Here is a 72,089-nt window from a genome sequence, read left to right as displayed (position 1 = left end):
ATATGACCGTACAAATATTAAATGAAATATTAAAAAGAAGACAATGTGCATATATAGCATATATAGGTATATATACAACATATGTGTATATACCATATCTATGTTATGTTTACATAACATATAATATATTGCATATATAATATATTAATATATATAACCATTTACATAGTTATATATGTACATTTATTCATTGTAGGTCATTTAACATATATGTAGCCTCTATTTGGTAGATATGAACTGATGTATTACAGATGTGACAACAAACTGTATCTTCAGACATTAATTACTACATATGCCCTGAGGCTGAAAGATCAACTGCAGGTGAAACCCACTGTGATAAAGAAATCACATGTATCAACCCACTATACTATTATTCCAAAGTAATACTACTAGACTATTAATGAGTACAGATCATAATGAATCTATAACAAAGCAAAATATTGATGAGTAATTAACAATGTTTTCTAAAATTAGTTGTGATGTAGCTATAGAAATTCTCTGGATTCCATGGCTTCTATGATTACTACAAGTCTTATATTTGGGGTAGTATTATATTTCTAATATGTAACTTCTAAAGATGAAAAGATGGCAAGTTAGAGTCTTCTAATTTTAAAATTCCATATTAGTAGAATTTGTGGTTAGTATCATATTTATTACAATTTTGTGAAACTAATATAGTATTTTAGTTTTACAGTATTATATTTTTATGTGTTACTTGTAACACACTCATATGTAAATGTGTTATATTTACATGTAAATTCATTGATAAAAGTTATATACTCAGAACATTGCCTCATATTTGCAAAAGGAAATGTGTTTTGTTGCATGGTACACAGGAATGCAAATTGGGACTCTTGTATGTCATATCAGATAACAGAAATAATTCTTAAAGATAACGTTGGCACCATTAATGTTTTAAAGCCATAGTATTAATGACAATTAATGATTAATTGATTAATGGTAATGACCTAAAACATAATAGTACCTATTGATGCACTAAGGGTTGTCATGAAGAGGATTTACATGTGCAAGTAAAGCATTCGCTTTTGAATAGACTGAACCAAGCACTTCATAGCACAGCCCAATGGATTCTACTGTCCTCAGAAATTCTGTTAGAATACGCACATTTGCTGCAAAGGACATATTTCATCCTTATATATTTATTGTTTGCATTGCATATCTAAAATAAAAGTCCCAATCCTGTTAGTAATGTTAGTAGCTACTGTTTTTTATTAGAATGTTTCATGAATTTAGTCTTTAATTTATATCTCAGATACTAATCAATCACTGATTTATATTAAAGAGACAAGACATTTCTATGCCAGTCTGAGGAATGTAACACAAAGGCATCATTTCAAATGGCTTTAACTTAATCCACCTGTATTTTTCCCCGAAAACAAAGAAGAGTAAATATTTGACTCAACTTTCCTGCCCCCCCGTGACTTGAAGAATTGACTATTAGGAAAGCAGAGTACTGAACAGCACTTGAACATCTAGTTTGCGCCCTCACTAGAAACACTTGACATGAAAGTCATCTCAGAAAAGCTCTTTACCTTCTCAAGAATGTTCTAGGTGCACATAATAAAGGGTAGTTTAATCATTCAGCAGCTCTCTGTGCTCATATATATTAATCTTTAAATTTCAGTAATTTTCATATCAGACACTTCAGTTGCAATGAGCCTCATAGACACTGGATAATAACCAAAAAATTTTTTAAAGGAATTGATCTCAAAATTATGGAAGTAAAAATCAGAAAATGTAAGGTCCTACTTAACTATAGCAAGGTCGAGTTTGGTATAGGTGAAAGTTGCTCCCCCTTTTAACTATAGGGACATATATTATTGTACCTGGTTATAAACATGTAAGTACATAAATATAAAAGTTAAATTTTATTCGTGCTGCACTGTATTTTAGCTGCAATGAGTAGATTCATGTGGTTGAAATCTAAGTGCCAGGTGAAACAGAAATTCTATCTCATGTAACTATTTTATAAATTGTTTGCATTTTATCATTGGATGCCTGACAGTTCCCTGTCATCTCCTAGATACTTATAAAACTCACAAAATCAAAAACATTCCCAAATATTCCCAACCCCCCAAAACATACTGTATTTTCCTAAACTTCAGAACTGGAGCAGGTTTGCACTATTCCTTTACTCCCTGTTTCAGTCCCGTAGAATGAGACCATAATGTCCTGTAATTATGAAGCACTCCATAACTTGCGGAAGTTTTACAGCTCACTAAAAAGCTAATTAATGCTAAGTTCAAAATGGTTCTCTTACATGGACATTGCTCTGGGTTGTCGGCTTGGTTCAAATATAAAGTGCACTTTCCTTTGACCTTAAGTAACTGAATGCAAGGGTAGCTCATTAAAAGACTTGGAGAATTTCTCTTGCAAGGATCCACTAGGAATGCTCTGCTTTCTGGAGAAAAGGAAATGAACCTGTGAAAGTTCAGACAAGGTCAAGTAGCGCACACAGATCAAAGCTACTCCTCCATAGCTCTTGACATTGAACAGGGAGGAGGTCTCTAGAAGTCAGATATAAAGGAAAGTGTTTGTTTCTTCTCCTTACTAATCTTTCCAACTTCGGTTTAAACTTGTATGCACTTTAAGTTCACTACAAATTGATGCAAAGCAATATTCTTTGGGGAACCTCCAGAAATGTTAAATATTTAAGTAAGTACATTTAGAGGCGTCTAGCTTCAATGACAAATGATCCCAGCTTTACCACTTTCCACATTCTTGTTCTGATGTCACTTCCTTATGATCACTGACATAAGGAAGCCTTGTAAAGCTATCCTGGACATTGCCGTACCTCTTGCCAGAACATTGTATTTTCTTTGTTCTACCACCTGCATCTCAAAAGGACTAGATAACAGAAATAACCCATTTTATTAGAACTGAAGGTGTTTCTGAGCTGATAGCACAAGGTCCATTTATAGATAAATTAGCCAGTTACTAAGGCCCAAGTGTTATCACATTAGACATTGTATGCTAGAATCATTTCTTTTCGGTCAGTTTTGCCTTTAAGCAAAGAATCCCAGTGACTACTTCCCAAGTAAAATGTTGTAAAAATATTTTTTTATTCCCCTGAAGTAATTGGCCTCTCAGAGACTTAATGCCTCTGTGTGCTAACCTAGGTCTAGTCCTGGAAGCTTTTAACCTCCATACAATCTAATCTGAGTCTAGAATGTTTTCGGCCTCTGAGACCCACTGCTGCATAAACTTATCCCTTCCTAGTTCTTTCTGAACTCTAGCTGGCTGGTCAACTCAGCTGTTCTGACCCAACCTAACTTCTCTTGGCTTCTCCTAAATTGTTCTTCTTGGACTCAAACTAACTAACTAACCTTCTGGCTCCCTCTCTCCTTCTCTGGCTTGTTCTGTCCTCACCTGTCTAGCTTGTTCTCTCTCTGTAACCTGTGTCTATATGACTGTCCCAGCACACCTGCTGCTTTCCTTTTGTCTCTGCACTGTCCCTTAAGTAGCTTTCCCTTCCTCCCTCCTCTCATGAGGGGCGGTTGTATTCTATTCTGCCAAATCTTTCTATAATTGTCATTGTGCCATTCAGTTAGACCTCACTTTCAAACATGGCCACTTCCTTCTACAAACTATCTTTATCTTCATTCTTTGGTATTAAAAGAATATGCGAAGAACTGAGCCTCACCACAACTAGAAACAATTATTTTCAGTATATAACACAATCTTGGGGCTCACAGTGTGATCAAATATCCTGCAACACACTGCCTCCTTGCCAAGTTTCCCCTTTGTCTTAGCTTTAAGGAGCTTTAGGACAACAAAGGAGAAATGTGTGCCTTAAGAGTATTTAATACATATATAGCTCCTATTTCACTTATAAGATAAAGTGAGACCAATCCCTGACATTTTTATTTCAACAAATAGAGCTCTACATTTTTTTTTTTTTTTTTTTTTTTTTTTTTTTTTTTAGGAAAAGCTGGCATTCCCAACATTTTAAAGCAAATGTGAATATCTCTAAGGAAATAATCATCTAACCATTCTATACTCTTGAAATTCAACATACATCTGAGATAACACTTGTTCTCCTAAGTTAACAATGGGAGCCTAGTTTTCTTCCTCAGTAAAACTATTTGTACTGTGATAGAAGGCTGTATGACCAACAGAGTAGAGGCAGTGAAAAGTACCATATATTTCTTTTCATACATCAAACTAATTCTTAACTGAGCAAGCTTAAAGTATTAAACATTTAATTTTTCTGGACTACAGACTTTATAACTCTATAAGGTTTCCCTCTCCCAGATTTACATACTTTGAGGGGACCTTCCTCTTTGCATAACCACAAAGAGAGTGTCTTAGTCAGGGTTTCTATTCCTGCACAAACATCAAGTTGGGGAGGAAAGGGTTTATTCCACTTACACTTCCATACTGCTGTTCATCACTAAAAGGAAGTCAGGACTGAAACTCAAGCAGGTCAGGAAGCAGGAGCTGATGCAGAGGCCATGGAGGGATGTTCTTTACTGGCTTGCTTCCCCTGGTTTGCTCAGCCTGCTCTCTTATAGAACCAAGACTACCAGCCCAGAGATGGCACCACCCACAAGGTGACTCTACCCCACCCCCATCACTAATTGAGAAAATGCCTTACTGCTGGATCTTGTGGAGGCATTTCCCCAACTGAAGCTCCTTTCTCTGTGATAACTCCAGCCTGTGTCAAGTTGACACAAAAGTAGCCAGTACAGAGAGTTAGCTTCAGCACAGAGACATTTTTGAGGGGATGCATTCAAGCCATAGGGATTATTTAATATTTTTGTATTATACTTAAAGTCTAGATGCCAAGGTAAACCATGAAATTTTATCTTATACATAATGACTTAATTTTATACATGGTGAACAAGGCCAATGCAGGTGGATATCGAAGGGGTGAGCAATGACTTCACTAGTTTACCACACTGGCATTCTGCATGGCAGAATGCTTATGGAAATCTCTTGTGAGCAGAAGGCAGCTGGAATTTGAGAAGATAAAACAAACAAAAAGCAAATCAAAGCAAATTAAAACAAAAACCACAGTGGGGGCATTTGCTTTGTTTATGAAAGAACTTGGTTCCCTAATGGTGGTTACTCAGGAATAAAATGTTTGCTTTCAAACATCAAGGTTTTAAAGGGAAAGAAAGGCTCCTTTTCATGAGGACTGGAAATAGAACAATAAAAGCTACCCAAGGAAGCCAGGCTGCAATAGAAGCTGGTAATAGTAGAAAGGAAGGGGCCAAGAAGAGGAAGAAGTTAGTGTATAGGAGAAATAAAAACAGGGAAGAGCCAACGTAAAGGCATAACTTTTAAGCACACATGCATACACGAATACACACACACAAACAAAACAACAAAAACACAACCAAACAACAACAAACAAAGAACAATAATGATAGCAAAATCACAACAAAACAAACAAACAAACAAACAAAACCTAGAGACTGGTCAGGTAGGGCAGTGAGTTTTGGGGAAACAGCATTTTCATCCTCTGAAATGAGCCAGGAGGAAAGACTAGAAACCATAAATCAAGAGAGTCTTGAGGGACCATTCCCACCACATCCCCAGTTAGCAGCTTGGGAGGGAAAAATTTAAGTCCCCCTTGAGTGCTTCTGTAATTGGATTTAGAATATTTGCAGTGATAAATCGTCTAGTAAAACTATTGATTGGAAGAATAGTGAAAGCAGAAAGGCCTAGGGAATGTACAACAGAACGGAAGACCTAGAGCTTAAATTCCAGTTCAGCTATTAATAGAAATGAGCCTTGGGCAAAGTATCTCAGCTTCATTGAGATAATTTTGTTGAGATATTTATTGAGATAAGCTTCCATTTTCTTATCTGTGAAATGACATTTTAACTGTTTCATTTTGGTTGGAGCAAAGTTATGAAGCCTAATAAATTATAATAACTAGACAGGCTCTTCTTTGGTAGCTGGGGCATTCCTGATTCTTGAGACTCATGGAATATTCTGCCATTGTGTTAGTCACTGCATATTTCATCCATTTCTTTCTAAAATCAAGAAATTTTAAGCAGAAATGATAAATTGGCTGAATCTCATTTCAGTAATATTGTTAGACTCTTCAAATTTGGAAAATGGTGATGTTATCACAGGATCTAGAAGAGATTTGGGGGATATTGGACAAGGAACACATCTTAAGCCTTTATTTCTCTTATTATAGTTTAGCCCACAGTACACTCTTTAATTTCATCTTCTACTTCATATATTCTCCAAGACAGTGAACATTAATATATTAATATATTGCATAGGGTTGTAATATTACTTTCTTCTGAAAAAATTCTAACACCATAGTATTACAGTAATTAGAAAAAGACTATATTGTCTATGCTTGAAAACTAGATGTTGGAATAAATGGCCCCATGTGGAGATGAGACTACTTAAAGCTGGAGCTGAGGAGGTGACAATAATAGGCAGGTTCTTCTGCACCCTAATAGTCAGCTCCATCCTCTCTATGCTCCTGTTTGCCATGTTACCTTATCTTAAATCTCCTAGCTCCCATGATGAAGAAAACATCATACTGCAATTCATTGCTCTGTATGATAACCAACAGATTCATTAAACAACAAACAAACAGAATCAGAATCTGGCTTTACAAAGTCATCCTAGAATTTATTTTTACTAACATCGTATATGCATGACCCAAACACGTAACCCAGGTATTTTCCTATAAGAAAAAGTACATATTTTTTTCTGTAGTTACAAGCTGCCCCAGAGCATTCAGGGAAACAAAATAAGAAAGAAGAAAGAAAGAAAGAAAGAAAGAAAGAAAGAAAGAAAGAAAGAAAGAAAGAAAGAAAGAAAGAAAGAAAGAAAGAGGGGGGAGGGAGGGAGGGAGGAAGGAAGGAAGGAAGAAAGGAAGGAAGGAAGGAAGGAAGGAAGGAAGGAAGGAAGGGAGGAAGGAAAGAAGGAAGGAAGGAAGGAAGGAAGGAAGGAAGGAAGGAAGGAAGGAAGGAAGGAAGGAAGAAAAGAAAGAAAGATGGGGAGGGAGGGAGGAAGGAAGGAAGGAAGGAAGGAAGGAAGGAAGGAAGGAAGGAAGGAAGGAAGGAAGGAAGGAAGGAAGGGGAGAAAGAGAGAGAGAGAGAGAGAGAGAGAGAGAGAGAGAGAGAGAGAGAGAGAGAGAGGAGGAAGGGAGAGAGAGATCTCCAATCTACTTATTCATTTTCAGAAATGAATAAGTGATCTTTACTATGATGTGTCATGATTGGGTCTGGTTTGTTTCCATGTTTCCTTGCTTGCTTGTTCAAAAATACCTGGTTCCCCTTTACAAGATAAACAGTACAGAAAAATAGGACAGAATATGAGTGCATTAGTCTGAAAGGAAACAGTTTAATATATGAGTTCTTCATAGAATTATCAGCTCTTCACTTGTCTTTACGCTTCATGATAAATAGTATGTACTCATTAAACTCTTCTTGCATTGACATTACTAAAGGCTGAAATGCAACTACTAAGGGTTCCAAAGGATCTAGGTCTAGGGAGTCAAAAAAAAAATGGATACATGGTAGACAGCTATATTGGGTACACAATTCTACATACAAACTCATCCAAAGGGAAAAAATTGATTATGAGGGTTTAGCAATTCCTGACTCACAGAATCATGTGAATTAAGAGATTGGATATCAAAATAAGAAGTAGGAGTACATTTTTGGACTTAAACTTAGTAAACATGGTTCATTTCTCTTATACAGATTTTCTGTCTGTCTTGAGATTTGCTCCCTTGCTACCAACATTAGTTTCAGATTAGTATATCTTAGTAGTGAAGTTAAAAGGAGCTCTGAATTTATCCCCAGGCTGTGACAGATGAGCACAAGCACATAGCTTTCCCTTCCATGTTTTCTTTCTATACAACGTGTAAATATAAACATGATTGCTCTCCTGCCTAGTATATTTAAACACAGATACAGTAAGCACTGAGGTATGCGTTTTGTGGGGCCAGCTGTGGTTGAGTTCTTTGCTTTTTCCCTCTCCGGGTATCCAGATATCACTGCACACCAGGCTGAAAGGATGAAGTGGAGTCCAAAATGGATGGAGTTCTGCAGGATCCCTGCCAAGCTGGAAATGAATGCCAGAGGGGGCTTCTCTGAGGATCTTAGTGTTACAGGTCTTTTAGAGGAAGTGATTCTCTAAAAAAGCTCTCTGAGAAGATCTTAGCTTGTGTGCATACCTTTATTCTGGGTGGTTTGAAATCATACATTTTATTTAGGGTAAACCAGGGCTATATATAGATCTTGGAGAGTTGTAATGAGTTTTCAGTGTAAATGAAAATCATTGGCTAGAGTTTTAAAGTTCTGTGAATACCTACTTTGCATTGAGAGGCATTCCAGGAATCAGAGGTTCCTGCTGGGGAAGTTCTTATTGGGGTGGATTGGGGGAGGAAGTTTGTAGATCTTCCAAGGACTATCCAACTTTCTCCAGGTTGAGTGTGGAGTGTGGGGAGTCCATATCCCCAAGAGAAGCTCAGAGATGGGAAGTCTTTCTGGTGAAGGGACTCCACCATTTTGCAAAGCCCAGATGAGCTATCAGGTTATGGTAGACTTCGAACTTATTTAGCAGGGTGTGCTCACAAAGGAGGTTGTAGTCACAAAAGCGAACACTTTTCTTCATTTTTAAAAAATATATAAAATACTTCCATCTACCATTGTGAGCTATTCCCCTTATTCTTTAAAGAAGTTTTAGCTGAGAATTTTCAATCTAGCACCCTCTGCTTATCTTATAGTTAATGATTTTGTAAATCAAAAAAGCTCTGCTTTTCTATATTTCTTTACACATCTACTTCTACAATCAAGTACTTCCTACCAATTAAGGTAAACTTTACTAGCAATATTCGAGATTCTGTCCACTAATATAACTCTTCATAGTAACATGAACACTGCTTTTCTGGATGGAGTCTCTTACAGATACTGTGCACTAAGGCATGATGTTAAAAACCACGCTCAAATCCAGGTTCTTGGAGAACCTTGAGCTACCACTTCTTGACTAAAGCTGTGGTACTGGACATATCATTTAACTATTGTTAGCCATAATTTCTTAATCTCTACTGAGAAAAAAATACTTTCTTTTTGTTGTGGGTCTAGGTGTTATCTGTATTTTCCTCCTAGATTTTCATCTGCACCTAGCTCTGGACTGTTGTTCGCATGGGGCTCCCACTTGTATGATCTAGCCCACTGAGCTCTCTTGTTTGTGGCTTCTCATTGGAACAAGTTAGAGGAGATCAAGTGTGAGGCAAGAATTTTTATTACCTTCTCTCATTTCTAGGCTACAACAGACTTTTTGCATCCACATACAATATTTCTCAGTTTCTACTTGGCTATACCAATGATAAATCCATGGTGTAGATGCAAGTAATGCTCCTTGAATCATTGCTTCATCTGCCTTAGGCACACAAGTACTTTCACTCAGATATTCCTGCATCATCACCTGCATCATCACACGGTAGACTGAATATTTGGTGTTCTACTATGACTTAACAACAGCTGGCAGTTATTATAACTACCTGATACAAATTAGTTTTATACCACAAACCTATGAAATTGCTTCAGTTTTTTTTTTTTTTTTTTTTTTTTTTTAACCAAAAAGGAAACTGAAAAATAGAGAATCTAAGTAAGTTGCCAAAGATCTCGAATCGAGTAAATGGCAGCTGTGGAATTTAGCCTGTCAGTCAAGCTCTGTGGTATTTGCTCTTAAGTCTTCCTATATTGTTTCATCTATGTCTTCTACTAAGCCAGTTATTCTGTGCTCTATTTTTACACGTCTTCGCTTCGGAGTTGCTCTATATATGTCTTTATTCTCCCTCTGTCTTTCATGCTACATTTCTCTTCTCATCTCCATGGCTGTATGTTGATCACTACTTAGATTTTTTGATAAATTGTGGTTACCTTGCCATTTGAAGGATCAGTTAAGGAGAATGATGATCTACATGTGTATTCATAAAGTTAAGAACTGAAGTGGCCGTGTTTATGTCACACAAAGAGATAGAACTCGTGCATCCTTATATGATGTAAATATGGAGGAAAGGGGCAAGTGGAGGATAGGAAGAAAAATGAGAGGTGATGGACTTTAATGTACAAATTATTCTTCTCGTTTCAATGGGATAGTAATAATAATGCAATCTTAAACATAAGCTCTTCTAAGCTTTTTTGAGATACAGAATAACATTTAATTTTATTTTACTTATTTGAATAATATACGGTTATTAAACGATATTATGCCATTAGTAAATATTTGATACTCTGTTTATTCAAACATTATCATATTCAAAAAAAATTATTTCTAACATAGAGCTATATCTTACATTTTTTTCAAACAATGGTAATTTTCCAGCTTATGTCAAGAGGAAACAAATTAATACTTTAGCTATGAAGCAATGCTTGACCTTGTGAGTTAACATTGAAAAATAATTTTTATTGCTTTTAATGGGATATATATGTGTACATTGCAATAGACTTGAACAGAAAATAATGTATGTTAAAGGTTAGCCTCTGTTTTAGATAGTTTGATATTTCTTGTAGGTTTATGCTCAGCAGAGGAGAGTTCATATATTTTAGTGTTTCAGTAAAGAAGAGAAAGAGAAAAGGAGAGCTGGAGGGAATAGACATTAGGACAGCAAGCAGTGGGTGAATTTTATGAATGTAATATAATTTATCAAAGTTATTTCACAAAAGAAATCATATTATTACTTACATTTAATACTTTAAGTTTTGGATTAATTGAATTTAATTAATTTTTATGCTCTATTATAAAAATCCTAAATAAACATACTATTTTCAGTGATTTAAAAATATTTGGTAAAGATTTTTTTCTAACTTATAGGCTTAATATAATAGCTTCACTCCATAAAAAGGACTAAAGGAGGAAAAAGAAAGAACATATATGAAGTTGTAAAAATCATTTGCAAAAATCATTTTAAATCATAGTTAATAATAGAATAATACTATTAGTGGAATACATTGCAGATCATTAGAGTGTATACTTCTTTTAAAGAGAGGTAATCCAACGAACATTAAAAAGTTGAATACATGAAATAAATGGTAAAGAGCACTTACCAATTCATCTTCATACAAATTGATAAAGCAGGAGAGAACTGAGGATTTCAGGACTACATCACTAAGAAATAATGGGAATGAAATTTCAATAAAAAGGCAGTCACCACATTCATTACAACAGCTTCACAAGTCATATTCATCAAAATTGGGATCTTTAAAAAAAATGGTGGGCTCTAGAACAATACCCAAAATATAGTGAGGAAAAGGCACATTCTAATCCTGTAGTACTTTATAGGTACTTAATTCCATGAAGCATATCTAGAAGTTAGAGGTAGCTAAAAATAGGCTAAAGAAAAATACAAAGGCGTGCAAGACGGTTAACTGTTACAGTTTCTGAATTTTGTGACTGATGGTTCTCATGTTTGGAAGTTCTCTAATTGTAGTCAATAGCAAGTCTGTTTTTTATAAAGATTTTAACATTGAGGAGCCTGCCACCTGTGGGTGAACCTTTTGCAAAGAATCAGAAATTTGGCTTAAGATAGAGTACCTTGGAAAATTCTCACATTCTTAAATTATTTACAATACAAAAACAATAACAGGAGAGAGAATGAGAAGAAAATGGGAAGAGGTAGAGGAAGAGAGACAGAGGGAGAGAGAGACAGAGAGAGACACACGGAGAAGGACTGAGAGTCAGAGACACAGAGAAGTTAATGCAGGATCAGAGGAAGGATTGATGCTGGGAAAATTCTTGCCTCTCATCTCATGATGGGAGCAGTGGCATAAAATATCTTACAAAGTCATTTTGCTGCTCTGGAGGCAAAGATCCTTCTGTATAGCTCACTCTTTCAATGTAGAACAAGGATACCGTACACTGAGAACTACACTACACAATACCTCTACCTAAAAGCAGCAAACTGTAGGCTTAGTACTCCATGAGGCAAAAATATGATTTGAATAATATACGATAGGGAAACACTTAAAGGCATTGCTTGTATCTGCTCACATTTAAAACACTGAACAGAGGCCAGCCGATTATCTATTATCAAGGAAGAGGCCACACACCCACTCTCCACTATTGTCCAATTTTCTTTCAATTTTATGGCTCAATTATTTAATATAAAATTTTAACTTAATGAACCATATTTATCCTGCTTTGTTTCCTTTTTTCACCCATATGTATTTAAGGTTTTTACCAAAATTACAACCTGGAATGGGATTAAGGGTGTGCCTATGGAAACCTCTCAAGTGATGAGATGTTTGGGGTTGCCTGACTGCATTTCTCATTCAACCATAATCTGAAGCTTCCAGGTTCCCTCTCTTCACCTTTGTTGTCCCTCTCTTATGTATACTTTCCCCTCTTTCTGCTTTCTTACTTATTCTACTACTAATCAATATATTTGTTCTGATGATTTCCTATACCTGCTGTCTTAGTACATACCAGGCCATGCTTCCATGCTTTGTGATCACTCAACCTAACTTTTTTATTTTATTTTATTTTATTTTTTTGAGACAGGGTTTCTCTGTGCAGCCCTGGCTGTCCTGGAACTCACTCTGTAGACCAGGCTGGCCTCGAACTCAGAAATCTGCCTGCCTCTGCCTCCCGAGTGCTGGGATTGAAGGTGTGTGCTACCAACACCCAGCTCCACCTAACATTCTTGCAGTTGAGAAACTGCTTGATTTTTTTTTGTATTTGTGGGTAGAGTGGACATATATATGTGTATGTACATGTATGAATGCTCACATATGGAAGCCAGGGGGTTTAATTCCTTAGGAATCATCTTGTTCAATTTTCACTTTGTTTTGTTTTGTTTTTGATTGTTTGATTTTTGTTTTGTGAGGCAAGGTAAGTCACTTGACTAGAGTTCTTGGAGAGAGTAGAATGAATGTCCAGCATGCCTTAACTATCATTATGTCTCTGTCTCTGCTTTCCCAAATCTGGGATTGCCAGTGAATATCACCACGTGCTGGCCATGACTGTGCTTTATACACCTAACTGACCTTCTTGGCTGAAGTGATTGTTGTTTTATTAATATTTTATTTTCTTAGTAAACATGAATATTGTTTTTTATTGTTTTGATGTAAGTAGCATTGTGCACTTAGAGAAGAGTTGAAGCTTGAGGCTGGTGCGGTGGGCACTGATCTACAGTCCTACTCAAGTGGGTAAAATACCACCTCAAGCCTAGAATAATGAAGTACCATAAAATACTGTAAACACTTGTCTTTTTTTTCTTTTATTAGATACTTTCTTCATTTACATTTCAAATGTTATCCCCAAAGCCTCCAGTGGTGCCATCGGTTAGCGCGCGGTACTTATAGAACTGTAAACACTTCAACAGGAAGAATACTGGTGATTCTTCTGCCTTTTCCCTACATATTTTAAAAAAAAAATCTATAAGCTACTTAATTCCAACTTCATACATTACAATAGAGAAACAAAACAACAATGAAAAGTGAAGGCAACATTGCTTCTTTGAAAATTAATAATCCCAGAGTAATAGATTCCAAGGAATGTGATTTAGAATTCAAAATAATATTTATAAGAATTATAAATGAAATAGAACACATATAAACTCCTTAACAAATTTAAAGAAATACAATCATGAATAAATAAGTCAGTCAAAATAGGATCTGAAAGAAATATCCAATAAGGATTACAGCTAAAATATAATTGAAAATTTGGAAGTGAAATGCTATAAACACAAGTGTGTGAAAAAATCATCCAATAAATAAATCTGAAGAGAAATTATATCTCTCCTAGACAGGATGAAAATGTAAACAGTACATAGGATTTATGCGATATACTGAAAGTAAGTCTAAGTTTATATTTAAAAATACCACCATTCAAAATCAGAGAAACCACAAATAAATTATTTAAACATGTACCTCAATGTCTTGCACCCAAAAATAATTGGAGATGTAAATAAATAACAAAGATGGGGTTAAAATATAAAAACAAATTGTAAACAAAAATAATAATACAAAAGTATATTAAAAAATAAAAACAGTTTCATTCTTTGAAGGGCAAGCAAAACTAACAAATCTTTAGCCAAACTGACTGAAAGATGGGAAAAGCCTCAGATCAATAAATTTAGAGTTGAAAGGGGAAACAACACACATTAGAATGCAATTAGCACAGACTGTGTAAACTTCTATTGTTATAAATTAAAAAGTGGAGACCAAGAAGAACTACATAAGTATCTAGACACATAAAGAAGCAAATTAAAATGAAACTGAGTATACAAACAACTTAAATAGATATGTAGCCTGTAATAAAATTGAATGATCTATTATAAAATAATCTCCTAACTAAGGAAAACTTGGGTCTAGATAAAGAACAAATAATACCATTATTCCTCAGATTATTACATCAAAGACAGAAGCAGTGCTATTAATCTTCACTTTCAAATGCAGTATTACTTTAAGGCTAAAGTGAATGTACACACAATGAAGGAAAATTATATTTCAGAATCCCTGGTAAACATGTAAGAAAATTCCACAATAAAAGACATAGAATATGACTTTAAATACTCTTTTTTTTTTTTTCAAGACAGGTTTTCTCTGTATAGCCCTGGCTGTCTTGGAACTCACTTTGTAGACCAGGCTGGCCTCAAACAGAGAAATCCTCCTGCCTCTGCCTCTGCCTCCAGAGTGCTGGGATTAAAGGCATGCTCTACTAGGCCCCACTGACTTTAAATATTCTTTATAAATATTATCTATTATAACCAAGAGTACTTCAGATGCAGGGGTGAATTCAAATATGAAATCAACAAATCAAATACACCCTCTTAATAGCTTCCAGTGTAAACCATATTATTACCCCATAGATGTCAGAGGCTTTTGACAAAATTCAATATTATTTTATGATAAAGCCTTAGTGAAAACCTGGAGATAGGGCTCAGTGGTTAAGAGTGTTTGTAGCTCTTCCAGAGGACGCAAGTTCATTATTTTTTTATTAGCACTCATCACTCTTTCCATTTTATTTCTTTTTTTCCCAAATTTTATTAGATATTTTCTTCATTTACATTTTAAATGCTATATCAAAAGTCCCCTATACCCTCCCCCACCCTGCACCCCTACCCACCCACTCCCACTTCTTGGCCCTGGCATTCCCCTGTACTGGGGCATATAAAGTTTGCAAGACCAAGGGGCCTCTCTTGCCAGTGATGGCCAACTAGGCCATCTTCTGCTACATATGCAGCTAGAGACACAAGCTCTGGGGGTACTGATTAGTTCATATTGTTGTTCCACCTATAGGGTTGCAGACCCCTTCAGCTCCTTGGGTACTTTCTCTAGGTCCTCCATTGGGGGCCCTGTGTTCCATCCAATAGATGACTGTGAGCATCCACTTCTGTGTTTGCCAAGTTAATTTCTAACACTTATGGTAGACAGATAATCACAGCCTGTATCTCTAGTGCTGTGGAAACTGATACCCTTTTCTGGGCTTTGTGTACACACCTGAAGTCAGTCTCTCTCTCTCTCTCTCTCTCTCTCTCTCTCTCTCTCTCTCTCTCTCTCTGTCTCTCTCTCTCTGTCTCTCTCTCTGTCTCTCTGTCTCTGTCTCTCTCTCTCTCTCACACACACACACACACACACACACACACACACACACACACACACACACACAGTCTCCCTCTCCCTCCTCCAGTTCCCTTTCTCCTCCCTTCCCCATCTCTCTTCTCTCTCCCTCTCTCTTTAACTCCCTTGCTCTCTTACACATACATACAAAGAGAGACAGACAGAAGACAGGGAGAGAGACGGACAGGGAGAGAGAGAGAGAGAGAGAGAGAGAGAGAGAGAGAGAGAGAGAACTCAGCACTGAGCTTCTCCCAAAAGTGAAACTATAATGACAATATGACAATATTAGTTATATCACCCTGGGCACATAGAAATGGAGACCAAATCCTCATGTAATGGAGATACCTGACTACCTGTGTACATTATAGCACTGTTCTCAGTAGTCAGAATCTGGAATCAGCTTAGATACCCACCAACAGGTGAATAGACAAAGAAAATGTTGCAAACATGTACAATTGAGTATTGCTCACCCACAAAAATAAAAGCATGCCATCTGTTGCAAAATAGAAGTAATTGGGGTTCTTTACACTAAGAAAAATATGATAGTCTCACTAAGACAAGATATTTTGTATTTTTTCTCAGAAGTCTAATCTTGGCTAAACAGACACATACACACACACACGAACAGAGAAACACATCTACATTGTAAATTTATATATGTCAATAATATGAACAAATGAGAGAAAAAATTATAACTACTGGATTATCACACTGACTCAGAATTTATTAACGTCGTTTTTCTAGAAAATATTTTCTAATATGCAAATCAATTAGGAGGAGTTAGTTACATGTTGCTCCACATTTTCATATATTAATATTTGGGAAATACTTGTTGATTGAGTGATTGAATTGATTGATAGACTCTTATGTGTCCCCTCAGTCTGGCTTTGAACTTGCTATACATCACAGAAAATAATCTTGAACTTCTTATTTGCCTGCTACTGTCTATTAACTGTTAGGATGACAGGCATGTACAGTGACCCCTACTTTATGCTGTGCTAGTAATTATGTCTACAACTGCTTGCATGCTAGGCAAGCACTGTACCCTATGTCTTCAGCCTATATTTAAGATTTTTAAAAATTTTATTCTCCTTTCATCCTGACCAGTTTCCTTGCCCTCTTCTTCATTTAGTCCCTCCTTCCTATCTTCCCTCTTCCCCAGATCCACCCCTTTCCCAGTTCCCTTTAGAAAACAGTAAGCCTTCCAAGTATCTCAATCAAACATAGCATAACTAGTTAAAAATACAATCCTCTTACCAAGGCTGGATGAGGCAACCCAGTATGAGGAAAAGGGTCCCAAGAGCAGGGAAAGAGTCAGATACCACTATTCTAGCAGTTAGGAGTCCCACAAAAGCATTAAGCTAACTACCATTACATATTTATAGAGGGCTTAACACAAACTCATGCAGGCTCTGTGATTGTCATGTCAGTCTCAATGACATCAGTCAGTATGATCCCTCCCAAGTTGCTTCTGTGAGCCATGTTCTCCTGGTATCTCTGACATCAGAATATTTCACATATAAATTACATTTTTTTATTTGTTGACTTAGACATGCCTTAACATATTTCTTTTTAGTTCCTATCTATGTAGGTAATTGAAGATTCTTTCTATAAAGTTACTATTTGCAATATCAAATTTGTGTCCCTTTGGAAAATATTTTATTTCAGCTAAAATTGGAATTGATCATGAGAATTTGTTGAAATTTATATCTTTGGCCAAAATATAATATTGTCACATTACAATTAAAATTATAATTTTATACATATATACAATATGTTTTGCTCATGCTCATCTCCATTTATCCTTCTAACTCCTTCCTAGGTCTACTTTCTGCTTTTCAAACTCTCTGTGCCTTCATGGAGTCTGTTTTTTGTTTTTTTGGGGGGTTTTTGTTTTGTTTTAACAACTCCCTGTGTTCAATTTGTGCTGCTTAATAGACTTTTTCTCTCTCTCAGTGAGGCAGATATAGGCCAGATTAGACCAGATTAAAAGTAAATAAAGGTAGGTATTAGAAGGCAGCTCTCTGAAGGATTTACTGATCTCACAGGATGATACAAATGGAGGCACACATCCAGGCAAAAGCAAGGAGGTTTTACAGGGCTTATGCAAGGAGTGATAATATGCCAGCTATGAGCCTATATATATGGTCAAAACTGAGTCCCTGGGCAGCCACTCTTGGGTAAAGACAAGGAGTGATACTCTGTGATCCCAGAGTTTTCTCTGCACAGGCAAGGAAGTTTTCTCTGTGTAGGTGATGCAGGGGAAAGAGGGAAGATGGGGTTTCCTAGCTTGTACAGGGGCAAGCAGGGGTTCCAGTCTAATACTGTATGTAATCACAAATATGAGATTTCCAACTAGAGCATAATTGTCATACCAGAGTCCAGACCCTTAAAGAAAGCTGCCTTTCCTTCCCCAGAAATTAAATCAAGAAATTTCAAATTGCTTGCCCTTAGTACTTGAATGTTTACTGGCATGATTTTGTGCAAATCATGGGCAGGCAATCACAGCTGTGGTGGATTCCTGAGTACAATGGTCTTTTTCTTAACATAAAATGGTATATCTGTCTGAAGAAGTTAGATATCTTCATGGCAATTTTAGGTCTTCCTCAATAATTTCACTCCAGCACATTTTTAAGGTTTTCAGAGAACTGGAAGGAATTACTGACTTGCTTAACAAGAAACACACACACACACACACACACACAGCACACACACACACACATATCACACACATCACACACATACACACACACACCCCTCTGGTGTATACTCAAATAAAATTGAAACTTAAAATACTAATTACATTCTTATTGGATATTTTATTTACATTTCAAATGTTCTCCCCTTTCCTGGACTCCTCCCCCTCCCCGCCCCCAGATCCCCTATCCCTTTCTCCCTCACCCTGCTTCTATAAGGGTGTTCCAATACCCACCCACCCCTGTCTCCTTGCCTTCACATTCCCCTACACTGGAGCATCGAGCCTTCAGAGGACCAAGGGCCTCTCCTCCCATTGATGACCAACAAGGCCATTCTCTGCTACATATGTGGCTGAAGCCATCAGTCCTGGGTACTCTTTGGTTGGTGGTTTAGTCCTTGGGAGCCCCATGGGGAGGGTGTATCTGGTTGGTTAATTTTGTTGTTCTTCCTATGGAGTTGCAAACACCTTCAGTTCCTTCAGTCCTTTCTCTAACTCCTCCAATGGGATTCCTGTGCTTAGTCCAATGGTTGCCAGGCTCTGGAAGAGCCTCTCATGAGAAAGCTATATCAGGCTCCAGTCAGCAAGCACTTCATGGCATTCACAATAGTGTCTGGGTTTGGTGACTGTATATGGATGGATCCCCAGGTTGGGCAGTCTTTGGATGGCCTTTCCTTCAGTCTCTGCTCCACCATATTTCCTCCCATGAGTATTTTTTCCCCATTCTAAGAAGGACTGAAGCATCCACACTTGATCTTCCTTCTTCTTGAGCTTCATGTGACCTGTGAATTGAATCTTGGGTGTTCTGTGCTTTTGAGCTAATATCCACTTATCAGTGAATGCATACCATGTGTGTGTTTTTTTGTGACTGGGATACCTGACTCGGGATGATATTTTCTAGTTCCATTCATTTGCCTAAGAATTTCATGAAGCCATTGCTTTTAATAACTGAGTAGAACTCCTTTGTGTAAATATATCACATTTTTCTGTATCCATTCCTCTGTTGAAGGATATCTGGGTTCTTTCAAGCTTCTGGCTATTATAAATAAGGCAGTTATGAAGGTAGTGGAACATGTATCCTTGTTATATGTTGAAACATCTTTGGGTATATGCCCAGGAGTGGTATAGCAGGTTCCTCATGTAGTACTATGTCCAATTTTCTGAGAAACTGTCAGACTAATTTCCAGAGTGGTTGTACCAGCTTGCAATCCCACCAACAATGGAGGAGTGTTCCTCTTTCTCCTTATCCTTGCCAGTATCTGCTGTCACCTGAGTTTTTGATCTTAGCCATTCTGACTGGTATGAGGTGGAATTTCAGGGTAGTTTTGGTTTGCATTTTCCTGATGACTAAGGATGTTGAACATTCGATATTCCTCAGTTGAGAATTATTTGTTTAGCTCTGTACACCATTATAATGTGACACAAAAGTTTCAAACTAATAAAAATATTGTATTACATTATATCATAAATTAAAATATAAGTAACTGAATCATATACAGTAGCACCTCTCCTCCACAACTGCCTAAAAAGCAGATAGCAGTGATATATAAACACTGTTTATGGCTATCCCTTCATGTTGCAGAGGCCTAGCTTATCCATAGAATTATCAAAAACTACTTTATAAAGTTGACTTAAAATGTTCTTAGAATGTTTCAGAACTGAGAAGGCCTCCAAATAGACTTGGAAATGAACTTCATTAAAAGATAAAATCGCAGCCACTCAAATTTGTTTCAACCCGACTTTTAGTACTTTTTATTAATGCTTTGATGTTATTTTGGAAACTCTTCTAAGATTCAGAGCATCAGTGAGCAAAAAGTGATTCTGAGCTTTTTAGCTATGGAAAGATGCCTTCCAATGAAATCCTACTCATAACCACTAACAGCTGCATAAAGGGACAATCATTACCAGTAATAAAAGAGGAAGAAGTAACAGTAGAATTTCTTTTTTTTTCAATTTGCCAAGTTCTTATTTTCTTTTTTTTAAATTTTTTATTAGATATTTCCTGCATTTACATTTCAAATGCTATCCTGAAAGTTCCCTATATTCTCCCAGGCCCTACTCCCCCACTCATCCACTCGCACTTCTTGGCCCTGGTGTTCCCCTGTACTGGGGCATATAAAGTTTGCAAGACCAAGGAGCCTCTTTTCTCAATGATGACCGACTGGGACATCTTCTGCTACATATGCAGCTAGAGACACAAGCTCTAGGGGTACTGATTAGTTCAGATTGTTGTTCCACCTATAGGGTTGCAGACCCCTTCAGTTCCTTGGGTACTTTCTCTAGCTCCTCCATTTGGGGGCCCTGTGTTCCATCCAATAGTTGACTGTGAACATCCACTTCTGCATTTGCCAGACACTGGCACAGCCTCACAAGAGACAACTATATCAGATCTTCTGTAAGGCAAAAGACACTGTCAATAAGACAAAAAGGTCATCAATAGAGTGGGAATGAGTATTTACCAATCCTAAATGTGATAGGGGACTAATATCCAATATATACAAAGAGCTGAAGAAGCTGGTCTCCAGAAATTCAAATAACCCCACTAAAAATTGTGTCCAAAGCTAAACAAAGAATTCTCAACTGAGGAATACCAAAGGGCTGAGAAGCAACTAAAAAAATGTTCAACATCCTTAATCATCAGGGAACTGCAAATCAAAACAACCCTAAGATTCCACCTCACACCAGTCAGAATGGCTAAGATCAAAAATTCAGTTGACAGCAGATGCTGGTGAGGATGTGGAGAAAGAGGAACACTCCTCCATTGCTGGTGGGATTGCAGGCTTGTACAAACACTCTGGAGGTCAGTCTGGTGGTTTCTCAGAAAATTGGACATAGTACTACCAGAAGATCCAGAAATACCTCTCCTGGGCATATACCCAGATGTTCCAACTTGAAATAAGGACACATGCTTCTCTATGTTCATAGCAGCCTTATTTATAATAGCCAGAAGCTGGAAAGAACCCAGATGTCCCTCAACAGAGAAATGGATACAGAAAATGTGGTGCATGTACACAATGGAGTACTACTCAGCTATTACAAACAATGAATTCATGAAATTCTTAGGTAAATGGATTTATCTGGAGGATATCATCCTGAGAGAGGTAACCCAATCACAAAAGAGCTCACTTGATATGCACTCACTTGTAAGTGGATATTAGCCCAGAAACTTAGAATATCCAAGATACAATTTGTAAAAACAAGAAAATCAAGAAGGAAGACCAACGCGTGGATACTTCATTCCTTCTTAGAATAGGGAATAAAATACCCTTGGAAGGAGTTGCAGAGACAAAGTTTGGAGCTAAGACGAAAGGATGGACCATCCAGAGAGTACCCCACCTGGGGGTACATCCCATAATCAGCCACCAAATGCAGACACTCTTGCATATGCCAACAGTAGAATTTCTTGGTAGCTCTTTTTTTTTTTTTTTTTTTTGTTTAAAAATCAATAAATCTTTATTATGAAATGCTTAACACATAACAATCATCACACACAAAAATTAACATCCTGTGAACTTCTATACAGTTATCAGGGCTGTTCAGAAACTGTAGCTTCACTTTGGATTTTACACTTCTATTGTCCATTTTGTTTTATTACAGATCCAACACAATCCCCTAACAAATCCAAGACCAAGTCAAACCCAGAAATTCTTTACATTCTTTTTCATGACTTAAATGTCCATTTCCAGTATTTAGTCCTTCATTATCACCTAATATTTATCCTTTCTTGCTCTTCTGTACCATTTTAAATGTACTTGATATGTACATTTTACATCTACACAGATGTATAATAATAAACACATATAACTATGTATTAGACTGGGGTCTTCATGTGAGATAGAACATGAGTTATTTCTTTCTTTCTGAGATTGTGTGACCTTATTTAATATTATATGTCTTAAGTCCACAAATTTTAAAATTACTTTTGTTATTTTATTTTTCTTTAGAGCTAGATATTTTGTTTTATTTGCTCGGTTTTGGTACAGAGTTTTACTATGTAATTCCAACTGGCCTGGGACCCTTTAGGTGGACCAGGCTGACCTCAAACTCACAGAGATATACCTGCCTTTGCCTCTCAAGTTCTAGAATTACAGGAATGTGCCACCATGCCTGGCTTTAAACTTCTGATAATTCTTCATCTACCTCCCAAGTGCTAGCTTAACACACATGTACCACCAGTCTGGTTTATGGCTTCCTTTATCTTGGTAGCTCTTAATCCTTTCACCTTGTACATCAAATAGGAGCTATCAAAATAGCACCACCACAGGCAGGTGTGAGAATTTGTGTATTCTCCAGGAATTTCACAAGGGATCACAGTGTGATTCCTAAACTTCTTTGAATCCCTCTTTTTAAGGAACACATACAAGAAGAACTATTATTATCTTTTAATATCTCACTCTGTCAGTATTAGATGTACAATATTATTTAAGAGCAGTGGAAAGATTCTGTGTATCCTTCACCCAGAATTACACACAGTATTAGGAAGGAAAGTAATTTCTGCTCAGTGTGTGAGTAGGAGGAAGAATAGAAAAGGTTGTTGGACATTTGTAAACATGAAGTGCTGTGCAATGTGGCAGCTATGGTGGGTTTTTCCCTTCCTTATTTCCTTCCTTCCTTCCTTCCTTCCTTCCTTCCTTCCTTCCTTCCTTCCTTCCTCCCTCCCTCTCTCCCTCCCACCCTCCCTCCCTTCCTTCCTTCCTTCCTTCCTTCCTTCCTTCCTTCCTTCCTTCCTTCCTTCGCTTTTTCTTCAGTTTTTGTTATCACTGCCATTTTGTTTTGTTTTGCTATTTATGTTGCAGGTAATTTCTGTTTTCACAAACTGGGGCAATCACTTGGTGTTTAATTTTAGGTATCAGTGTGACTATGTTGATAGCATCCTGCGACTTTTTTAAACTCTAATCTTGCTGTTACTGTGAAGGTATTTTGTACAGGTGTCAGCATCGACAATCAGATGACTTTAAGGATACTCTCCTTGAGAGTGTGGTTCTGTGTCACTAAATCAGCTGAAAGTTTTTGAGGAAAAAAACAATGTATCCTAGAGAGAAGGAAGTCTCTTTCAGTGGGTATTTGCATTTCGAGCCAGCTGGCCTGCCTGACACATTTGGACTTACCATTCCTCACAACTCATAACCCACTGGTCACATTGATGCATAAGCCATTTTCTGAAAACAACCCCCAAACTCAAAGCTCTTCCTCTTCCTTTCTCATACACAGTGTAGCTTTTTACGAGTTTGAAAGCCTAGAACTTACTCTGTAGTACAAGCTGTCCTGGAACTCACTGTGTAATTTAACTGGCCTTCAAACCCAAACTCTAGAGACTCTTCTTATTTCTCTAAGTGCCCAAATTATAAGTGAAAACCACCAAGCTCAGCTTTTATATATTTTTTATATATATTCAAACGTTTTATAACAAAAATGTCAGGAATGATATAGGAAATAGCCAAATAAGGATGCAAATAATTTCAAAATAATGTTAATGCATAAATGGTGTACAAGTTTAGGGAAATAAGTACAATAATTTTCAAATTAATGCATAAATAAAACTAAAACTAAAACTAATACCAAAATGATGGCTTTGGAGGCTAAGGTCAACAGTGTACATATGCCATATATATGGAAAGAAAAATTCATCATATCAAAGAAGTGATAGAGAAAATTATTTAAATTATCGTAATTAGTAAATTAGCATGAAAATGACATAGTCAATTTAGGAATTTTATATACCTGTAAAAGAATACTGTATCTACTGATTAAAATGAATGTAATCCACTGAGATTTACTTGCAAATGAAAAAAGTATTTGAAAAAAAAGTGAAAAAGCAAATGTCAATATCATAGAATACCTCGGAAGAGTTTTTAGAAGAGTAGTGTCATATAAAGAAACCTTGACATTACAAGATGCTATGATATATCAAAAAAAAAAAAAACTGAATCCAAGGAAGAAAGCAGCACCATGTATCAATATGTAAAGTAGAATTTAATGAAGAAATATCATAAATATCGATCTTTTAACTGCAAAATAACTTTGAAGCTTCAGTAATTAAACACAGAGAAAAGACAAAGCCTTGTACTTTACCTATCACCAATTTTTATGACATTGTTAAAAAATCACTAATTTTAAAATTAAACTTAGGTATATATATATATATATATATATATATATATATATATATATACACACACACACACACACAATCACTGCTTTCAATTAAAAATAATAGCAGATAAACAAATCCAGTTAAAATCATCTATGATTTTTTAAAGCATATAAATACTAAAAATTCAATTAAACAAAAGCTTGAATGCACAATCCATGAATAAGTTATAGTCAACAAGATTATGAACTGTTGGTAACATGACTAGGGAAGGCAGTTCAAGCTACAGTGAGATCCTGCTTCAGATCCACTAGATGTCTGGAATCATAAATGATAGCACAAAACATGGGTCAGGACTTGTATTTCACTCTTAAAGCTCTTTATACACCCTGTAATATTTAAATATGTGTTCTATAACCAACTATTTTTTCTTTTCGGTATTTATATGAGAGTAAGTAAAGCATATGTAGAAAGGTGTCTTCAAAATGATGTTCACAGTGCATCTCTACTCCCCAATTAGTGAAATCTACCTAATCTCCATCTGCAGGTAAATGAATAAGCCAACTATGGTGTGCCCATTTAATGAAATTAGTGTAGTATTTAATAGCCCACTGCAGATAAACTATCTCGAGTGAAAGATTATGGAAGCCTCACATGAATCAGGAACAATAATCAATTAGAGAGGTGACAAATCTGCTAACAAGTGGATTGCCACTTCACAATCTAAGAGCTACCCATTTCAATCCTTAGAATTCCTGTCTTTCCCAATAAATACTCTAAATTTAAAGGACTTAAAATGTTATAAAGCCAACTTAGTTTGTAATTTAGTTGCCAACAAACTCAGAGCCTGATTTGGGGGGTGGCATGGGTAAAAAGAGATAGATTCCATTAGAAGGCTTCATTGACCATCTCACCCTCTTAACATCCAATGAGAATGACAAATCCCTAAGATTATTTCCATCTATGCATAACTTTCTTAGAAAAATAATATAGTCTACTATATCATGTTCCTTTTCACTTGTCTTGTTGCTGTGAAAATAGGTCCTAACAAAAGTATCTTTATATACATACATACATATGTGTATATATATATATATATATATATATATATTACATATTTTCCTCAATTACATTTCCAATGCTATCCCAAAAGTCCCCCATACCCTCCCCCCCCCCACTTCCCTACCCACCCATTCCCAGTTTTTGGCCCTGGCGTTCCCCTGTACTGGGGTATATAAAGTTTGTGTGTCCAATGGGCCTCTCTTTCCAGTGATGGCTGACTAGGCGATCTTTTGATACATATGCAGCTAGAGTCAAGAGCTCCGGGGTACTGGTTAGTTCATAATGTTGTTCCACCTATAGGGTTGCAGATCCCTTTAGCTCCTTAAGTGAGGAACGGTTTAATTTGGCTCATAGTCAACCATAGTGATGGAAAGTTATGGTAACAGAAGCTTGAGGAAACTGCGCACACCACATCCACAATCAGGAATCAAAAGGTGATGGATGCTGGGGCTCAGCTCAGAACATTAGTTCTTCCTGTTGTAGAAGGTCCCAAGGAAGCTTTTCCCTGAAGGGATGTGGACAATTTGGACTGTATCAAAATTTTGAGTTTTCTGTTTATCATCTTAGATGAGCCAAAAATATATCAGGGTGCCTGACTATGTTAGCTTTATTTTGATGTGACAAAACACTAGAAAATCAGTCTAAAAATTCTATTTGGTTCGAGGTTTTATAAGTTTCACCCCATAGCTATGGGGTAGTCAGGAAGCAGATGGTGATGAATGTGGTAGTTAGCTTGTTGCCTTCTTTCCATTCAGCACAGAACTCCACCGTATGGAATGATTCCGCCAACAGTTAAAGTGTGTCTTTAGACCTACTTTACATAATCTAGACAGTGACACACAGGGAAACATTCACGCTTTCTTGCAGGTAATGATCGATTCTGTTTAGTTGTCAACCATATAAATAATATTTATATTAAATATGTTCTTCATTACTGGTTACCCAACATAAATACACACACCACACACACATACACACATATGATATGAGCTACTATTACACCTCTTTATATATTCAGTCCTAAAATATATCTCTAAGAATATTTTCTACTTCTAAATACAAACAGAATAGTTTAGGAAACTCAGGCTTCATTTTTCTTGAGAAAGCCTAGCCTCCAACACCTCCATACAATAAAGTGATAGCAAGAACATTGCATACTGTAGCATACATGAAAGACAATTTATAACTGTTGTTTTGGATTTCTATTTTCTTTCTTTATTTTCTTTTGTTCTTCTTTGTTTCTTTTATCTTTATATCATTTTTGAGAATTTCACATGATAATATTATATTTTAATTATCTTTTCTTCCTTCATCTTCTATCATATCTTCAAATTTTTATTCAAATTCATGGCCTTTTATTATTCAAATAATATTTTCATATACAAATGCATATGTATAAATTCATAAATACAGCATAATGAGTTCACTTGGTGTAACTCTGATGTAGATGTGCATAGGGCTGACTGCTTGAAACTGTATATACCTTATTAGGGATCTTCTCCCTGGAGCAGATTGCTACATCTTCTCTATGCAGTAATTAATAGCCTGTATCTTCTCATCTTGGAGTGGGGCTTTGTAAGACTTCCCTCATCTATATTAGAATCTCAACATGTATTGCCATTTTTCAGGTCTTGTGTAGGCAACAATATTATTCAATTTCATTTATCAACATCCTTGTTATATAGAGAAGACATTGTCTCTCATCAGGTGTTCAATTAGACAGCAGCTACTCCCAAGATATGAAGTCAAGAAAGAAAACTTCCCCAAATGAGGAAAGAAACACCCATACAGATACAAGAAACACACAGGAACACCAAATAGGATGAGGAAAAAAAAAAAAACTCCCCATGGCATAGTACAGTTAAAGCATTTACTATGCTGAACAAAATAGAGAAAAATCACATCATGTAAAAAGGAAAACCCATAAGAATAATAGCAGATTTCTCAGTGAACAATTTAAAATACTGAGGAGTCTGGGCAGGAATCACAAGAGGCAGAACAGATGGCTATATCTAGGAGCTTGGACAGAGATGCTTGTGTACATCCTATGCCAGCTGAAACTCAGGCAGTCTCTGATCACAAGTATAAAACTTAATTACTACTATTTGAACCACTGAGTTTTAGCTCGGTTTGCTATACAGCACACTATAGTAATTGCTAACTAATATAAAACAACATTTTAATCATGTGGTTTTACCATAGGCTATATAATACATTGTTATAATTCATCAACTGCGCTAAAGTACCACCACATTTCAGGCAAGGGACAGTAGGACAATTTTTAAATTAGTATAAGAAAAATTTAAAACGTATTTTCAATTATTTTAATAAAATGTGAAGTAAGATTCTTAATGTGTCTAGCAATCTTCTAACCTTACAGAAACCTTTCTTCTTTTTTTCAACATATTTTCTATTTTGGATGTTACGGGGCTAACTGAAATCATCTTCAAGGAAGAAAAAACCCACACTAAAGCAGCAGATTTATCTGTAAGGAAGATTAAGTGTATGTGGGAAGAATTTTATCAGGACAAATAGATGGGTGAGGTGAGCCGGGCCCAGAAAGACAGACATTGCATTTTTTCTCTCATCTGCAGTTCCTAGCTCCAAATCCTCATGTGAGTTAACAACATGGAGTAACCACAGGACCCAGGAGGGTATAAAGGCATCATAGTGATCAGAGGGGTGGCTTGGGAGTGGAATAGCAAGGTATGGATGATGGATGATTTACAGCGGGAACTGGCAAAACAGAGCAGTGGTACAATTGGGGATGAGGGAGAGACATCAGTATAAAAAGATGGACAAGGAGCAAATGACATAGAGCCTTACATTTATTTATGAATGTTTAGGCCTTAAAGCTTAGTCTTGTCCCCAACTATCTTATATAACTTGACAAATCCATTTATTTTAATCTATGTTCTGTCCATTGCCTCCCCTGCAGTCCCAGCACCTATTTCTTCCTCCTTATCTGGCTGGCAAAATCTCCCACCCCTGATTCTTTTCCAGCGTTCCTATCTGTGCCTGGATGCTCTGTCTTTCTTCTCCTGCCCTGCTGTAGGCTCCCAAGTCTTTATTAAACCACTCAGAAGGGTGGAGAAGAAAGTTTACAAAACATGATGCCAGGTATTAGGCCATTACATAACAATGCCAAAGTCCAGGAAACATTCAGTTTTATATACAGAAATCAACATTTGAATAATACAAAGACAAAATTTACACAGTGCACAAGACGATTATCCCAACAATAAGTTCTACCCAGGAGTGGTAACCAAATAACGGACTAACTGGACTTAAAGCCCACTCAGTAGAATGGAAAATGAAGCCTGGTCCTGGAGATCATCATGGACCTCAGAAAATTATCTACTACCACTACTTTGCTAGATCAGCATTATTCCTTACTACAATCGAACTTTTCTCTTTAAACCCACGGGTAGATGTAACTGCCACCACTTATCAAAGAGGCTTCTCTTTACAACAAATGGAAACGTCTTGGAAGATCACCACTGAACACAAAGCAGAGATCAACAGATTTTGGAGAAAACAGCTCCAATAAGTATATTTATATCCTCCAGCTATAGCTTAGGGAGCATCCTAAAAGAAGAGGTAAAAAGATGGAAAGACCTCAATAGCCAGAATATCAGGAAGTCTGCTGTGAAATAGTCTTTCTGAGAAATGATGGCAGAAAAACAAAAACAAAAACACAAAAAACAGGAACAATGGCGGTATCAATGGACATGCTAATTCAGATGGGGAAGGTTTCATGGGGTCCCATCCTGAGATGAAGAACTACAGAGCACTAATGACTACTGGGCAGATAGTCAATGATAGTCACTCTCCCAGGCGTGAGCTCCTATACTGGTTGTTCATTGCAGCGTTATCAGGCCTGAAACTATGTTTACCCAAGCAACAACAACAACAAAATGAATTTAGCATGCTGTATTTACAGATTCTGTTATATATATGTATGTGTATGTATGTACATATAAAACAATAATAAAAAATGAAAAAAAAAAAAAGAAAGGAGTCTATGATCTTGACTAAGGCGACAGGGAAGGCTTAAAGGGAACATACCAGGGATTAGATTTATGGAATAAAGAAAAGAAAGAAAGTGTTGCAATTTTACTTAAAGTATAATATATTGTAAGCGATCTTATAAATAGAGCATATTAATTATGTCAACCTTAGTGAATAGTCATGAAGTACAAATAAATTAATTCTATTTTAAGCTATCTTTAGGATATTGATATTATCTTACCTGATGCTCATCACTTTGAAAAATTCAAATTTAATAGTTACTGCCTTTTTGTTATTAAGAAAAGTTAAAATATCTTGCTAAAAATGTTAATAAATAAAGTTTACCAGGTAAACATTCTTTTAATTTTCTATTTAATATTTCTAGAGGACAAATGCAAAATATTTAACGTTTTTATAAATTGTAATCTTATTGTCCGTTGCCATTTTAAAAGTAGGTATTTGAGCCACTCTCCTAAAAATCAATACTGTGTATGTGTATAAAATCTTCAAAAAGAATAAAAGAAAAAAGATGTAAATATGAAAAGCAACCAAAATTAGAAAATATTATAAAATATAACAGCAAATCACTTAATAAATGAAGAACAATGAGGGGCTAGGGATATGGGTCACTGACTAGGACTACTGACGAGCTGTTCTTCCAGAGAGCCCAGTTTCAATCACAGCATCCACATGACAGCTCTTAACTGTATGTCACTTCAGTTCCAAAGGATCCAATGTTCTCGTCTGCCCTTCATGGACACAAGGAACATATGTCGTGCACAAATATATATGAAGACAAAACACCATACACGTAAAAATAGTAAAACATTCTCTTTGAATTTAAAAGAGCAAAGTACCAGCAAAGGAAAGGCAGTACAAAGTGAGTTCTGTATTAGGGCTGTGCATTCCGAGCACCATCGAATCTTATGCCTTTGAAATGTGACCAGAGCCCTGTCATGCTCTAATACTCTGTAGGGCAGTAGAATGATTGGAGAAAATATTAAGGCAGACAGTTCTGGAGAGTCTCTATTTAGCAACAGCTGTATGACTTGCACAAACCTAATATTGTAGAACAGGATTGATAGTGAGACGGCACATAATCTTTTGGTCATGGGGCACTGTTACATAAGTGCATCTGTGTTGTTCATTTCAAGACTGCCAGCAATAGTTTATTAGATTAAAATAAAGGGGTTGAAGTCAAATCCACACTGTGTGCGACTGGAATGATCTCTTATAGTCTGTTCGGATGTGCTAGTGGGGAGCACCCATCCATCTATTAAAGTGCATTTGTATTTCTTGATGAAACAGTGCGGAAGGGTTGCAGTACTTCATATCTAGGTGATGTTCTCAACTCAGTCTTGTGAAAAATGAACTATGTCAAATGACAGAAAAACAATTTTACAACCTTCTTAAAGTGTGTGTGTGTGTGTGTGTGTGTGTGTGTGTGTGTGTGTGTGTGCTTACATTCATTCTTTGAGATGGGTAGGAAAAATTTTTGTCTTGTTATTGACCCATTTTCCTGCCTTTCCCCAGTATGTAAAGTGTTTTCTTTCATAATATTTTTATTGTTTATAATTAGAAGTTACTGTCTCTAACATCCTTAGATGGAAAAGAAAAATGAACAGAAAATAAAGACAAGGTAAGCAAGGATAACAAGAATCTAATGAGAAAAAAGATCCGTGGACTTGTATAAGATTCTATTGTTTGTTTTATCCCATTCTGATGTGTCTATTTTTTGTTTTATTTTATTATATTACATTTGTTTTATTATTAACCCTTAGAAGCCTTTTAATTTTCTAATGATAGACAGAAAGTGGATGAACACACACTTACAAGAAACAGAAGTTAAAATTCTTTAGGATAACCAAAATCATAATTATCTATGCAAGAATGAATACAACACACAAATTGTGAAAGAAGCAAATATTATTTATTGAAAATAGTCAAATAAAATCAGAAATTAACAGCAGTTGTTGGATTCTTGATCCTCTGTGAATAGGCTTGAACATAGGAAACAGTGCAGGATAGTAAATGTGGAGAAACTTTTAAAAACAGATATTCAAGATCCCCAGGAAACCAGCTTTTATCCAATTATTGTTTGTTTATTTTTAAGAGGCTCTTATTTAGATTCAGTTTACTACAAAAAATACCATGACCAAATGCAAGTTGAGAGGTACCAGGATTTATTTGGCTTACACTTCTACATTATAGCCCATCACTAAAGGAAGTCAAAACAGGAAGTCAAACAGGGAAGGGACATAGAGGTAGGAGCTGATGCAGAGGCCATGAAGGGCCATTGTTTACTTACTTGCTCCTCATGGCTTGTTTAGCCTGATTTCTTATAGAACCCAGGGCCACCAGCCCAGGGATGGCATGGCCTACAATAAACCCCTCCTCACACCAATCACTGATTAAGAAAATACCCTACAGGCTTGCCTAGAGCCTGTTCTTATGAGGACATTTTTCAATTGAGGCTTCTTTCTCTCATATGTTTTCAGTTTGAGTCACGTAGACATAAAAGTAGCCAACACAGGTAAGAAAACTAATAGAAATAATAAATGAATGCAGACCTGTGCTGTATAATATGAAATTACAAATCTGTTATTGTCATAGAATACTTAGTATAGTCAGCACTAGCAGAATTTATATTAATGTTATATAATTGAACATACTAAAATCAAAAGGACTATAAAATATTCTCAGTGAAGTTTACATTGACTAATTAGTTTAAAAGAGAATCTGAGGATTATAGTATTTTGAGTTTAATACATAGGCCAATTAAAGTTAGTGTTCTAAGGTTCTTTTTCCACTTTTAAATGTGACTCTAAACTTTTTAGATGTTAGATGGACCTCACTGAGGAAACATTATCATGTACTATGTAAAGATTGTGTTTGTTCTGGCACAGATTTGAGTGCAGAAGGAACTTGGCTGTTGTTATTCATATGGCTACATCATGTTTTGTAAACACTGCCACCCTCACCTTCCAATTGGTTTATGAAAAAGCTGATGGCCTATAGCAAAGGACGAGATGTGATATCTGGCAGAGAGATAGGGACTCTGGGCAAAAGTCAGGACCAGGAGTTGGGGGGAGGGGGGGTTGGGTATTCACCATCAAGACCAGGAGGAAGTCAGACATATGAAACTGAGGAGAGGTAACTAGATATGTGGTAGACATGGAATAGTATAAATGGGTTAACTGAGTTTTGAGCTAGATGAGGGAATAAGTCTAGGTTAAGTCCATAAATAAATAAGTTTCCATGAAATTATTCAGGAACTGAACAGGACATAGAAAGAGCAAATAGTCATAGGGACCCAAGTTTATTTCCATAATAGAGTGTAGTTTTAAAAACACCGAATCAGAGACGTGCGAACAATTTTATCATATCAAAGTTATTAATAATGCATCATCTTCCCAAGACAAAACTGAAAAATGTCTTTTATTTGCCAGATTGAATTGTCATCTGGGAGACTTATTGCTGAATAAACTCAGCCTTTCTAGTTCTTTCAATACTCTGGCTGGCTGAATCACCTCAGCTGTTTTGGCTCAAACTCCTCTCTAAGCTGACTGAGTCAATCTGGCTTCTCTCAGATTCTCACCAAATTGCTCTGGTTAGCCTCAAACTAACTCTGGTAATCTGCTCTAATATTCTGGCTACTTGTTATTCTCTGACTTCAACCAGCTCTGCACAAACTTACAAATAAACTCAACTCCACTGAACTGACTAAACAAACTGAATGGAACTCATCTCTCTCTCTCTCTCTCTCTCTCTCTCTCTCTCTCTCTCTCTCTCTCTCTCTCTCTCTGCACTCACTTTATGCAGGCTTTTCTTCTTGTTGATTTTTGTGAGAGAGTTGGTATATCCTATCTCGGACTCATTCTGTCAAGTATTTCTCTAATTCATCACTTTGACCCTCAGTTAGACATCATTGTTTGGCATTAACTGTGTGAACTAAGGGCATGTTTCCTTTCTGGCCAGATCATACTATAACACAAGTGTGTCTATATTCCAGCTGGATCATATAAACCTAGAAGGTCTTTAGATTTGATCCCTTGCCAGAGCAGCCTTGTTACAGCCCTGAAACACAGAACACGGTAATATGTAGTTTCTAAAACCTAATTTTTTTGTAGCAAAAAAAAAAAAAAAAAAAAAAAACGTACTTGCGGATGTGTTTCTACATATACAGTCATAATTTTTAAAATAGTATCATGAAATTTCCTGAGAATTCTGAATTTGATGTAGTCGACATATATTGCAAGAGCTGTTCAATGTGAGATAATCTCTTTTTCCCCTGCTACACATATTGTCCTGTAGAACTTCTTTTTGCACAAAATGACTACAGTCTAAGTCACATTCAATCAAACCTGTTACAAATTCAAAAGTCAATTATTTTATTCCAAAGAAGACAGTACATCTTGACAGCATCCGAATCCACTCACAATTAGAATGATTTGTTAAAAGTAAGTCCACTAGAAAAACTTTGCTTTTTACTTAATTCCATTGAATGTATTTGAAAATTTTGGCTAAAATTACTCTTTTTCATCATTTTCAATGAGTTAAGCACTCACTCTAATTTTATATATTAAAGTATTTTTTAAATTCTCATTTATATTTCTCAACTAAAAACAAGTTACCATTTATCTAACATCTTCAAAAGGAAAGAAAAATAAACAGTGAAAATCCTTGATGTGCAAACTAATTTTATGTGTTTATTGGAAAACCTTATGAAGACTCTATTTAGTCTATGATTTGTCATCTTTCTAGAAGTTTGAGAATGACCCCATTTATCTTTTCAAATAGAAAATGTGAGCTGCAGGATGATATCATATTTTTGGAGATGTTTACATTGCAGTGCTTACTCTTATTGTTGTAATGAATTACAACATTATTTGATGCCTTTAGCAATAGAAATAGATTGAAATCTCGTCATCTAATCTCAATTTTTTTATCACTATCATTGCAACATGTTCTCCTGATTTTGTCAGTAATTCTGAATGTTATATCCATTGATTTGAAGCATTTCTTTATATTCCAGTAATATCACACAATAGTACAAGGTACTCAAGTACCTAGAAGTGTTTCTAAAGACTTTTGTTTTTATTCATGTGTATATGTGTATGTATGCATTTGTGTGCATGAGCTTATGTGTATAGGTTCTTACAGAATCCAAAAGAAGGCAGATTCATAGGCATCTGTTACCCATATGATGTGTGTCCTCGGAACTGAACTCTGGTCCTCTGCAAGAGCTACTTGAGCTCTTAAGCACTGAAACATCTCTCTTTCCACATCTTTGACCTAGTTTTAGTGACTCCAAGTTTCTTGGAGGATCCCTCATTGCCTGAGCCCAATCAGTCACAATTATAAAACTAAAATACTTTGCCATGAGGTATAGTTAAGGCATTGAAGGATTAGTAATTCTCTTCACGTGTGTTTTCGTTGCTTTTCAAGGTAGCAACTGTTTGTGACCTTTACTAACCCTATAAGTGTGTACCTAAAATGAGAGTAGTAATAATCCATACTCATATCATAACATATCCATTATATGAAATTTAGCTTGAATTTGGGTTCCTGTGCTGCTGATTTTTGACATTTTTACAATCTCATCATACATGCTCAATACAATATTTTCTTTTATTTTGTTCATCTGTTTTACATTAAAATCATAAGCTTTTGTGTAACTGTAAAGGTGTTCTTTAGTTATTTTAATCTATATTACATTTATTGATTTGAGCTCACTAGTATACTGTATTCTCTCCAGAAGTCTAAGTGTCATAAGTGTCATGGTGCATAGTTGTGATCTTGTGACCTAGGACTGAGAGTCAAAGACACAAGATTTGAAGCCAAACACATAGCAAGACCTTCACATTTTTTCTTTTGTCAAGATAGTCAATTAATGTAAACACCCGTTTATAAAAGAATGTAACCTACACACAGAAGTGCACTTATAGTGTTTATATTATCAAACAGATGGCCAAGGAAGCCAGACTAATTGGAGCTACGATTCTGTGGATACAGTTACGGGCAGTTGTGAGCTATGAGATGTTGGTGGCAAGAGTTTAACCAGGTTGTAAGACCATTTCACATCCCTAACTCTCGACCCCTCTCCAGCCCCAGATATTGTCTTCAATATTTTGCTTCCATGTGTGTAATTTCCCATGTTTCAGGAAATAAGAAGAACTTTATTTCACTTATCAAGATATATTTAAAACAGTCTGGTGTTTTAAACAATATAGTTTTCAAACTTTTCCTACACACATAAAAATAATATGTTCTGTTAAATGACTTAACATACTTCCTAGTAAAAATGTGCACTCAATCTCACCAGTTTCACTGTTTATTTGAAACCGTGAAAGCAGATTAAGACTATGAGATAATGTCCAGCTAATGGATAGAATAATCTTAAGGATATGTTTTTCTTATATTTGACATTTTAAAACAAAGTCTTCAAAAAGCATAGTAATATGCACATAAGGAATTTAAATAAAGATAATACGTATAAGTGTCAATTGGTAAAGATATATTGTATTGGTGATACAATGCTAAGTCATTGTAATCTAATTAACTCAAACTCTGTAAAAATTAAAGAAGTGCTTTCAATGAATTTGGAACATAACTTGAAGTGTGTTTCTGTGCCCAGTGAGATCAGTGTGTTAAAAATAATAACTAGTTATTATCATTTACAATGATAATATTTTGTTGTATGTGTGAAAAAAACACTACAGTCACTCATCTAATTTGCCTCTCATCTGATACTAAATGTCCATTCATAATCATTGAATCATCCCTGCCACATTGCTATCACTTTCAGATCATCAGTCATTATAAAGATTTTAATGCTTGATGCCCCAGCATAGGGGAATACTAGAGCGATAGGGCAGGAGTGGGTGACTGGGTGAAGGAGCATCCTCATAGAGGCAAAGAGGAGGGGGAGAGAGGGGATAGGATGGTAGGTAACCAGGAAGGGGGAAATCATTTGAAAGGTAAACAAATTAAATTATTAATAAAAACTTTTTAAAGATTTTAATCATTGAAAGTAACTTTTGAATTCATCATATAAATAAAATATTGGTAAATTTGTAAACCAATGCATGCTAATGAACCTTTATTTATACAGACAATAATTATTATTAGCAAATGCTGTAGTGACAAAAATAAATAAATATACTTAACATGAAAATTAACCACATAAATTTCTCTATGAAATGCAAATAAAAAAAAAACCATTGATACTCCTAGAGCCTATTTGTATGCTTATTTCAAATAGAGTGAAGCAACTGTTGCACACACTTAATGTTGGCAAACGTTACAATACTTGTTCAATCTTTATAGGAATCAGAAGAAACTATTTAAAAATGAAGAACTACCTTGTTTCTGTTCTTTCACTTCTTTTTTTTTAATTAGATATTCTCTTTATTTACACTTCAAATGTTATCCCCTTTCCTAGTTTTATCTCCTAAAATCCCCTATCCCCTTCCCTCCCCCCCTGCTCCACAACTCACCCACTCCTGCTTCCTGGCCCTGTCATTCCCCTATACTGGGGCATAGAACCTTCATCGGACCAAGGGCTTCTCCTCCCATTGATGACCGACTTAGGCCATCCTCTGCTACATATGCAGCGAGAGCCACAAGTCCGACCATGTGTTTTCTTTGATCAGTGGTTTAGTCCCAGGGAACTCTGGGGGTACTGGTTAGTTCATGTTGTTGTTGTTGTTTTTTTGTTTTGTTTTGTTTTGTTTTGTTTTATTTTTTTGTTTTTTTTTTTTTTAGGTATTTTCCTCGTTTACATTTTCAATGCTATCCCAAAGATCCCCCATACCCACCCCCCCAATCCCCTACCCACCCACTCCCCCTTTTTGGCCCTGGCGTTCCCCTGTACTGGGGCATATAAAGTTTGCAAGTCCAATGGGCCTCTCTTTGCAGTGATGGCCGACTAGGCCATCTTTTGATACATATGCAGCTAAAGACAAGAGCTCCCGAGTACTGGTTAGTTCATATTGTTGTTCCACCTATAGGGCTGCAGTTCCCTTTAGCTCCTTGGGTAATTTCTCTAGCTCCTCCTTTGGGGGCCGTGTGACCCATCCAATAGTTAACTGTGATCATCCACTTCTGTGTTTGCTAGGCCCCGGCATAGTCTCACAAGAGAGAGCTCTATCTGGGTCCTTTCAACAAAATCTTGCTAGTGTATGCAATGGTGTCAGCATTTGGAAGGTGATTATGGGATGGATCCCTGCATATGGCAATCACTAGATGGTCCATCCTTTCGTCACAGCTCCAAATTTTGTCTCTGTAACTCCTTCCATGGGTGTTTTGTTCCCATTTCTAAGAAAGGGTAAAGTGTCCACACTTTGGTCTTTGTTTTTCTTGAATTTCATGGGTTTGGCAAGTTGTATCTTAAGTGACAGCAGATGCTGGTGAGGATGTGGAGAAAGGGGAACACTCCTCCATTGTTGGTGGGATTGCAAGCTTGTACAACCACTCTGGAAATCAGTCTGGCGGTTCCTCAGAAAATTGGACATAGTACTACCGGAGGATCCCACAATACCTCTTCTGGGCATATATCCAGAAGATGTCCCAACTGGTAAGAAGGACACATGCTCCCCTATGTTCATAGCAGCCTTGTTTATAAGAGTCAGAAGCTGGAAAGAACCCAGATGCCCCTCAACAGAGGAATGGATACAGAAAATGTGGTACATTTACACAATGGAATACTACTCAGCTATTAAAAAAATGAATTCATGAAATTCCTAGGCAAATGGATGGACCTGGAGGGTATCATCCTGAGTGAAGTAACCCAATCACAAAGGAACTCGCACAATATGTACTCACTAATAAGTGGATATTAGCCCAGAAACTTAGGATACCCAAGATATAAGATCACTTCTTTTGTTTAGGTGTCCAGGCACTGCTGTACACCAGGCAGGGAAGGATGAAGCAAAGTCTGGAGGAGAATGGGAACGGGGGGGGGGGTTCATCAGGATTTGGGTCTGTCAGTGAATGCTGGAGGGAGAAGGCCTTTAGTTCTTCAGTGTTACAGCTCTTAGAATACAGCTCTCTTAGACCAGTTTCAGTGAAACAGCTTGTGCACATATATTTCGATCAGCATGAATCAAGGGCTATATGTATGAATCTCTGAGAGAGAGAGAGAGAGAGAGAGAGGTTCTTCTTGGGGTGAACTTTCATTGACAGAGGCTTATGGTCCTGGGGATACCTTATTTGAGTGGGGAGGCATTCCAGGAAGTTGAATTTGTAAATTCACCCAGGATTACATGACACTCCTCAGGTAGAAGATTGGGGGTTGGGATCCCCAGATCAGGAAGAGAAGAGGGAGCTCCACTAAGAAAAGGGAGGCCTTCGTTTTGTAATGAGCTCAATATCAATATAGCATTATAACTTGTAAATTCATAAAATATAAAATAGAATGCATAATTTTAGCATATGACTACTCTAAGATGATCTGTGTAGTATAGAACAATATTCTAGAATAAGTAATGTAAAAAGAATAAAAGTTTCACATTTTTTTCTGAGTAAAATACTGTGTTAATTCACAAAATTGATGTCAACAGAAATAATTATACTTTTTTGAGAAAGGCTTTCATGTTGAACAGGCTGACCTTGAACTCACCACACAGTTAAAGATGATTTTAAGTGTTTTTGGCTTCCTATCTCTTTTCCCCACAGACACTGAATCCAGTTTTCTATAGTAGTGATGAAACCCATAACTTCATACATGGTAGTAAGCTCTCTGCCAGCTGAATTACAGCTCCAACTCCCCAAGATAATTGATGATAATTGATTTGAAGGTGGAATATAGTTTATAAATGTTAGAAGAATGCAGCTCTAATGTTGTACCGCATGAAATGCTGTTAATCAAATAAATATTCACTAGGGAAATAAACTGAATAGAGACCTTATAGAAAAAGTCAAAACTTTAAGCCTATCCTATATTTAAGGCAAATCATGTATGGAGTAAGGAGACAGTGACTTTTCTTTACATTTCACATTAAAACAAAACAAAACAAAACAAAAACAAACAAACAAACAAAAACAAAAACAAGAAACAAAAAGCAAAAAGTACCTCCATGCTTCCATGTTCAGGAGATGCAACATTGAAAGCTAATTCTGGGCAATGGATTTGGAGCAGAAGCGGTGCTTGTATAGGAGAACCTAACAAAATGGGAGCTGTCCCTGTACTCTACTCCACTTTTTTAGCCTAAGGTTCTCAATAGAATCTTTATGGAGATGCTAGTGACCCTGCATATCCAGAGGATGCACAGAGCAAAACTAAAGTCTGAGCTGTAGCCTCCAAGGTTGCTAGCTACCATGCCTCTACCTCTAACTGATATTTGCAGTCCACGAGTGCAGACACACACTACTTTACCTGCTCCAACTGAATGCCTTGGGATCTACTTATCACTTTGATGATGCAGAAGATCTCTGATTTAATTAATATAATCTAAACTTGGGGTCACAGTAAATCCTAATTATTGTGGGTACAGATTTTCAGTATGAACTTCTTACTGCTTACTGTGATCTCAGGCTATCAGCATATAAGGGCTGCATTTTTTCTCTATGTCTAACCATGGGTCATACTATTGAAAATAGAATAGTTGAATTCAAATATTTGTCTCTCCATTTATCAGTTGTGCAAACTCGAATCAGTAACCACACTTGACTACCTTGAAATTAGAATAAAGAGGGCAGTAAGTCCAGCTCCTTTACACGAGGCATTTGGATGTAATCAAATACATGAAATAATTTATTACAGTGTCTAGCATAAAACAAGAGCTAGCAGGTTGCATGTGTTTACTAAGGGCCCAGTAAGTTGAGGCTACTATAAGTATTTCCCTAATTCTTCACGATTCAATTAATACTGAATATTGATTATGGAGCTATTAAAGGTATGTGCCTGGTGCTGTTTGATTGGAGTTAAAATCCCATCAAGTAGAATGATATACCTAGTCCTGCAAATATGCCCAAGAATCCATGATTGGGAACTCACATGCCCCATGGGTAAACCTACTTTTATTATCTTGCTGCTGAGGGGACATGATATCAAAGTGTCCTCTGCATTGATATTCCTCATGGATTAGTAACTGTAAGGCATCATCAGAGAAGTTTCTTTGTGCATGGATGATGGTTAAAGCCAAAACTTATATACTGGTCAACCTACAGAGAATTAGTGTCAATGGATTGCTAACCAGAAATGGGCTTTCTGTACCACATCATCCCCCAAAGGCTCAGAGATCATCTCAGGAAGAGAGTGAAAGAGTCTAAATGCCAGCGATCAATAAGGACAGAAGATAAACAGTGTCTTCTGAACATGACAGCACTGCTGTGTTCATGACCTCACAACAGTTATAGTTGCCTGCACAAGAAAAGTCGGTTAATATTATCGCATGGATTTGCAAGATACTCATGAATACTCAATAGTTAACAGCTTCTGGGGATGGAGAACTAGTTTTCTATAACATTGTGACTGTCTGCTGGTAGGAAACCATGCTCCAATTGATGGTCATGCACCCTCAGAATATAGAAAATAAAGCTGAAGTTAATGAGTAACGAGGAAAACAAAGCACAAAATTGGGTGGTTTTGTGTGCTCAGATACTGATTTCTATGCCCTCACATCTGGTTGCAGTCCACACCTTGGCCTGGTCAAGCATCTCTTGTTTCAAACCTATATAAAACTGGTTTTCCTTCACCTCTGATTGGTTCATAAAGTGTTGATCAGCCAATTAACTGGGCAGAAGAAAATGGAGCAGCACTTTAGATCCCACTCAGAGAGTCCCAGAGAGATGAGAGAGAAGAGGGATGAATTTATGGGGAGGCCACTTGGACATACCAGGAGATTCTCCATGAGGTCACGGTGAGAGAGCAGCCATGAGGACACACATGGACCAGAGCAAACCAGGGCAAGACCAGTTGGCAAGTAATGGGGTATGTGGCTTGATGGTAGGCAGACCAGTCAGGTTAGAATAGCTCACCTTATTACCACAAGCTTGTTAATAAAAATACCAGGTGTCTGTGTCATTTATTCAGACACTAAAATGGGGTAGAGAGGGAGTAAAAGCACCCCACAGCTATTTGGTAGCAATAGAGACAAAGAAAGACTCTCAAAAATTACATTAAAAGTTTTCTAGTTAATGAAACTAATCTCTCTGTTTCTAGTGGCATGAGATTTTAGCTTACAGACTGGATAAATGGATTCAAGCATTCTTCTGTCACTCATTTTGATGTCTTTTTTCCCCCATTTTTTATTAGGTATTTAGCTCATTTACATTTCCAATGTTATACCAAAAGTCCCCCATACTCACCCACCCCCACTCCCCTACCCACCCACTCCCCCTTTTTGGCCCTGGCGTTCCCCTGTACTGGGGCATATAAAGTTTGCAAGTCCAATGGGCCTCTCTTTCCAGTGATGGCCGACTAGGCCATCTTTTGATACATATGCAGCTAGAGTCAAGAGCTCCGGGGTACTGGTTAGTTCATAATGTTGTTCCACCTATATGGTTGAAGATCCCTTTAGCTCCTTGGCTACTTTCTCTAACTCCTTCATTGGGAGCCCTGTGATCCATCCATTAGCTGACTGTGAGCATCCACTTCTGTGTTTGCTAGGCCCCGGCATAGTCTCACAAGAGACAGCTACATCTGGGTCCTTTCAATAAAATCTTGCTAGTGTATGCAATGGTGTCAGCGTTTGGATGCTGATTATGGGGTGGATCCCTGGATATGGCAGTCTCTAGATGGTCCATCCTTTCGTCTCAGCTCCAAACTTTGTCTCTGTAACTCCTTCCATGGGTGTTTTGTTCCCAATTCTAAGGAGGGGCATAGTGTCCACACGTCAGTCTTCATTCTTCTTGAGTTTCATGTGTTTAGCAAATTGTATCTTATATCTTGGGTATCCTAGGTTTTGGGCTAATATCCACTTATCAGTGAGTACATATTGTGTGAGTTCCTTTGTGATTGTGTTACCTCACTCAGGATGATGCCCTCCAGGTCCATCCATTTGGCTAGGAATTTCATAAATTCATTCTTTTTAATAGCTGAGTAGTATTACATTGTGTAGATGTACCACATTTTCTGTATCCATTCCTCTGTTGAGGGGCATCTTTGATGTCTTTATATCAGTCAAGACATGGAACAAAACACCCATGGAAGGAGTTACAGAGACAAAGTTTGGAGCTGAGACGAAAGGATGGACCATCTAGAGACTGCCATACCCGGGGATCCATCCCATAATCAGCCTCCAAATGCTGACACCATTGCATACACTAGCAAGATTTTGCTGAAAGGACCCTGATATAGCTGTCTCTTGTGAGACTATGCTGGGGCCTAGCAAACACAGAAGTGGATGCTCACAATCAGCTATGGATGGATCACAGGGCCCCCAATGGAGGAGCTAGAGAAAGTACCCAAGGAACTAAAGGGATCTGCAACCCTATAGGAGGAATAACAATATGAACTAACCAGTATCCCCCGGAGCTCGTGTCTCTAGCTGCATATGTATCAGAAGATGGCCTAGTCGGCCATCAGTGGAAAGAGAGGCCCCTTGGTCTTGCAAACTTTATATGCCTCAGTACACGGGAACGCCAGGGCCAAGAAGTGGGAGTGGGTGGGTAGGGGAGTGTGTGGGGGGGAGGGTATGGGGGACTTTTGGGATAGCATTGGAAATGTAAATGAAGAAAATACCTAATAAATTTTTTTTAAAAAGACATGGCACTCCAGCCATGTAAGGGAAAGAGTGAAGATGGGTGGGGATGCTGGTGGAAAAAATGAGAAGTGCCATTGAAATGCTGAAGAGTGGCCCCTCCCCACTGTCCATCACTGTTCTTCACTACTCACCACTGAGATGACTGAGACTACACTCATACTTTTAGAATACTTACAAGGACCTGAATATATCCACACTCACGTTTTTCTTCCACCTTTAATTGAATTTTCAAGGACCCATGTCATATAGTCTGGATTTGTCAAGTGAGCCCTTCTCTTTTCTGAATATAGGCTTAAGTTCTCAAAAATATTCAAAACAATTCCTTCAACTTCGACAGAACTTCTAAGTAGCATACACCCCTTGCCTTTCAGATGGAGTACTGCAGGGAGGACAGTTACAAGATATTCTATTGTCCATTTCAACTATAAAAGCACATGGGTTTTAGATAACAGCATGTCTTCTCTTGGAAATCTGCTCTGTATTGGAGGATCTTCAAGTCAAGTGATTTTGCCCATGGAATCCATCCCCATCCTACTCTTAGATGAATGCCTTCAGTACAATGTGGTTTTAGCATCCTGGAAAATCAATCACTTCTGCATTGTTGAGCCTCTCTGTGTCTCCACCTCATAGCTCTTGCTTTCTGGCTGTCACTTCCAGAACAACCTTGATTAAAAGGGGCCTTAGTGCATGATAGTGCTGAAGGTTTGTATTCTGTTTGTATTCTCTCTTACATTGTTATTAGTTACTAAGATAAAATATGCTTGTATAAATGTGTGTATACACATATGTAGATATATTCAAATTCTATTTTGTTAGTAAGTTAAATTATTGTAAATTATTATGATATGCTACTGAGAAAAGTTTTGACTTGTCTTTTCAGAGTTCTATGAAACCGCTGTGTACTTTATTTGACACACTTCAATATAAATTATTTCACTTCTTTTTAAATACATTTAGAAATCACAAAGCTCCCAAAATCTGCCTTAATATTTTTGAAGATAGATATAGAAAACCCATTAGACACTATATAACATTGTAAGTAGGTCACATGGAACTCCCTGGAGGGAAGAGAAAAGGAATCATTTTAATGTGCTTGTTACTTGAAGCCCATCTTAAATCTTATTAGTGCTGAGGGTGGTGAGCTTCTTGCTTTCCCATTTGCCTGATAACTTATTTACATATCAACTTGTTCCATGGGACTTAGATGGGACAATAAATGGGCGTTGGACCAAAAAGAAAAATAAAATGGCATTCAGAAATATCTTCTAATGGAGAACCTTCTTTTGTTGTATTGCCAATAAGAAGTGAGCACTGTGTCATGGACTAATTGCTAAGTGGCAAAGAACTTCTGAATCAGCCTTGTTCATGGAGGATCACAGGGCGCTGGACTTGCAATGCAAGCTTCGACTCATGCTGGCTTAGTATAATGTATGAAAATCAGAAACTGGTATGTCCAACCAAGAAAATTCAACTCTGATTTTATATGCATGGGTAGGACTGATTTGTGTGGGAAAGTCAAATGCATTTATTTGTTCTCTTCATGTTTTTTATATAAGACTTTTATGAAATAAAAAATACATACTGAGCTTTCCCACTCAAATTTTATCTGTTAATAGATAATTATACTGGTAATGCAGTTAATATAGGGTGGAAAATGAATGATACTTCATAGATGATTTACAAATATGCACCTTTCCATACACTCTAGTTTCCATTATTGATCTGCTCACAAATAAGGTGATCACAAATTAAAATAAGTTTTGACTGAAGCCCTCTTTCCATGAAATCAAAATTGTTAGTTTGTTACTTACCTTGTGCAGTAAAACAAATTGAAATAGTATTCCCCCACAGCAACTTGTTACCTAATATACCTTACTGTATCTTAATGACACCTAGCAATTGGCAGCTACAAATACATAGCACAGAAGTGTAAGTTAGAATAAAAATATTTCCAAACAACACCACTCAATATAAGGTTATATATATACAATAAGTTATATTATACATATTGTACATATTTTATGCTAATGGATATTGCCATGGCACAGATTTACCTCTGTCTGTAGAATAAAGTGACTTCCTAGCCAACACCCAACTATTCAGCAAATGATTCTCATATAGATATTGATACTTTAAAATAGTACACTGTGGTATCATAATCTACTCAGAAAGAAGAGATAAAATTTCAGTTGCAATTATGTATAGAATCAAAAGATGACAATGCAAAATATCTTAAGTTTGATTAATTTAGACTGCCTGAAAAGATTACATATATACTGGGCCTTCTGACTATATGAAAGATATCCTAGGGTTACCTCATTTAAAATTTATCTGTGATGATATGAGATGTTTACTTCATAAATTATTGGAGAAATCAACTCTCTTGCAGAAATTCAATTTACTTATGAAGGAAAGATCCAGAATTATATTTCAGGACCCTGTCATATAAGTATGTAAGGTTGTATTTTCCCTGGCCACTGCAGATTGAAGGCAATAAAATTAATGTATAATTATTATATGTTAGCTATTTCTGTAACAAACAAATACTATAACTCAATTGTAGTTTCTGATCAGGAAATGTCTGTAATGCAACCGATTTTAATTCCCAAATTTTCAGATTCCCATACTTGTTGGAAGGAATATTGTAAAACTGAATGAATTCCAGTCTGTAGTGGCCTTTGGGTTCTCAGGCTTGCACCGTGTGTGCTTCTACCTGCTGAACCACCTCAGCTGACCACTTGGAATGGGTTTTAAGAACCAGACGTTGCAATTGTGAAGGGCAAAAGATGTTTCCTGGGTTTGTTTCAGAAACAAAATTTGGCAATTTCGGAGAACAAATCAAGTTTACTGGTACAATGACTTATAAAGAAAGAAGTAAATTCACCATGAGCATATGTTCTTACTTCTATTTCTCTTTAACTAATAACTTCTCGATTACCAAAATTCCAAAGGATTTACCTCATCTCCATTAGCACCTGAGCACAGAAATAATATCCTCTCAATCATATGCTATTTCCTAACTCTATTCCTTTCCTTTCCTTTCCCTTTCCCTTTCCCTTTCCCTTTCCCTTTCCCTTTCCCTTTCCCTTTCCCTTTCCCTTTCCCTTTCCCTTTCCCTTTCCCTTTCCCTTTCCCTTTCCCTTTCCCTTTCCCTTTCCCTTTCCCTTTCCCTTTCCCTTTCCCTTTCCCTTTCCCTTCCCTTCCCTTCCTTTCCTTTCCTTTCCTTTCCTTTGTTTGTGTGTTTTCAAGATAGATTTCTCTGTGAAACAGTCCTGAATATCGTGTAACTCACTATAACCTCAAACCCACAGAGACCCACCTGCCTCTGACTCCTTAGTGCTGGGATTAAAGCAATGCACCACCACCTCCTGATTTCCCAACTCTTATTTTTCTTTGATGTCTATTATTATATAAGAGCATACAATTCATGGTGAACTAAAACAAAGATAATGCTCACTAGATTGTAAAATATTTTCAGATTTTCATTTCTATATTTAATTTACTTAGTTTAGTCTGACTTTAATGTTTAGAAATATGCTCTAGAATAACATTCTTCAACTTTTTTTTACATGTCATCAAATCCTACAAGAGAAAGTTTCTGATAATTTACCAATTATATATATATATATATATATATATATATATATATATATATATATTGGAATATATATATGGAATATATATATATGGAATATATATATTCTAAAATGAAATTTTAATTAAATAAATTATTGTTGCTTTCTTGAAGATAGTATATAATTTTCCATATTATAATTATAAAAATTCCAACGTGTATTCATACTTTCTTCCACTAAATGTCTCCATGTTTATTTATAAAACTTTTCTGACAATTGTATGTCAGGCATGTTTTTGAAGAAAAAATTTTCAGAATATATTCCTCTGGAAACCTCTCTGTGTAGTTATTTGACTTCTATTTCCAAAAAATTATGATATTTGATATAGGGAAGAAAAATACCTAGTGAAATTCTAAGCTTCCATGAGTAGTGCCAAAAATATATTCTGCTTTTCTTCCTAGCAGTTTTTTTCTCTACTTTTATCTCTCATGCTAGTGTAGGGTACACGCATGATTTTTTTACAAAATAAATCAAGTCTACATAATTATCACATTATCATTTTTTTTTTCGAAATCACTTTGTTTTCCCACAACTTGCTTGGCTATTCTGTCAGAGTATTTGAAAACTACATGAGCTGATTTTTTAGTTAAATTTTCTTCTATTCTTTTCTCACAGGAAAGGCCATAGGGTCTATTGTCTACAAATATCACAATGTCTTGATTATTTTATGAGTATTGGGATTAATATCAAATACAGTAAATTCTTTAAGCTTATCCTCTCAATTAATTTTGCTCACTTGCTGTATAAATGTTAAACATGCTATGTCAGTTTTCTCATAAATTCTTTTCAGGTTACTGAAGATGCATACAATCTACTCATTACATGTGGAAATAAAAGCATTCATAATGTAAAACTGATTGCATGCAAGAACATGTCATGATCTTTGTTTCTCATTTTGTTCATTTTTCTTTGATCCCACAAATACAAATGATATAAGTATGAAGTTTGATTGATAGGGTTTCATTAATGTTATATGTTGATATACATGTTTTATATGTATATATGTGTGTGTGTGTGTGTGTGTATATATGTGTGTGTGTGTGTGTGTGTGTGTGTGTGTGTATCACATAACAATTGTTATATAACTCTTATAAAGTGTACTATTACATAATATAGCTTGTGTTTTTTAAACTTTTAGTCCTAAAAGTATTGCTTTTTAACTCATTACTCTATAGAGGTTTGGTTGATATTTCGATATTGATTAAGTATATGTTGTGGTTAATTTTTGCTAGCAACAAGGCTGGGTTTAGAAGCAACTGGCAAACATACCTTTGGGCATGTCTCTGAGCATATTTTCATAAGTTCATAGAGGTTAACATTTCATGAGGTTCTCCACCCTGGTGACCTAGTTACCTCCTCAGTGTTCTCACTTAAACAAAGTCACTTGTAATAAATTTGATTTCCTATCTGAAATTTCGGCTAACACATTCAGACTGTGGTTCTGTGTAACCTGAATTGCTAATGGATTCATTTATGAGCTCTATTTAATTTTAAAAGTAGATTTCTAATTGTATTTTCCCAATTTAATATGATATCATTGAGACACAGAATTAGAATGTGCATGCTGACATCGTGACCTGCAACACTGCTAAATTCATTTTTAACCTCACTGGCATTGCTTAGTATGTTCTTCAGAATATGAAAAAGATTTTCTCCCCAGTTTCTATACAACTTATTTCTTTTCTTTGCCATGCAAACTGCCCAATATCTCCCGATAATGTGGTGTTACAAATTAATGGTGTGGCCTTCCCTGGGAAGTTTATTCCTCCCATTCTCATAATCCCTTAGTTGCCTATCTTACCCTATGCAGGATTCGGAACTCCTGGGTTTCCCCCAGTTCACATTAGCATATCCATTTTGTCTGGACTTGGTTAACTCTTGTTTAGAGAGTAATACTGATAAGTGTTTATAGGTGTAGCTTCTGGCAAGTCTTGGAGAATCAATCTTACAACAAATTCCCGGATCCTTTGGCTATTACAACCTCCCCCCCCCACCTCTTTTTCAATGTTTCCTGTCCATACTACAAAAACATATTTTGGTCAGTCCTGAAAACATACATACACACATAAAATTATATCGACTGAGAAAAACTATATGAATGGGCACATAATTGGAGAAAAAAGAGAGAGAGAGAAGAGAACTAATTTAATCACATGGTAAGACTTTTCCTCAGCTAGAAAAAAAAAAGCTGACAAGGATACGGAGCTTGACCTGGGGTTTTGAGGTGAGTGCCTTCCCTAGACTATGCATGAATAAACAATTCACAAAGTTAAAATTAAAGGATTTTGAAACTCTTTGCCATGTTCTTTATTTCATAAAAAAAACTGCAGAGTATTTGGCTCTGGCAGCATCGGACCAATACAGATGCAGTTACTCACAACCAACCCTCAGACTGAGCCATAGGACCCCAATGGAAGAGTTAGGGGAAGGACTGAAGATGATGTAGGGGATTACAACCACATAGGAAGAACAATATCAACTAACCAGACCCCCCAGGCCTCCCAGGGGCTGAACCACCAATCAAAGAGTACACATGGAGGGACCCATGGCTCCAGCTACTTATGTAGCATTGATGCCTTATCTGGCATCAATGAGAGGGGATGTCCTTGGCCCTGTGGAGGTTTGATGACCCAGCATAGAGGGATGCTAGGCAGGAATGGGTAGGTAAGGAAACACCCTTATATTGGCAGGAAGGCAGAATGGGAAAGGGGTTTTGCAGAGGCTAACCGGAAATGGGGACAATTGAAATTCAAATAAATAAAATAACCAGTAAAAAAAAAAAAAGGACATTTTAAAAAAGTATGAAATCACTTTCAGCAATATTTAGATGCTTCATAAAGTTTAGAATAGTTCATTCCATCCTTAGCTCAATGAGAAGTTTGTCTAGACTGAATCTTTAATTTTGTCATAAGTGTTGATGAATTGAGACCTATGTATACTTTGAACACTAATACTGTAACTATATTAAATGATCATTGTATATTGTCATGTATTCGGTGAAAGCAACATTCCTGGAACGAACATATATTCTTGAAATTTTTATGATGCAAGGAATTCAATTTGCTAATAATTTGCATATGTTTTGGTTTTGAGAAAAAATAAGAATATTCGCTTCATTTGTCCTTGAAGTCCTTCATCCTCAGGAGTACTCATGCTTCATCCTGCAGCATACTGGGATTCCATACATGTACCAATTTGCTAAGGCAAATTGTAACAATGTTAGCATTGTATTTACTAAGAATATCTTCAGATTTCAAAAATACTATTGTCGGATTTACAATCAAAAATATACTTGTCTACTAAGTTCATAGCACTCCTTTCTTCTCAACATTTTAATAATTTTCTAATATGTAATCCTGTAATAAATTTTGTGTAGTACTGTTTCTATCAACTGGATTTTCTTATTTTTTAATTTCTTACTGTGCTATTTTTTTCTATTAGTGAAATTTGTTATATATATTATGCCTGCTTTATTGGATTTATCTGCATAAATAAGTTTTGTAAATTATTTTCTTTTTACTTTGCATAGAATTTGTTTGAATATTCATAGCTTCAACTCATGATTTTCTAATTCACGCCTTGCATTTTTCTAGAAAACATACCCTTTACTAATCTATCAAGCATCAGACCACTCCTTTGTTGACACTGTCTTCTCTTGACTTCCAGGATTGATACATTCCAATGTCTTCTTTATTGTTTTCCAGGTTTCCTATGTCAGAGGCCTGGATCATAAAACTTACATAGTTTTACCTGTAAAAGTAAAAATGCAGTCTTCAGATGCCTTAAATTACTCTCTGTTGGACGATAAGCTTCACATACATTAAAATGGGTTTTTATTATTTTTGATTTCTATTATCTGGTATCCCTTGTCATGTTTCTTTTTTTCTTTTTTTTTTTTTTCCTTTCTTTCTTTTTTGGTCCATGGTCTAAATATTGATTCATTTCCACAAACTTGATGTTTCTTTCTTCAAACTTACTGTTATTTATTTCTCGTTTCATCCCAATGTATTCGACGATGTGTCTGTTACTGTTTTCTCCTTGAGACCCACAGAAAAACATCCTGGTATATTTGTATTCACTTTGTACAATTTTTCAATTCTATTATATAAGGTATTTCCTTTCAACTTCAAATATATAAGTTTTATCTTAGTATGTAGCAATAACAGGAAGAAGGAATTGGTTCAGTCAGTAATGTTGGAATTTTTTTTTCTCAGTTTGATCTGTAAATTCACCACAATCGCAATCAAAGTCTCAGCCAGCGTCTTTTTAGATGTCCTGTTGACAAATCATCCAATATTTATATGGCAAGATGAAGTACTGAAATAATGAAAGCAACTGTTCTCAGGAGAAGTGTGAAGCCTCACCCTATAGCTTTCCAAGCCTGCTGCGGAAATCAGACTGCTATCAATACCAGCACAGACATGGTGATCAATGAAACAGAATAGAGACCTCAGAGTAGACTCCTACAAATAGAGGCAACTGAGTTTTACCCAAACGCAAAGTAAAATAAGGAAAGTAAATAATTGTGGCTCCATATGCAAAAAAATGAAGTTAGACACATCTCACATTTTATGTCAAAAATGAATGCATATTGATCACAGACCTAAGTGCAAAAAATGTAAACACACAAACTTTTAGTAGAAAATATTTATCAAATAGAGTTTACAATTATGTTTGACCATGAGACTTTAACAAGAATAATAAGATTAAAGAAAATAATGATGATAAATCTTATTCAATAATTAAAACTTTGTACTGTAAAGAAAACCATTATAGAAATGAAGCTTCAAGTCAATGCGGGAAAACACTTGCAATGGCACAGTTGCAAAAGGCTCTGTGCATAGAACTTGTGTATATGTATATATTCACAAATATGCATACCTATACCCCGGTGACAAATAATTCAATGTTTACATAAATGTTACTAAAATAATAAAAACAGTTCTTTAAAGTAAAATGAAATTTAGATTCACTCTACCTGAATTTATATTTATTACCAAGCTTCAATAATCAAAATCATTATTGACGAAAGGATAAGCATACTAATCAATTGTGCAGAATAAAAAACACAAGACAGACTCATACAAATCTGACATTTATCCTTGATACTCAAAGAAGTTGATTATAGATAAACAAAAGATCTGAGCATACACTTCACTGAACGTTTCAAGTGTTGCAACGGATTCAGAGCATGCAGAACTCTGATTCATTGCTAATAAAAGCATACGGTGGCAGCCAGCAAGGGCACTTCATGATGTCTTACAAAACTTACCAACAAGTGTGTAAATGACGTTCTTGATGAAGTTTGGATTAATGAATGTCAAAAACAAACAAACAAACAAACAAACACAAGCCAAACTGAAGGAGCTCTAGATGTCTAGTGCTTTGACAATCTGTGCAGTTAAAAGATGTGGTATTGAAAAAAAATGTGGTATTGAATTATAACATAACATATACAGCAAATATCTATGAGATTTTATTAGTAATTAATATACCATTAAATATAGAAAAAGAGATTAATCCACTTACATGGCTTTTAGAAATTACAACTTCTCATAAAAATAAAGCTCCTGGGTATGTTCTAAATTGTCCCAAATATTATATTAATTACTCAGCTGGGCAAATCTCAGGAGGTGGAACCATGGGAAAGTGATGAGTTGCCTTCATAAACTGATTTGTGTCATTAAAGGAAATGAGTTAGATATTTCTTCATACCCGCCCTTCTCCTCAGAAAGCAGGGACGGCTTACTTTTGAGGACAAGAACACATCCCACTGATTTATTTCATCCTCCAGAGCTGAAAAAATAAATTTCTGTTTATCCTCACTCTTTTTGTTGTTGTTGAATCAGCCTGATCAGTTACTAACGCCTGAATAATGGACAGTGGCTTGCTCTCAAAGGAACATCAGGAAGGGGACAAAAAGTCTTTATGGGTGGGAGAGCTGCTAATCAAGGCTTTGACCAGGTGAGTCAGGCTAGCATCAAACATAAGCCACAACAATAATTTGATACACTATCCAATGAAAATGGTATTTGCCAAGCAGACGTTACTTTTCCACAACCCATTTCCCTCTTCCCAGTTTTGCTAACATTAAATTTCCACAACCCTCTTCCCAGTTTTGTTAACAGTAAATTTGCATGAACAGCAACAAAAGCCTTCCTTGTTATTCCCGCTGAGTTCCTCTTTATTATTCGCAGGCATTTTCATGAATAAACATATTTGTCTCTACCTTGAGTAAATATCTCTAACTTCTCCCTTGCCTTGTGTAAACTTTCTAGAAAAACCAAATGGCATTTGCTTTTAATGTATAATTGGTATGTTTGTGTTTAAGTGCACTTCCTTGGTATTTGTTTTCCATCTCTAGAGTGGATCGCTCCATTCCATTCTGTCTCCTCTGTTGATTTTTAGTTGTGTCTCTTTTGTTATTTATTTCTGTAGTCTTCCTAATCCATCTTTAATTTACTACAGTTGATCTTCACAGCCTACTTTTTTTTTTCTTTTCTTTTATTGGATGCTTTCTTTATTTACATTTCAAATGTTATCCCCCTTTCTCCGGTTCCCCTCCAGAAACACCCTACCCCAACCCCTCCTCCCCCTACTTCTATGAGGGTTCTCCCTCACCCACCCACCCACTCCTGCCTCCCTGCCCTGGATTCCAGGGACAAAACCACAGCCTACTCCTTACTCACGGCTTTGTGAACAATGAACAAATCTTAAAGAAACAGAATGAATTAGCACTGCCCTGTTCTCTGTACTCTCACCATCTATTTAATTCCTCCTATGATAAGACACTACATAAAAGTAGGATTTATTCAACCACATTCACATACTTAGATGCTGCTGCTTCTGATGTTGTAGACTGGGGTTGTGCTGGGTTAAGCCTAGGCTTTTCTGTCACTTACAAACTTTTAGCCTGCTATAGAGCATATTTGCTGCAGAAAAAAATCTGTTAACTTCTGCCTATATGAAAATATTTTATTTTACCTTCGTATTTAGTAAACATTGATCTGTAGATATAGAGGTCTTCATGAATATTAATTTTTCCTAATTTTGTTTAGATGCCATCCCAACACTTCTAGCCTCAATCTTTCATTGGTAATGTCTTTGTTTCCTAAATATTTCCACTATAACTGACTCTCTTTCTTTCTTTCTTTCCTTCTTTCTTTCTTTCTTTCTTTCTTTCTTTCTTTCTTTCTTTCTTTCTTTTTTCTTCCTTCCTTTCCTTTCCTTCCTTCGTTCCTTCGTTCCTTCCTTCCTTCCTTCGTTCCTTCTTTCTTTCTTTCTTTCTTTCTTTCTTTCTTTCTTTCTTTCTTTCTTTCCTTCCTTCCTTCCTCCTTTCATCCTTTCTACTTTTGTTTTTGTAGAATATGATTCTCTTTTCTTTTATTCATGCTTTTGGTATTTCAGTCTGATAATTTCCCACTGAACTGAATGTAGGCCAATGATTCTGAAGTATATCTTCTGCTATTCAGTCTGTTTATAGGCTTATCAGAAAAGTTCTTTAGTTCTGGGTTTTTATATTTTGGCTGCTTTTATATCTACTGCTATTTATAGTTCCCTTCTCCTACCTGTTGTCATCTTCCTTTTGCATACAATGTTTCATGCATTTTTTTCATGGCTACTTTAAAATAGCTGATATTTCATAAGACCTTTTAACATATTAGTGTGGTTATTTTTAAACTACTGATTTAAAATTTATTTATTTTGGGTTGGTTTTCTCTGAATTAGCTTCACTTGATTCTCCTTCATTTGTTTAGTAAAGTTTGCTTATATACCAGAAAATCATTAATAATATATGCATCTATAAATACATACTCATATAATATATGAAATATATATAATATGAACAATATATTATATTTTATGAATATAAACACAATTATACCTGACAAAAGTAACCTAAGTAAGGGTTCATTTTAAGTAATGATCCAAAGTTACGGTCCATCAGTCCCTCATGATGACAGAAGCCATAGGCAACTGGTCACATCTTTTCTGTAGTCAGGAAGCAGAGAGAGTGGAGTGCTGACTCTCAACTCACTTTCCCCTTTTGGCTCAGTCTAGAACTCGAACCTGTGGAATGCTGTCATCCGAATCTTCTCGCTTTGCAGACCAGCAGAGAGATTCATCTCCAAATTGATTCTGGATCTTGTGTAGTTGATTACCCTTCTTAACCACAACATGTGTCTGTTGGTGAGCTGGGTCAAGTACTTTACATTGTTATAGTTAGGCTTATTTCAATATAGGTTTTAATCTGTTAGAGAGTGGATTCTAAATATTTCTTCAGGGGGTTGGAAAGATAGCTCAGAGTTTAAGAGCATTCCCTTATGATCCAGAGATCTTCTGACTTTCTTGGGCACCAGGAATGCTGGCACATCCCATACATACATACATATAGACAAAATACTTGCCCACATAGAGTTAAAAATTAAAAGGAACCCACAATGTTTCTTTGGCAAATATGAAACTTGGATATTTAAACATGTGTGTCTTTGGGTCTCCCTGTCCTAAGTCTTCGTATTTACAAACCTTGGAGAAGTGGTATGTTTGTGTGTGTGTGTGTGTGTGTGTGTGTGTGTGTGTGTGTGATCTAGGTGTGTATACTTTTTCATGTACATGCATGTTTATGAAGATACCAAAGATCAGAGTTGAGTGTCTTTCTGTGTTGTGCTTTATATAAATTTTTGTAACAGGGCAACTCACTGAAACTGGATTTCATGAATTCAGCAAGATTTCCTGACCAGGAGGCTTCAAAGATCCTCCCATCTCTTCTTCTGCAGAGCTGGGAACATAGGATTGTGCCATCATGCCTGCCCTGACTTTTTACAAGGGTGCTCTATATCTCAACTTGAGTCTTCAGACTTGGTTGGCCATCTGCTACTTAGCCATCATCCCAGCTCTCAAACTTTGAAATTTTTCATTATGCTTTATGGTATTTGTAATACCCAACATTTATGGAGAGATTCTCTCCAGTGTTCTGTGTGGTCCTCAGGTTTCAGAGATCTCTGCATCTGTCTGCACTGTAAGTTTACTCACAGGTATTTCCAGTTCTATTAACTTCTAAATACATGACACAGCAAGGATACTCTCTCCTAATTATCTGTTATATTCTCATGATTTTTGCCTATTATATTAGTCCTTGGTGAATACCTGCATTGTATAAGTGGGTTTCTCAAGGGTCTTGCTTTCTATTTAGAAATTTGCAGCCCCTACACATCAGAAACTCACGAGGATGATGACCCAATTATTCTTTTCTGCCTATGCTCTTTCCAGTGCTTTTTCAGTGATGCTAATAGTTCACATCATACACATTTTGTTTTTTCTAAAAACACCATACTAACATCAGCCTTTGGCATCTTATTAAACATCTAAGCATTTTTTTCTCTTATTCATAGAAATAATGGTATCTCCACTCATTAACTTCTTCATTGTATATGAAAGCAATAATGAATGCTTTCTGCTCTAGCCTGGGATAAGTACTTTATAAGTTATAATTGAGAGTCTTCCTTTACATGCTCAGAGTACTGATGAGTTTAAGAAACTATAACTCCTAACTTGGCTAGGAGGAGCCTCTTTTTCCAATTCTCTGCGTATCCTAAGTAGAATCACCATTTTTCTTCCATTGTTTATAGTGAACTAATAGTGCCTTCTTGATTATCTTTAAACAATAGTTCAAGAATTACTTCACATGCTTGAGTCTCCAGAGTCTTTCTGCTCAACAGCTGATGAAGCTGTAGCTGTACTACAAGCCCACCAAGCGAAAGAGGCTGCCCAGAAAGCAGTGACCAGTGCCACTGCTGTTCCAACTGTTTAAATTGATCAGGGACCATGAGCAGAAACTCGTGCTTCACTAAAGAAAAATATCTTAAACATTGAAAATTTTAAATATTATGAAAAATTCAAAATATAAAATAAATTTAAAAAAGAAAGGAAACTTTGAAACTTATGTACCAAGCCAACAGCGCACTAGTCCTAAATTACTTGATTTAAAACAACAAAAATACAAAAAGTAATAATGTTTTATAGACCCTGGGAAAAGGATTTTCAGCAAAGTACAAAATTTAAAGCATTTCTAAAGAATTTTGTAATTCTTTACTGTGGAATAGCTTGGGACGTCGGTTCTGTTTTAAGGAGCAGAACTGATTGATGACTGAGCAAGGAAATGTAATTTGGATTATAAAATTCTTGCTTTAATATAAATTCCTTAAACAGTAAAAAAAAGAGAGATGTTTCAAATTGCAAGATTATGGTTTATTAGTAAGGGTTTATGGATATATGGGTTTAGTTAATCTAAAATCATTAAATTGTAAATAGTTGATATTTTGCTGTATATGCTCTGCCTTGATCCTTAGTTTACTATGTCCCAATGGTAAATCTGATTTACAGTAGCTGAAAAACTAATACTAACATGGCTACCAACTACTAAGAGAATATTCTGGCTTCACTCTCCCCAAGAGTGAAGAGGAAATTTTCTCTACATGGGAAACCAGAACAATAATGCTACAGAGCTTAGGGAAGATGAAGAATTCTAAAGTGTAAGTACAAAAGTCTAGGTAGGATTAAGGTAATTATGCAGACATGAAAAGTCACATTGAATACAAAGATTTATTGCTTAAGCCTAATCCTCAGGATAATAGAACGCTAGTGCAATTCATTGAAATAATGAAGGGTCCATTCCATAGACCTTATGTAAAGCAATGTTTAAAGCCGCAGCGAAGCTAAATAGTGTGCTTGACACAACCTGAATATTAAATACCATTTCTACTTTTAAAGATATCCCTTTGAATACAAGCTTAATATCTTCAGATTATAAATTCTTAAGTGCTGATGAATTGCTTCATTGTTGAAATAAATTTATTCAATAAATTCCCCCAATGAACAACAGCCAAGTGAATATGAAAGTTGGTGCTGCTGTTTCTCCACAATGCGTTTCTAGGTTCAGTCATGAACTTCCTATTATTCAAGAACATCCTTGAATACATATGAAGAATCACAGACCAAAAAAAGGAAACAAGTTCTTGCTTAAATCTGAGTACAGATACATATGTATTTGGTAGTTAAGGTTAATTCTCACTAATTAAATGAACTTGTTGTTCTTATTGAGGACCTGGATTTAATTACCAGTATCCACATGGTGGCACACAGCAGTCTGTTGCCCTCTTCCTTTTGTGGCCATTGCAAGTGTGTGGGTTACAAACATTCATGCAAAAAATATTTATACACATAGAAGTAAACAAAATAAACCATATCTTTAAAAATATTTGGTGAGTTAAAAACACTATATATAGCCATAGTCCTTAGCATTTTGTCTAGGCTCCGCCCCACAGTTACCTGGCAACAGCCAGGTGTGCCTGACTCACAATAAAAGCTGCTGCTTGCCTTCTCTGCTCTCTCTTGCCTTCTTGCTTTTGCTCTGTCCACTCACCCCTCTCCTCCTCTCTCCATGTGCTCACAGCAGGCCTCTACTCCACTCCCCTCTTCCCTCTCCTCTCTCCTCTCTCTCTCTCTCTCTCTCTCTCTCTCTCTCTCTCTCTCTCTCTCTCTCTCTCTCTCCTTTCTCTCTCCTCCCTCTCTCCCTTTCTCACAAGTCCCCTCCCCATGTCCTGAATAAACTCTATTCTATACTATACCATCCTGTGGCTCTTCCCTCAAAGAAAAAGGAATACCTGAGCTTGGGCCGCAGAGGCACCCCCTTCCCACACCCCTGAGTACACATCCACCAAACATATTCCCTCTCTCTTTATTTTTATAAAACACAACAATAGTAAACAGAAAGGGAACGAGATAACACTTTGTTTTACTAGGTAACTCTGCCGGGCACTGTCAGACTTTGACTTTGGACTCCCAGCATCCACAGTTGAAACTGGTGACTCAGAGATCAGCATGCAACCTGAGGCAAACACTCGTGTCAGTTTCAAAATCGGGTGTGGGTGATTTCAAATTCTATATATAAGGGGAAACATGATTGTGGCAGGATCAGAAAGATAAATAGATGAGATCTGACTTAAAATATAGTTAAGTTTTCTCCTAACCACCTCCCCCAACAGACTTCAGAATGGGGAAATGCATCAAACAATAAAATTCCCCCATAGATCATTAAATCAGCTCTTCTGCAGAGAGAAAGGGATGCAAAGGTCCTGGCAAATCTTCCCAGTGGTTATCTCACAGTGAAGCAACTTAAACTGGGATTTAAGGTTACCAAATTACTGACATCTGTGTCTGGGAGAAATCAATCAAGTGAGGTATAAAATTGACTCTTACTACAGCCTAGGGACACTTTATAAAATAAACTTTGGTTAAAATTTAGCTGGAAATCAGCAAGTCAAGCTCAAGGCAATGAAAGAGTTGTCTGAATTTAAATACGCAACCCCCAGACAGTGAATGAGTAGGAAGGCCTTCCATTTAAAGACATTGGATTACCCTAAACTACTACTCAGCTGGGAAAGACAGCACGCTTGCTTTCCCTAAATAACAACCTTCCTGAAGCTATTGTCTGCAGACAGTTTTCAGGAAAGTAATTAAGTATCAGATTTATACGTTTTAATAAAACACTTAATTATGCCTGTACTGAATATGTAGTGTCTCAAGAGAGGGATACGTATTTGGCTAACATTTCTTTTATTTATTCCACTAAAATGTGAATATTTTAATAAAACAACTAATTGTTATACTGAGGTATATCGTAACAAATTACATGTTCCCTAGAAACAGAAAATTGTTTTCTAAAAACTTAAAATGTACATTTAAACATACATATATAAAACCAAATTAAATGAAAACTATCCTAAATTGCTACAATGTTTTCAATATAATTTTGAAATATTTAAGTTTAAATACTGTTTTCTAAGAAGAATTATATTTTCTTCTTTCCTCCTACCACTTGCTCTTCCTTCTCACCCCTCTCTCCTTCCTCTTCCCCCCTCTCCCTCTGCCTCTCTCTGTTTCACTATATAGTTCAGGTATCACTATACAGCTCAGGTTAGCATGAAAGTCAGTCAGTACATATAAAATACAACCCACCACACCCACATAAAGCTAAGGCCCTGAAACGGAAGTCAGAGTTCCAGTAAGTCAGGTATTTGAGTATCCCAGATACCCATTGATTGATTTCCTTAGACAACAGATTCTGCAGTTGTCTAAGGAAAACAATTTCCTGATGAATACCACCCTTACCAACCCCTATTCTTAGTTCCAAAAAGTCCATCACATCTTGCAGTAATCTGGTTTCTCTTGAATGCTTGGCAGTGAGTGAGTGAGTGAGTCCTATGACCTGATCATGGCATGGCCAGAACTGGAGATGTCACCTCTCTGGTATTAAAGAGACTGTTCTAGCTGTTCCTGGTCATCTGAAAGTAGCATCCTTTTGTTTTTCTTCCTGCACACTTATTCTTCCTTATCCTTACTCTAGGTACTCAGCTTTCCCAGTGCTGGGATCTTCAGCAAGTACTACCATGCTCAGTTTGGAAGGTTTACTTCCTTTAAAAGTTCTGCCTATGAATACCAGACAAATGGTTTGATGATAGTTGTTTCTTTCAGGTATGATTTTATTTCAACATGTTTACCAGTATAATCAATTCTAATAAATTTCCAAGTACTGTTTCCTTTTCTCACATAGGGAACTTGGTTTAAAAGAAAGAAGTCTAGCTGTATATCTTTGAGAATTTGCCTACAAAGTTTTTAGTTTTGAACCCAGGGGAATAATTTTCCTGTAAGTAACAGGAAAAAAAATAACAACCAAAAAGCAAGGGACTTCCATTTCCTTTACAACTGAAGCAGATACTCTTTTCATTATGTGGCTCACTGCACAGAGAACCAAAGTAAATAAAAATTCCTGTTAAACATGTAAGTTTAACTCTTACTTGTACAAAATTTCAGATGAATGTTCCATGTTTAGAGCAGAGATCTACAGAATTAGATGAATACCATACTTCCATCATGCAAGGCTATTTTTATTCGACTCTGGGATGGGCTGTCTGTGTTAGTATTAGCCCAGTTTCTGTCAGGGCCATATTGTCTTCATTCAAGAAAACTGTAGGAAAAGTGAAACAAAATAAGCAATTCTTAGTTGAAAACCTTCTGTTAGAATTTCAGAATGTGACAACAAGAAATGAAGCAATGTTGACACACACAGACTTTATTCTGAGCAGTGTAGTCGTCAGACAAAATTCAATCTGTTACTAAAAGGACAAATTATACTATATTATTTCTACAAATTTATTGTTTTGTGTAAATTATCATATGATAGTCATTGCTTCAGACACAAAAAATTCAGGAGGTTTCAACAAATTGAAGGATGGAAGGGAGGAAAGAGCTATTCTCACATACTATCCTTTTTTTACCTGAGATGTTTTTACCTAACATGTTTTCCTCTGTCATCAGGGGGTCTTTATCTGCAGCTCACTGGTCATGACTAAGTCCCAGGAACACCTACAACGGTGAGGTTTGTAAAAATGAAGATTGTAAAGCAAAATGACCTTGCCTTAAATAACTAAGCCCAAATAAGTTTCTACCTCTTAGAGTAAGAACACTGCTATTGAACTGAAGTTTCAGTTTGGTTGATAAGCAAAACTTATGAGCAAGGTACTGATTAAGGTAGTCACAGTACTTACCACTGGAACAACAATGGTTTGCTGGTGCAATATAAAATTTCAATGAAAGAAAGTAACCAAAAATAAAATTACAAACTTTATGATTGCATTAAGTAGTATGAAAGAGCAAATTTAAGTATGAAAGGATCTGTAGATATTTATTGAACAAGCCACTTTTATATGTTGTAGACTTTTAAAATTTAACTAAAGAGATATAACAGAAAAATTATACATGATATTTTTTTACATTTTATTAGGTATTTTCTTCATTTACATTTCAAATGCTATCCCAAAAGTCCCCCATACCCCCCAACTCCCCTACTCACCCACTCCCATTTCTTGGCCCTGGCGTTCCCCTGTACTGAGGCATATAAAGTTTGCAAGACCAAGGGGCCTCTCTTTCCACTGATGGCTGACTAGGCCATCTTCTGCTACATATACAGCTAGAGACACAAGCTCCAGGGGTACTAGTTAGTTCATTTTGTTGTTCCACCTATAGGGTTGTAGAACCCTTTAGCTCCTTGGGTACTTTCTCTAGCTCCTCCATTGGGGGCCCTGTGTTCCATTCAATAGCTGACTGTGAGCATCCACTTCTGTGTATGCTAGGCCCCAGCATAGTCTCACAAGAGACAGCTATTTCTGGGTCCTTTCAGCAAAATCTTGTTAGTGTATGCAATGGTGTCAGCGTTTAGACGCTGATTATGGGATGGATCCCCAGATATGGCAGTTTCTTGATGGTCCATCCTTTCATCTCAGCTACAAACTTTGTCTCTGCAACTCCTTCCATGGGTTGTTTTTTCCCAATTCTAAGAAGGGGCAAAGTGTCCACACTTTGGTCTTTGTTCTTCTTGAGTTTCATGTGTTTTGCAACTTGTATCTTGTATCTTGGGTATTCTAAGTTTCTGGGCTAATATCCACTTATCAGTGAGTACATATCATGTGAGTTCTTTTGTGATTTGGTTACCTCACTCAGGATGATACCCTCCAGGTCCATCCATTTGCCTAGGAATTTCAAAAATTCATTATTTTTAATAGCTGATTAGTACTTCATTGTGTAAATGTACCACATTTTTTTTATCCATTCCTCTGTTGAGGGACATCTGGGTTCTTTCCAGCTTCTGGCTATTATAAATAAGGCTGCTATGAACATAGTGGAGCATGTGTCCTTCTTATCAGTTAGAACATATTCTGGATATATGCCCAGGAGAGGTATTGCAGGATCCTCTGGTAGTACCCACACACCTATGGTCATTTGATCTTTGACAAGGGAGCAAAACCCATCCAGTGGAAAAAAGACAGCATTTTCAACAAATGGTGCTGGCACAACTGACAGTTATCATGTAGAAGAATGCGAATTGATCCATTCCTATCTCCTTGTACTAAAGTCAAATCTAAGTGGATCAAGGAACTCCACAGAAAACCAGAGACAGTGAGACTTATAGAGGAGAAAGTGGGGAAAAGCCTCGAAGATATGGGCACAGGGAGGAAATTCCTGAATAAAACAGCAATAGCTTGTGCTGTAAAATCAAGAATTGACAAATGGGACCTCATAAAATTGCAAAGCTTCTGTAAGGCAAAAGACACCATCAATAAGACAAAAAGGCCACCAGCAGATTGGAAAAGGATCTTTACCAATCCTAAATCAGATAGGGAACTAATATCCAATACATATAAAGAACTCAAGAAGGTGGACTCCAGAAAATCAAATAACCCCATTAAAAATTAGCTCAGAGCTAAACAAAGAATTCTCACCTGAGGAATACTAAATGTCTGAGAAGCACCTGAAAAAATGTTCAGCATCCTTAATCATCAGGGAAATGCAAATCAAAACAACCCTGAGATTCCACCTCACAATAGTCAGAATGGCTAAGATAAAAAATTCAGGTGACAGCAGATGCTGGCAAGAATGTGGAGAAAGAGGAACACTCCTCCATTGTTGGTGGGATTGCAAGCTTGTACAACCACTCTGGAAATCAGTCTGGCGTTTCCTTAGAAAATTGGATATACATGATTTTTTAAAAAGTATTTATTTATTCCCTTATAACCCAATATCAGCCCTTCCTCTCCTCCCAGTACCTCATCACATACCCTATTCCACCTTTCTGCTACCTTTGAGAGAAGGAAGCCTGCATCTGGGTGTCACCCTCACCCTGCATACCTTGCACATCAAGTCAGTTCAGGACTCTGTATATACTCTCCCACTGACGTCAGACAAGGCAGACTTAGGGGAACAGGATGCACAAGCAGGCAGGCAACAGACTCAGATATAGTCCCTGTTCTAGTCATTGAGGAACCTGCTTGAAGACCAAGCTACACATCTGCTACATATGTGAAGGGGAACTAGGTCCAGTCCACTTTTTGTTTGCTGATTCAGTCTCTGAGAACCCTCAAAGGTGTAGGTTAGTGACTCTGTTGGTCTTCCTGTAGAGTCCCTGTCCTCTTTGAGTCCCTCAATGCTTCTCCCAACTCTTCCATAAGACTCCTGAACATTAAACATCTGTCTAATGTTTGAGTGTGAGTCTTTGCATATCTTTCTATTGGCTATTGGGTAGAGCCTTTCAGAGGACAGTTATGCTAAGTTCCTCTCTGTAAGCATGAAAGAATATCATTTATAGTGTCAGGGATTGGTTTTCTGCTCATGGGATGGGTTTCAGTGTGGGGCAGTCATTGGGTGTCAATTCCCTCTGTTTTTGCTCTACATTTGTCCCTGAACATTTTGTAGGCAGGACACATTTTGGGTCAAAGATTTTGTGGGTATATTGTTGTGCTAATCCCTCCACTGAGCTACAGGAAGTCACCACTTCAGGATCCATATGTCCTACTGCTAGGAGTCTCAACTGAAGTCACTCCCTTAGACGCTCTGGGGCTTCTCCAATCCCAATTTCTGGCACATGCTAGAAATTGCCCCCCCTCTCTCTGCCGCCAATTTTCCTTCTCTCTCCTGTGCTCTACCTATACATGATCTCCCTTTCCCCCCTCCCCCCACCAAGTTCTCTCCCTAGATCCTAATATCCCTCTATTCTAATATCTGTTTTATTTCCCCTTCTATGAAAGATTCAACTATTTTCCCTTACACCCTCCTTGTTATTTGACTTTTTGGGATCTATTGATTATAGTATAGCTATCCTGTACTTTATGGCTAATATCCATGTATAAGTGAGTACATACCATATTCTTTTGTGTTTGGGTTAACTCACTTAAAATATTTTCTGGTTCCATCCATTTGCCTGCAAAATTCATAATGTCCTTGGTTTTAATAGCAAAGAAGTATTCCATTATGTAAATGAACCATATTTTCTTTATCCATTTCTCAGCTGAGTGACATCTAGGTTGTTTCCAGTTTCTGGCTATTTTAAGTAATGCTGCTATGAACATTGTTGAGCATGAGTCCTTGTGAAATGATAGAGCATCTTTTGGGTATATGTGCAGAAGTAGTATAGCTGAGTATTGAGGTAGAACTATTCTTAGTTTCCTGAGAAACTGCCAAATTGATTTCCAAAGTGGTTGTACAATTTTGCCCTCCTACCAGCAATTCAGAAGTGTGCCCCTTGTTCCACATCTTGCCAGAGCATGATCTCTCTCCAGTTTTTGATCTTAGCCATTCTGATCGGTGCAAGATAGAACTTACGAGTTGTTTTGATTTGCATTTCTCAGATTACTAAGAACTTTTACATTTTCTTTAAGTGCTTCTCAGCCATTTGAGATTCCTCTGTTGATAATTCTGTTTAGCTCTGTACCCCATTTTCAATTGGGTTATTTGATCTTTTGGTGTCTTTATATATCCTGAATAGTAGCCCTCTGTCAGATGTATGGTTAGAGCAGATCTTTTCACAACCTGTAGGCTGTAGTTTTGTCCTAATGACAAATATATATCCTGAATAGTAGCCCTCTGTCAGATGTAGGGTTAGAGCAGATCTTTTCACAACCTGTAGACTGTAGTTTTGTCCTTTGCCTACAGAAACTTTTCAGTTTCGTGAGGTCCCATTTACAAATAGTTGACCTTAGTGTCTGAGCCATCGGTGTTCTCTTGAAATTGTTGCCTGTGCCACTTAGTTCAAGGCTATTGACCACCTTCTGTTCTATCAGATTTTGTGTATCTGGTTTTATGTTGAGTTGTTTGATTTGCTTGGACTTGTTTTTAATGACTGAGTAGTATTTCATTGTGTAAATATACCACATTTTCTCTATCCATTCTTCAGCTGAGAGACATCTAGGTTTGTTTTGGCTATTGTCAGTAAACTTTCTATGAACATAGTAGAGCCGGTTTCCTTGTGGAATGGTAAATAATCTTGTGGGTATATGCCCAGAATTTGAAAGACAGAGCCATTGTCAGATAAACTCACAATATGAGACTGCATGCACAAGATCAAGCCAGCAAATCCCAGGATGTGGGAGGATCTTACCAAGTCCCACTCCTGGCTGAGGCAACAGAGCTGATGGAAAAAGGAGGGTCTAGATTTTTCAGGTAGACAGCCCTATGTAGGCTATTCATGATACTGTGGATGACCTTCCACTGTGCACATACCTACATTACCAAGTTGACCAAGTAGATACACACACACACACACACACACACAGAGTATGTGAAATTGGGAGAGAAATGTATCAAAGAGAACAGGAAGGAATTGGAGAATGGGGAATAGAATATGGATTTGATCACATCTTATGTTCATGTATAAAATGTTCAAATTTTAAAATGTATATAAACATACATGTACAATTTCTACACATATGTATATTAGAAGAGATGAAATAAGAATATATAAAAATGTATCTTTAGATAATAAAAATATTGGTAAGTGGTAAGAAAATTTTTATTATAGTGAACACAGAAACAATGCCTGAAATGACCACCATTATTCAATGAAGTATAATTGAATTTATACCATCCAATATAACTCAGATTGATGGATTTTCCTAGAATATGACCTTTACATGGTTCCTGAAACTCAATCTGGAGAAGCTGTACAGAAGGCAAATAAATAGCTAGTCTTATAAACAACAAATGTGTCCTAAGTCTGACACTGTATATCAAAAGATATACATTGAAGCATTACGGTTAGGCAAAATAATCCATGGTTTTCATTATCCTCTTCACATATAAACAAAATCTATAGGTCCAATGGACACATACTCCATGAAATAGCTTGAGGTAGAGCTGTTCTTCACAGTAGCTAATTCCACTTGGAGAAATTGTAGGGACTGTTTTAAGTGACTAATAGTTCCACTGAGCCAGGACCGGTAAGCCAAATCATTAATTGTAGGTGAGTTTATTGTAGGCCCGGTAACACCTCTAAGGCAATTTTTGAAAGAATTGTTTATTTTTATTTTATTTGTATATGTGAGTGTCTGCATGTATGAATGTGTGCTGTGTGCATTCTTGGAACCCAAGGAGGCTAAAAGATAATATCAGATTCCTTGGAAATGTTGTTTCAAATGGTTGCATGCTACCATGTGGGTACTAGGAAAAGAAAGTTCACCCTCTCCAGGAACAGTAAGTACTCTTGATCACAGAGACATTTCTACAAACATCTAAACCAATTGTTTCAAGTTGAGAAAAATTATTCTAACACTAGTCTGAAAAATTAAATCAGTAAATTCTAAAGAATAATTAGGGAGAATTGCCCCCAACTAATTAAACTAAGAAATACTGCAAACAAAAGACTGAGTCACAGTGTGATACAAATTGATCAGTGGAATAAAATAGAATGACACAAACAAGTTCACAAGAAAGGACAGAATAATTTGGTGAGGTCTTGAAAGACATAATACTTACATTATGGTTTAAAAGTCAATTCTAAATCTCATGCTGAAGCTTGAGACTGTAACGATACTCAAAGGTGGAAACTTTAAAAGGTGATTAGGGCACAAAGGCTTTCACCTCATGAATTACTTAGTGCTATTATTGTACAAGCACATTAGTCATTACATTAGTCATTATGGGAGTAGAGGCAGGATTAAAAATATGTGTTCAGAACAAACACGTGGTAGGCCAGCCTTTGCCATGTAGGCTACTCAGAAGGGATCTCCCCAGAGAGGCAGATCTTTAATTTAGGGCTTCCCACCTTGAAAATTATGAGCCAGTTTTAAGTATTATTTGTGTAAATGTAAGGCATGTGCAGCACACATGTGTTTGTATGAGCATGTGTGAGCGTGTGTGAGTGTGTGTGTGTGTGTGTGTGTGTGTGTGTGTAGAGGCAACAGTAAGTAGAGACTAGAGGACAATCAGCACAATGTTCCTCCAGAAATCCTAGGTTTTCTGCAAGGATCTCAGACCTTACCAAATAGGCTAAGCTGATAGACTAAGGGAATCCCAAGGCTCTGCCTGCCTCTTCTTCTCCAGCACTGAGATTACAAGCATGTCCCCCAAAATTCACTTTTTAAACATGGTCTCTCATGATGAAACTCAAGACTCCATGCTTATAAAGCACGCAGTTTACAAACTGAGCTATCAGATGGCCACAGATAAATTTTTATTGCTCATAAATTATCTACATTGTAATATTCTGGTATAGAAGCAGAAAATGAACTGTGACAAAGTGCTTATAATATAGTATAAGTCTGACTAAAAGTTTAAGGAAAAATGTCGATTATTTCTGTTTCTTGTGCCATAAGGTAGACAGATAAGAAACAGTGAGTTAATACTAAAAATATTAAACATTAAAAAAAACAACACAAATTATTACAATAATATATGGGAACCATTCTGAAAGTGTGTTTTCTAGTTTAAATTTGATCAGAAGCAATAAAAGAATGCAATAAATGGCTATAAAGCATCTGGCTTTGGCACACCGTTAGAAGGCTCAGAAAACCCTTGAAAGTTTGAGAAATCACATTTTTTCACGTCTGTGTCTATTTGCTCTTCTACTTGAAACTTGACAATTTGAGATTTTCATCAGTCATTTAAAACACAATGGCTTATTCCTTAATGTTCTTAAATAATTTTTGATTCATTTATTCATTCCATTTCTAGAACCAAAGTGGTTAGCATCATTTTACATTAACATTCTATCTTGAATTTATCACAAAATGTGTACAGAAACATCCTAAGAACTTTGTTTATTCTTTACTAAATTATTTCTCTTTCTGGTTAGATTGTACAATATTTGTCTTTTATTATAAAATTAAACTTAGCAACACAAGCATGTTGCAAATCTATTAAGCAATTTTAGCATAAATTATTCATTTAAGAAAATGGAATGTGTCATCTATGAGAAAAACAGGTCATCAAATCCTATGTCCCTTGAACCTCTTCTTCAGTGAGCCAAACCAAGGTGAGAGAACTGTGGCAATAAGTCACAGGGGCCAAACCCAGGATGTTCTAATAAAGTCACAAGTGCATTGGAGACTGAGCTAAATACTATCATCTAGAGAGGGAACCTGATTCCAGCACATAAACATTCAATCACTCTATGGAGTACTGTTCACATATAAAGGTAAACTGAATGTGAGAGATCAGATCTTGGGTGAGAGATCAGATCTTGGGTTCAGATTTCATCTTAGAGAACCTGACCTAAGGCTGAAGGAGTTAACCAGCAAGCCGGCACCTAGCTTCAGTTTGGAGGTTACTCCCCAGCAATCCTGTGTCTAGCACCAGTCTCCAGGTTATTCTCCAACAAACCTGTGCCTCCAGGTTACAAGTCTGGCACTTTGTGTCAAGCTAGAAGCCCCCTTACTTGTTTGCTTATCTCTATAAATGCTTGCTTGAAACTGGGCTTAGGTTCATCCTGCTGCGTTAGAGATGGCAGAGTGGCCCAAGCTGGTGCGTTAATAAAGACTCTAATTCAACAGCACTAGGAATCGGCTCTTTGGTGGTCTTTGGGGGCTCAGGAAACGGGCACAAGAAATGAATAGTCATTGCAAATGTAGTCTAAACTGTAAAACCCCAACTCCCTCCTCTACTACAAGCAACACTGTGTGACCATGCCATGGACAGAAGTAGTGATCTAGGTTCAGCCACCTGAACTACTGGCCTTTGCATACAGGAGCTGTGGGTACTATTTAAACTTTTGGCTCAGTCAAAAAGAAACCCTCCTGGCCACTGCTGATACCATTGAAAGTTCTGCTTCCTTGGTAATGGTAACTTGTTCTCTCCTGCTAACTTCCGGACTAGTAAATTACATTACACTTTTATCTCCAATGCAACCTCAGGATGCTTTTTTTTTTTTTTTTTTTTTTTTTTTTTTTTTTTTTTTTTTTGGCAACCCACCCCACTGCCTGACTCAAGCTGTCTTACAGAGAAATTACTACACATCTTAAGATTGATAGGGTTATTTTTCTGTTATTAAGGAGAAACAACAGTTTAGGATGAAACTGATACATATTTTCCTTTTGTTTCTTTTTTAATAAAATAAATAAAAAGTTAGTATTAGGTAGCATTAATATCATGTAACATTTTCTGAAAGGTGAGACACAACCAATACAGATAATAATTTCATAAATTACAGAGGTTTTACTTCAGCATAATTAATGCACATGAGTAAGTTAATGGCATATGTGACAATGCAATGATAAAGTAGAATGATTTTTTATAATGGAAATGAACATATTAAGTGGTATAAGAATTATATTAACTCTTCATTAATTATGGGTACATTATTGCTCATTTGTAAGTGCAAATTGATAAGTGTGCTTGTTAGATTGTTTTCTTTGTGAACTTGACACAAGCAAATCTGGAAGAGGGAACATCAGCTGAGGAGTTGACTTGGCAGATTTGCCTGTACACAAACCTATGGGACATTTTCTTTATTAGTTATTGGTGTGATGTGAGAGTTTACTAAGATGGTTCCACCCCTGGGCAGGTGGTCTTGAGTTGCATAGGAGAGCAATCTAAAAAGCCTTGAGGACTATGCCAGTAATCAGAGTTCCTCCATGGTCTCTGCTTCATTTCCTGTATCCCCATTCCTGCCTTGAGTTCCTACCCTGACTACCGTTCATGAGAAACTGTAAATTGTAAGATGAAATAAACCCTTCCACATTCTCCAAGGCACTTTGAGACTTTTTGTTTTATCACATTACATCCCTAGTCCTGCCCTTACAAACCCTCCTCTCATTAGCTCTACCTTCACCTCAGAGAAGGGAAAGCCCTTGGGACCACCCTGCCCTTGGACTTCTATTCCCTGCAGAACGAAGCACATCCTCTCCTACTGAGGTCCAGCCAGGCATTGGTTATATTTTAAAATATCTTCATTACCTCACCGCTTTGATTTTTACGTTTTGAATATGCTTATGCTTTGAGGAAAGATACTGAAAATAGCTGAAGGGAATTCCCTAAGTTTAAATCAGGGTCACAAAGGGAGTAGAATGTTCTAAAAGTCCAATGATGTCTTAATGATTTCCTCAGACTCAGGAGATTCTTATTTAGATGTAATGCATTCCTTGTTAGTTGCTAGGCATTAGACAAGGACTTGCTATTAAGAGAAAATTTGCCACAATATCAACCTTCCCATATCAGATCAGATTCATTTTATTGTACAAAAGGTCAAGTGTCCTTTCCTAATGAGCAGTTTGCATGCCACACATACCTCAGTCATAAATGCCATATTTCTGACAGAACTAAAAGCACTAATCTCCTGGGTTGGCATGCAGTAATTAAATTATTGAAAACTAGTCATGCTCCTTTAATGTTCAAAGATTATCAGACAATGTGTTTTCCTGATGAAAGCCACTTCAGAAGTCTGAAGAGTAGACTTTTTAGAAATCTTCTCAGAGTACACATAGATAGTGTGAATAGTGCATACATCCTTACCTAAGACAGGGCTGACATTGCACTCAGCTACTACAGAATAATTTCAATTCATTTGAAAAACCTTCTCTATAGGATGTCTTTGTTAGAGGAGACCTGGCCAATTAAATGTCTAACAAGGTGAGTTATCATGAGTGGAGCAATGTGACATCCATTTAGTCCCCAACACTCTGCAGATGGAGCTCAACCCTATGGCTAATCAAACATTAAGGTCCTGTGAAATATTCAGCTGCTGATGGTAGGAGAGCTCCCCTGGCTGCTTATTGTCACACAAGGATTGCAAAAGGGTAAAACTTCCTGCAGACAATAGAAGTTTGCCATCCTAAAGTCCTCTTTTTCCCAACTGTGTCCTGCTGATCTCTTCCTTTGGCTCCTTGTCACGTTTTCTGTCTCAATAACATGACACAGCTGCATGGTTTAAGAATATACTTTCAAGCAGTGCTGTGATTTTTACCTTTGTGTAATTTGCTCAAAATTTTGCTTCGATTTGGGAAGACTACAACTTGTACCTGGCAACTGGTAGCAACAGTGAGTCTGCTCTTAAGGACTGTGCCTCATAACTCGACAGAGTCCCTCACATGTCACAAGTCTGCTAGAGAGAACCTCTTTGTTAATGTTACTGTAGCAAGTAACAATGAGTACAGGGATCCCTGAAGAACTTAGTGTCAAAAAGCAATGTGCCTTCTGGCTAACCAGAAATATATGAAGTAAACTGAAACTATGATTTCCAAAGGTACCAGTGACTGAAGGAAAGAGGAGTCATGATGCCAGAATCTATACAGTGAGGACATATTGACTGGAAGCCTACTTGGCAGATAATAACCTGTATACAACAGTATAGAAGGTCTAGCTATCTGAACATTTGAAATCATGAGCAGCAGAGAATGGTAATGATACATACTGAACTTGAAATGCCCCTCAAGACTTGTGTGCTGAATGTTTGAGTCTTGGGATATTATTGATTGATTCAATCCTGAGGGCTGT

Source organism: Mus musculus, chromosome 12, assembly GCF_000001635.26.
Source record: "Mus musculus strain C57BL/6J chromosome 12, GRCm38.p6 C57BL/6J".
In the NCBI taxonomy this organism is placed as follows: domain Eukaryota; kingdom Metazoa; phylum Chordata; class Mammalia; order Rodentia; family Muridae; genus Mus; species Mus musculus.
The sequence above is the reverse complement of the archived record's forward strand: the minus strand, read 5'-3'. Positions refer to the sequence as shown.